General features: G+C 40.5%; 4 protein-coding genes and 1 pseudogene across 5 annotated transcripts; all 5 read right to left on the bottom strand.

Moving 5' to 3' along the window:
- Window positions 1-35: 35 nt before the first annotated feature.
- On the bottom strand, window positions 36-974 carry LOC308644777 (olfactory receptor 7E24-like; the record flags this gene model as incomplete). Its single annotated transcript, XM_081286453.1, has 1 exon — window positions 36-974. The coding sequence occupies exon 1, from the start codon at window positions 921-923 to the stop codon at window positions 36-38; it is 888 nt and encodes a 295-aa protein (XP_081142579.1). The 5' UTR covers window positions 924-974.
- A 24734-nt stretch (window positions 975-25708) lies between these two features.
- Window positions 25709-26656, bottom strand: LOC308645795 (olfactory receptor 7E24-like; the record flags this gene model as incomplete). Its single annotated transcript, XM_081288202.1, has 1 exon — window positions 25709-26656. Exon 1 carries the CDS (start codon window positions 26570-26572, stop codon window positions 25709-25711), a length of 864 nt encoding a protein of 287 aa, XP_081144328.1. The 5' UTR covers window positions 26573-26656.
- An 8626-nt stretch (window positions 26657-35282) lies between these two features.
- LOC308643541 (olfactory receptor 7E24-like) lies at window positions 35283-36198 on the bottom strand (annotated as a pseudogene). Its single transcript has one exon. The product of its transcript is annotated as an olfactory receptor 7E24-like (transcript).
- Window positions 36199-61100: 24902 nt separating this feature from the next.
- Window positions 61101-62289, bottom strand: LOC308645794 (olfactory receptor 7E24-like; the record flags this gene model as incomplete). Its single annotated transcript, XM_081288201.1, has 2 exons — window positions 61101-62076; window positions 62279-62289. 2 exons carry the CDS (start codon window positions 62287-62289, stop codon window positions 61101-61103), a joined length of 987 nt encoding a protein of 328 aa, XP_081144327.1.
- Window positions 62290-70673: 8384 nt separating this feature from the next.
- LOC308643542 (olfactory receptor 7E24-like) lies at window positions 70674-71588 on the bottom strand (the record flags this gene model as incomplete). Its single annotated transcript, XM_081283367.1, has 1 exon — window positions 70674-71588. Exon 1 carries the CDS (start codon window positions 71559-71561, stop codon window positions 70674-70676), a length of 888 nt encoding a protein of 295 aa, XP_081139493.1. The 5' UTR covers window positions 71562-71588.
- Between the last annotated feature and the right edge of the window lie 501 nt (window positions 71589-72089).

Here is a 72089-nt window from a genome sequence, read left to right as displayed (position 1 = left end):
CACACATTGCAACTGGACACCACAGGGTCTGAGATTTAGGCCATCCTGCTGTGCAGCCTCCTCAGGGCACCTTTAATGTCCCTGTTCCTCAGGCTGTAGATGAAGGGGTTCAGCATGGGGGTGACCACAGTGTACATCACAGAGGCCACTGCAATCTTCCTGGGAGAATGTGATGCGGCTGACCCAAGGTACACTCCAAGGCCTGTCCCTATAAATAACCCAACAACTGCCAGGTGAGAGCCACAGGTGGAGAAGGCTTTGTACCTCCCCCCTGAGGATGGGATTCTCAGAATGGAGGAAACAATTTTATAGTAAGAGAAAAAAATCCCTGAGATGGGGAAAAGGCCATAGAGGGCTACCAGAAAATATTTGAAAATGTTATTAGAGAAAGTGTCAGAACAGGAGAGATTCAGAATTTGAGAAGGGTCACAGAAGAAACTGGAAATTTCTATCCTCTTGAAGTTGGTAATTTTTAAGATCATGAAATTGTGCATCTGGGAGTCCAAAAGGCTGAACAAAAATGAAACCAAAGTTAAGAAACCACAGAGACGAGGATTCATCATGACCAAATAGTGCAGGGGGTGACAGATGGCTACAAACCGATCATAGGCCATCACACTCAGAAGAATATAATCCATACATACAAAAATGGTAAAAACAGACATCTGTGTCAGGCAGCCCACATAGGAGATGTCTCTGCTGTGAGTTAGGATGTTCACCAGCACCTTGGGGACCGTGGTAGAGATGAAACCAATGTCAGCCAAGGACAGGTTGGAGAGGAAGAAGTACATGGGGGTGTGGAGGTGGGAGTCAGAGCTGACAGCCAGGATGATGAGCAGGTTTCCAAACACTGCGACCAGGTACATGGACAGGAACAGTCCAAAGAGGAGTGGCTGCAGGTCTGGATCCTCTGAGAGTTCCATTAGATAGAATTCTGATATGTGAGTTAAATTTTGTGCTTTTGTGTTGCTTGGACACCTTTGGAAAAGCAAAGGGTGTAAGAAAAAAAAAGAAACCCATCAGCAGGCTCTGCTCCCTCTGCATGCATTTGGATTCAGGTATTCACTAGGAAGCTGCTCACACTGGAGATCCACACGCCCTCAACATAGGTTCCAGTCCTGAGACACCCAGACATGCACATTTTTTCGCTGTTGCTGTCTACATCATTCACCCCTCTCTCCACACCCTATTTCAGACATTTAACTGATTAATGTTAAAAGCTCAGGAGCAGAAAGAGGAGGTTCATGATTACAGTAAATTATAGCCTACCATTTAAGGGGAAATTCAGGAAAAGTAATGTTTTTTATTAAGAAAAAATGATGTTCATGAAAGTTTATTAAGAACCAGCTCAATTTACTTTGCTTTGTTCTAACAAGTTGAGAGTAATGAGTCTCAGTCAGAAAGCATGGTCATGAGCCATTTATCTTCAAAGTGTCTCATCATTTTTTATTTTCTCATTGCCCTCTTCTGCAGATTAAAGCTTGCTCTTTAAAGCCATGTAATATAATGCAAATTTCCTTGTCTTTGGCACATTTCAAATTTCAATAAATATTATTGAGCTAAATGCACAAAATCAATAGTAACCCTGATCACAAATGTGGCTGAAAGAGATGATATTAAAAACATAAATGATAAAACACTTTGAATAATTTGATTTTACATTGGTTTATTTGTAAGAACCCACACAACATCAGCAGAATAGCTGGCATATAGAAGAGCTTTTCACTGTTTTTCTTTCCTTTATTCTGTCCTCCAGCTGACTTGTTAAAACTGGTCTATGGTTTTGTGATCTCAGTCCATCAAGTTTGCAGTTTAAGATTTCATCACCAAAAAAAAAGGCCCAAAGCTCAGCTTTTATTTCTAACCACATTATTTCCACTTTGTGGACTCTCTGGTTAGTTATAAAACTTGAACAACATGCCCTTGGCCCATACCCTTGGCTCATGCCCCTGTAATATGGCAGAAATAAATAAGTGCAGGGAAAAGTGGTACAAAATTGTGCACCTCCACCCTGGCTCCATTCCTGACCAAGACCTGATACAGACCTTCTATAAACATTTGACACCCAGCCCCAAAAAGGGCTTCCCTCAGCCTCAAGACAACCCACATTCTCCCTTGCATGTGTACCTGCCTTTAAAAATAAACCTCTGTCCATGCCTCTGTCCAGCTGAAGATTCTTCTCCATCAATATGCCAAGAACCCTACTGGTCTGGAGCTGAGCTCTCCCTCTGCCCTGGGAACCCCTTGGACCCATCTCCAGAAACATCTTTTCCCCCATAACATTACTATCTCTCCCTGAAAGATTTAAGATTCAGTATTTCCACTCTCTTTATCTTAAATCCCTAGCTCACTAAGAACTCAAATTTCTCAGGTAATTATTTAAATCTGTCTATACAGTGCTAGTCCTGAGTCAAGTATTGTCAAATACCTATATTTAAAATAACTAGTGGTTAGTTAAAATTACCTAACTAGTGGTTTTATCTCAGTTAATGTTATATTCATCTTTGGATATTTTAGATTATCCACATACTGTGAAATCAGACCAACACCAGTTGAATCAGGATATCTGCATGTGAAATCCTAGGTGGTTTTATTCTTACTCCAGAGTTGGAAACCACTGTCTGACAACATCCTCGCACTTAGAAAAAGTTCCATGAATATTACCTTCTCATATTTCAATAACACCCACTACCTATGTTACAATATATGTATTTGACAATACTTGTCTCAGGACTAACACTGTATAGAGAGATTTTTTAATAATTACCTGAGAGATTTGAGTTCTTAGTGAGCTAGAGATTTAGGATAAAGAGAGGGGAAATACTGAATCTTAAAGGAAACATCCACAAGTCTTTGAGATGTAGAAAGCACAGTTATAAATCTTGAACAACATGCCCTTGGCCCATGCCCTGGGTTCATGCCCCTGTAATATTGGGAAAATAAACAAGTGCAGGGAAAAGTGGTACAGAATTGTCAAGCACAACCCTGGCTCCACCTCCTGTCCAGGACCTGATACAGCCCTTCTATAAACATTGGACACCCAGCCCAAAACAGTGCTTCCTCTTAGTCTCAAGACAGCCCATATTCTCCCTTGCATGTGTAGCTGCCTTCCTAAATAAACCTCTGTCCATGCCTCTGTCCAGCCCCTGCTGAAGTTCTTCTCCATCACATATGCCAAGAACCACACGGGTCTGGAGCTGAGCTCCCATTTTCCCCTGGAAACCCCTTAGACTCATCTCCAGAAGCATCTCTTCCCCTGTGACATTATTATCTCTGCCTGATTGCACTCTCCTGCAAAACTGTCTCCCAAACACACCTACTTCATGAAATGGAGAAGTGTGATTTTCTGTTGATGTTTCTATGTCAATATTAATTTATGTTCCCATAAAGTTTCCATTAAAAATTACCTAAATTGCACCGAAATCTTATCTAAGTAGTGCACAACACAATACCTATTGCCCCAGAAATGCACCGTTTAATTATACTGAGGTGTTAATTCCATTTGTGAAGATCATTCTTCTACTTCAAAGTCTTTATCCTACACAAAGCATTACCTGAAGAAAGTACATCGTTTAAGCACTAAGGTATGACAATCATTTCAAAATTGTTTTTCATCTCTCCATATAACACAAATAAGAATTTCTATATAATATATCAGCAGGGATATGGGTGTGATCTCCAAAGAACAATGCATGTCAAAATTTACTCTATAAGATCTACATTTACTTACCAATTTAAAAAAATCATAATCATTATAGTTATACTTAATAGTTGGATTTGGGTTTTTTTCCATATTATTATGAGTGTATTATGGTTGTACATAATGGTGAGATTTATTGTTACATATTCATACATGCACAAAATATAATGGTACAATTTGGCCAGTGTCATTCCCTAGTATTTCTCCTTACCCTCCTATCCTCCCTCCCACAGTCCTTTCCTCTGCCATACTGATCTCCCTTTGATTTTTAAAGAGCATTCTAGTTACACATACTAGTTGTGTTTATCCCAATATTATCATACGCCCATGAAGGAGAACCAGATGTGTAGACTCAAAAGGGTGTTGGTATGCATACTGGCTACTTACCAGATGGCCAAATGTGTTGCATGTTTACTGTATTAAGTTTCCTTTTTCCTCCAATAGACCAAAATATAGCAATCTTTAGGGTTCAGAAACAGACATTGGAGTTCCCCATAGGAAAAGTTTCCCTAGCAGCTGCTGGAACAGTCCCTAAGTCCTTCAATTTACTCACAGGTACATCTCCTCTGCTTCCTCACAAGACAAAGCCACAAGGTCCTAGTTCCCCAGCAGTCATTTCTTAATAAGCTCACAAGCCACCTTGCATCCTTAGGGTGGAAGGTGTTGCCTGGAGTGCCAGAGCTGCCCAAGAAGGGTAGGGTGGGGGCAGCTGTGGGATCCCAGGTGGGTTACCAATTTGTTACCAAAAGCTTCAACTTTTACCCAATACCAATTCAATATTAAAAACAGGGTTTTGAGAAAACAATAAGGATCATTGTTTTGCTAGTAAAGAGAAACACGGAGGAATCTTGTCCTAGAGACTGTGTTTGTCACCTATGTCTTCATCTTAATATGTGTCACCAAACACTGCTGAACTTGATGTATTTTCTGCATAATGACACCTAAATAAGTCTTATCTGGTTTATAGGATATTTCTATGTTGCTCAGGTAGAAAAGAAAGTGTTTTCATTTGAGTCATAAAAGCAACACTTTATTGATATCACAGCCTCGCCAGTGTGTGCACAGTGTGAGAATCACTACACTTCTCCTGGCTCCAACTGCTTAAGGAGGGAGAGCAACACCGAGCTCCAAAACATGTGCAGCACCAAAGCAAATTCGGAACTCGATAACTGATTGGTCAATGTGACTTTAAATTAAAAGATGTATGATTAGGGAAATTCCAACAATTTTGAGGAAAGAAATTGTAAACAGACCACAGAGATGCCACAGTGGGAAACTCTGATATGTGCCTCAGTAGAAGGCTCGGGTTTCTGGGGATCCCTCAGGTCCTACCATATATTGCTATTTTTTACTTTAGAAAATCTATGTCATGAGTGCTGAAACTCGACTAAGTTAGAGAGAATTAAATAAAAATAAAAGGTTCCTATGTCTATGACAAGGACACAAAACGATAGTGATTAACTTGCCATGATTTTCATGGGGCTTTGCTTCAAAGAATGAAAGTACAGACTGGAAGCAAGAAGTCCATGAATCCAAATTAATTTGGGCCATTTGGGGGAAGAAAGATCAGATGAATTCAATGTGGAACACATCTGTTTTAGATGCTCCCTGTGCCAAGACAAGCATGGGCCCCAGCGAGTCACAAATAGAAAGAGGGACACCTTCCCAAATACACAGCACAGATTTGTGGAGCATCAAAAATAAAATATCCAAACCAGAAATAGAAAAATTGGAACTTTGAGTAGGGGATTAATTATTTGAGTTGCATGAAGATTAACCTAATCACTACTAACAGTAACATTAATATCTAGATCTTATTTTGCTCAGAATTTTTTCAAAAAATCCCACATTATTCCTGTAAGAGCACGATGTATCTATTTCATCCTTAGTCAATGCAGTTGTATCAAACAAAAACCAACTTAGATATCAATGCTGAATCCAGACACTAGTGACTTGCTCCTTCACAGACACAATAAGTGGGACTGAAAGACTCTAAGACCCATTTGCTGTGTGTTTTTGTTTTCTTCCATGAAATATAAAGTTCTCTATCTATGTCCTAAGGTTTTAAAAATAAGGTATACATTTAAGTTCTTTCCATTGATGTAAGAATAAAATAAAATAAAGACATAATATTAAGTTTGTTTTAAGATTAAAGGGCTGTTTTCAAGCATGAAAGGTCATATGGTAAGGTCCAAGGAGGTCCTGGAAGGGGCCCAATAGCGTGATCTGTGCTGAATGATCATCAGCCTCCCCTACTGTGACCTCTCCTGTGACCTGTGGTTGTTCTTCCATAGTGCATACAGCAGGCACCTGCCTGCTCTGCCCTTGATCACCAAGAATCCAGCAAGAAACTGCACTATGGGCAACCCTCTCTTTCTGTAGTGACAGGGAAGAGGAATGGCTCTTGGCTTATTGATGGGACAGCCTGCCAGGATTCTCCTGTGATGTCCTGTTTCCATGGTCAGGCAGCCCAGTGTAAAAAGGCTGCAGTCTTTCCTACCTAACAAACAAGAGAAAGTGGCATAAATATAATGTTCCTTTTTTACTGTAAAATAATGATAAAAGGGCATGCATTTTCAGAGTGCGACAATGCACAAGAAATGAAACCCATGATAGAGAACACGTTGCTCACTCCCTGAGCCTGGGAAGCTCTGAGCATCAGTCCCTGGTGCTCTGGTTTTTGGCATCATCCTCCTCATTTTTATTACCACCAGAGTGGTGCTTAGGAAATATTTTTTTTTCTATTCATTCTTTCTGTTTTCTTTTTATTTTTTAGTACCAGAAATTGAACTCAGAGGTGCCTAGCCACAGGACCATATCCTTAGCTCTTTTCATTTTTTGAGACAGGACCTCCTTAAGTTGATTAGGGCCTTGCTAAGTTGCTGAGGCTGGCCTTGAACTTGTGAACCTCCACTTCAGCCTCCCAACCCACCAGGATTACATACACACACCGCTGCACCAGGCTAGTGAACACTTTTGAGGACACATTTTGTACTCCATGAAAAACAGAAGCAGTGTGAATGGAGAGCACATTTTAAATAAGATATCTGATACCATAGCAAACATAAAAATATAAACTTTTCAAACAAGATTCATGGAAATTGACATACTGAAGACTCCAATCTGAATACTCAAAGTGTGATGTTGGTCCTTCTGATAGAGGAGCAATACTTTCCATCTTTCTTCCAGGGTCCCAAGACTCCATCTGCACCTACTGGGTTATACTGCTTCTCTGCTGGCTCATGAAAAAGAAGTGCACATGCCAAGACCCACCCATACCTGGTGCCCAGCAAAGGCTCAGACTCTGTTTGCAGCATTCCTATGAACATGCTGTCAGCTGGGAGCTTCCTGATGCAGAACCACAGCAGGGGACACAGCCATGCAGATCACTGGACAAGAACCATCCACTGAAGGGCTCCAGGCACAGGCTGACTGTGGACTAATATAGGATCTTGGTAGCTCAATGCACAGAGCTCATTATTGAACTAATTGGTCCATGCAATGCAATCTCTAAGGACTTCTCAACATTAATTCAGGAAGGTGAAGAAAAGAAAATGAAGGTCCACTTAAGATTTGGACTCTAGCTATAATTGGGAGGGAATTTGTGTACTTAATTTACTGCTCTCACTTCTGTGTTTTAAAGACAATCATCTTTTAATGTCTATTCTCAGTATAAATATGCAATATAAATACGAACAACAAAACATTGCTATTGGAACCTAATGAGCATATGCTTAAGTTACATATAGTTGGTCATTAATTTTTTTTAAATGAAGCATTCAGTCATTTAAAAAATAGTGGTTCTCCTGCTCAGGACAATTGTCAAAGGACTCTGCAGCACTGGAATGATGAGAAACTATAAACTGTGTCTCAGAATAAGCTCTAGGGTCTCCTCTCACTCTCCTCTGTTCCTACTTTACTTTTCCTAGGCTCATGGACATGTCTGCCATTGTTCTTGAGTAACTGAAGTTTCTAGATGCTGTTAATGAGAAGTATAGGGCTCCTTTTTCAGTGACCAGGCACATACAAGACCTGTTCAGTCAGTGAAAACCAGAAAAGGGAGGATCTACACTAAAGGGACATTCAACCAAAGGAGAAACTAAGTCAAATTAAAAAACAGAAATAAATCAAAATGACAGGGAATACAAAATGTATCACAATAATAACCTTGAATGTCAATGGCCTAAACTCATCAATCAAAAGTCATAGATTGGCAGTTTGGATTAAAAAGCAAGACCCAACAATATGCTCATGGGCAAAGACATTTGCAGGCTGAAGGTGAAAGGATGGGGGGGGGAACTTATCACCCATATGGATTGCATATTCAAGCAGGGGTGTCCATTTTCATCTCAAATAAAGTAGAGTTCAAACCAAAGATATCAGAAGAAACAAAGAAGGATATTTCATACTTCTTAAGGGAAGTATATATAAGCAGGACATACAATTATAAATAGTTGTGCCACAAACAATGGAACATCTATGTACATCAAAAAAAAACTCTTCTCAATTGCAAGAGTCAAATAGACTAGAGCACAGCAATACAGGGTGAATTTAACACAAATCTCCCATTACTGGACAGATCTTCCAAACAAAAACTAAGTAAGGAAACTATAGAACTAAATAATAATATAATCAATAATTCAGACTTAATATATATAATCCATCAATAAATATATATGCTTTCTTCTCAGAAGCATGACTCTTTCTCTAAAATAGACCATATCTTATGCCACAAAGCAACTCTTAGTAAATACATACACACACACACACACACACACACACACAGAGAGAGAGAGAGAGAGAGAGAGAGAGAGAGAGAGGCAATACCCTACATTCTATCAGACCACAATGGAATGAAATTAGAAATCAATGATAAAATAAAAAAAAATATAAGCTACTGTAACAAATGGAGACTAAATAATAAAGTATTGAATGACAAAAGGATAGTAGAAGAAATCAAGGATTAAATAAAATTCTTACAAGTAAATGAGAACACTGACACAATATTATCACAATCTCTGGGACAGAGAAGGCAGTAGTGAGAGGAAAGTTTATTTCATTGAGTGCACTCATTAAAAGAATAAAAAGTCAACAAATAAATGACTAAAACTACATATCAAAGCCCTTGGGAAAAAAAAGATGAAGAAGAAATCAACACCAACAGCAGTAGAGGACTGGAAATAATTAAAATCAGAGCTGAAAACAATGAAATCAAAACAATTGAAAAAACTGACAAAAAAGTTGGTTCTTTGAAAAAAATAAAGAAAATAGGCAAACCCCTGGTCACTCTAACAAACAGAAAGAGAGAGAAAACTCAAATTACTAAAATACAAGATGAAGAAGAAAACATCAAATTGTTCATGTCTGAAATACAGAAGATAATTAGAAACTATTTTGAAAGTTTATATTCCAAGAAATTAGAAAATATCAAAGACATTAAAACATTTCTAGAAAAATGATCTACCCAAACTGAAAGAGGAAGTCATTCATGATTTAAAGAGATCAAGTTCAAGTAATGAAATAGAAAATGTCATTAAGAACCTATCAACCAAGTAAAGCCAAGGACCAGATGGATTCTTTTTTTTATGTTGTAACAGTCATATTTGTAACATAGTTTTATTGCCTTGGTTAATTGCATTGTTAACCTACTATAGATGAAATTATTTAACATAGAACAGTGATTTCATGTTTTCAATTTTTTTGAATATTTATTTTTTTGTTTTGGGTGGACACAATATCTATTTTATTATTATTAATTTTATTTTATTTTTTATTGATTTTAAAAAAATAAGTGACAGTGGAATGCATTAAAATTCTTATTACATATATATAGCACAGTTTTTCATATCTCTGGTTGTATACAAAGTATGTTGACACCAATTCATGTCTTCATACATGTACTTTGGATAATGATGGCCATCACATTCCACCATCTTTGCTAATCCCCTGACACCTCCCTTTCCCTCCCACCACCTGCCCTATCTAGAATTCTAGATAGGACCATATCTGCTGTGCAGACTCCTCAGTGCTCCATTAATGTCCCTGTTCCTCAAGCTGAAGATGAAGGGGTTCAGCATGAAGGTGACCACAGTGTACATCACTGAGGCCACTGCACCCTTTTTGTGAGAATGTGACACAGCTGAACGAATGTATTTGTCAATGCCTGTTCCATAAAATAAACAAACTCGGCCAGGTGAGAGCCACAGAAGTCTTTGTACTTCCCTCCTAAGGATGGGATCCTCAGAACGGAGGACATAATATTAGTAAAAGAAAAGGTTCCTGGAGATGGGGGAAGGGCCATATTTGGCAACAAAAAATACTTGAGTATGTTATCAGAGAAGGTGTCAGAACAGGAAAGATGAAAAAGTTGAGAAGGGTCACAGAAGAAGTTAGAAATTTCCACATCCTTGAAGCTGGTAATTTGTAAGATCATCAAATTGTGCAGCTGAGAGTCCAAGAGAATCAGCAAAAAGACATCAAAATTGAGAAGCCACAGAGGTGAGAGTTTATTATAACTGGGTAATGTAGAGAGTGAGAGATGGCCACAAACTGGTCATAGGCCATAAGAGTTAGAAGAATATAATTAATACATCCAAAAAAGGGAAAAGAGACATCTGCATCAAGCAGCCTACATAGGAGACAACAACCCTGTGAGTGTGAATATTCACCAGCAAATTTGGGATCTTGGTGGAGATGAAACCAAAATTAGTGAGGGACAGGTTGGAGAGAAAGAAGTACATGGGGGTGTGGAGGTGGGGGTCAGAGCTGATGGCCAGGATGATGAGCACGTTCCCAAGCACTGTAACCAGGTACATGGACAGGAACAGTTCAAAGAAGATGGGTTGAAGATCTAGGTCAACTGAGAGACCTATGGGGTGGAATTCTGGGATGCATGTTAGGTTTTGTACTTCTTTATGTCTCAGATAATTTTTTCAGAAAGCAATGAGAGTGAGAAAAAGACTACATCAGCAGGCCTCCCTGATTGTGTGCATTTGAGTTCAAGTATGCACGACAAAGCTGCTCACACTAGACATCCACATACCCTCAACATAGTCCTCAGTAGTGCAACACCCAGTCTTGCACATTCTTTCACTATAGCTCTATCCATCATTCACCCCTCTTTCCATTCCCTATTTGAAGACATTGAACTGAGCAAAGTTAGAAGCCCAGGAGCAGAAGAGAGAAGTTCAAGAAGATAATAAAATATAGCCTATGGTTTAAAGGAAAACAGAGAATAAGTAATGACCTTTCTATTAAGAAAAAGCAATCTTCATAAAAGTTAATTAAGAGCCAGGACAATTTACCTCATTTTGGTCTAAGTACCAAAAAACTTCTTTGACTTATTCTATTTAAGACACCATTGGGTCTCCATTCTCTGACAACTGAATTGCGGGTGATGAGCCACAGACAGAAAGAAGGTTAGGAGCCAGTTATCTTGAAAGGGTTGCATCATTTGTTGATTTTTCTCACTTCCCTCATCTGTGAGTTTTAGTTTGCTGTTCAAAAATTATGTAATATGAAACAAGTATCCTTGTCTTTGGCACAATTCAAATGTCAATAAATATGATTGAATTAAATGCACATGATCAATAGTAACACTGATTACTAATGTGGCAAAAGTAGACAATATTACAATTACAAATGATAGTAAATACATTTGAATAGCTTATTTTTATACAGGCTTTTTTTTTCCATTCATACAATATCAGGAAAATATCTGGTATATAAAACAACACTTTGTGCTTTTTCTCCCTCTGTTCTGTTAAAAACTGCTTCAGGGTTTTTGATCTCAGCCCATCAAGTTCAAAGTTTAACATTTGAGCACCATGGGAAGCCCTAAAGCTCTCTCTTATTTCCAACCATCTTATTTCCACTTTATGGATATCTGGTCATTCCTTATATGTGGATTGCAGTTCTCTTACTTAAGCCACATGATGAAAGTGCTGGTTCGTTATGTCAGTTCTCACCGTGATTGTAGAAAACAATTCATAAAAGGACAGTACAGGAAATAAGGTAAACACTTCTGGGGAATTTTAAAATTTTAAATATAAGAAAATAAATATCGGTGATCCAACATGGCCGCCGGCGAGGAAGCAGCGATTCCAATGTCTCCACATTAACGGGATCAGAAAGACCCATTGGAACAGCTGCAGTCTACCTACTGAGGAACTTCTAGCAAAATTCCGTTAAGAGGGGACCTGCCAGGAATTGGTAGGTTTATTAGAAGTGTCAGTTTGTCCCAGACAAGTGGATCTTGGCCGGTCATGCGGGCGCTGAGGTCCAGTCCCGCAGCCACCAGCCGCATCTGCAAGCGGCCAGCGGCCCAGAGCGGCGTGGCCCGCCCGAACCTGCAGACGGCACCCGCCATCCCGCCGTCCCGGGGAGGCCCTGCTCTCGCTGACGGCCACCCCGCCTGCCAGGCTCTTAGCCACACGGCCGCAGCTGCCCGGCTCTACAGGCGGCCCCCCGGCAGGTGCAGAGCTCCAATCCCGCGGCCAAAGGGCTGCTTCTGCAACCGGCTGGCGGCCCGGAGCGGCGCGGCCCGCCTGAACCGGCAGACGGCACCCGCCGTCCCGGCCCTCCTGGGAGGCCCCGCTCTCACTCAGCGAATGGCCACCCCGCCCTCCCGGATCTTAGCCATGTGGCCACAGCTGCCCGGCTCTACAGGCAGCCCCTGGCGGCCCAGCGCAAGGAGAAGTGTCCCCGCCTGGCCCAGCAGACAACCTGTGCCCTCCAGGCTCTACTAACAGCCCCGCCCACCCAGCGAATGGCTCCCCCCCGAGACAGCGTGAAGGGAATCTAACCAACCCTTTACGAAATAGTGAACTGGGAACTAAAACCAGAGATTGTGTCAGACCAGAGACAAGCCAGTTCCACCCTTCCCTTCGGACACTCTGGCAAGGAGCCAGAGGCCCCCCGTAGCAGAGAGGGGAAGTCACCAAAGTTCGGCCAAAGAGATTCCTTCCCAGCGGAATCTACTTTAGCAGGTGTGTGACTCCCACCCACATCAGATACAAACAACCGGGAAACTTCAAAATCTCTCTGTGGGCGTGACCGTAAGGGCCAAAGGACTCTCGACCCCCAACTCCCCCTACTGCCAGTGACGTGGGCGTGACTGCAGGGGCAGAGGGAAGCAGAGAAGACTCCCCACCCCCAACTCCCCCAACCGCAAACTGAGAGGGTGTGACAGTAGGGGCGGAGGGAAACAGAGGACACTCCAGACCCCCAACTCCTCCTACCGCCAGTAGAGTGGTTGTGACTGTAGGGGCTGAGGGAAGTAGAGGGGATCCTTGACCCCCAACTCCTATTACCACCAGCAGCGACACCAATGGTCTTAGCTGCCAGATTCCGAAGGTGTGCCCACCAAAGGGGTCCGGAAAAATTAAACAATTGACTCCCAGACCACAGCTCCACAGCACTGGGGCTTAGATGGATGACAGCGAGAGTGCTCAGTAGTTAGGGAAATAGAGCACTCGGTGGGGCTGAAAGTGTAACCAAATCCTTGGGGAACTGCCTCCGGTAAGCAGGACCTGGCTGGCTGGCAGGAGGAAGGGGAGGAGGGGCCGTAGAAGTGAAACGGCTCTGGACCAACAGGATTGAGAGACTCCCAGGAACCGCCTTAAAGGGATTGCTGTTGACACATTGAGGGAAAAACTCAGTCCGGAGGGCACAGCTTTTCCTACGGGAAGAGAAGAAAATGGATCTCTAAGACCTAATTTTATTTCCTATTTCATTTTATTTTTTCTCTCCCTTTTCCCACTCTCTCTCCCCTTCCAAGTTTTACTGTTCTTTCCATTCTCCTCTATGCTATCAATGTCCCTCTCCTTCTTTCTTTTCAAGAGCACCTACCTTCCCCTTCCCCCCAACTTTCATCCCAAGCATTATGTCCTCCATTTCGCGTAACTGTCTAAATGCAAATAGGTGTGCGCCCTCCCCCCACGCCTGCAAGGGAGGCGGACCTGCAACCCACCAGCAGGTCAGGCCCAGCAACCTGGGAGTGGCAGAGCCGCCCCACGTGCCTGCAAGGTAGGCAGACCTGCGACCCACCAGCAGACCAGGCCCAGCGGCCTGCGGAGGGGCAGAGCTGCCCCCTCCCCCCGTGCCAGCAAGGTAGGCGGAACTGTGACCACCAACAGAACAGACTCAGTGGCCTGCGGAGGGGCAGAGCTGCCAACCACGCCTGTAAAGTAGGTGGACCTGCGACCCACCAGCAGAATAGGCCCAGCAACCCGCGGAGGGGCAGAGTAGCCCCACGCGCCTGCAAGGTAGGTAGACCTGTGACCCACCAGCAGAACAGGCCCAGCAGCGTGCAGAGGGGCAGAGCTGCCCCCCTCCCCCGCGCCTGCAAGATAGGCAGAACTGTGACCACTGACAGAACAGGCCAAGCAACCCGCAGAGGGGCAGAGCCGCCACCCGCGCCTGCAAGGTAGGTGGACCTGCGACCCACCGGCAGAACAAGCCCACTGGCCTTCAGAGGGGCAGAGCTGCTGCCCGCGACTGCAAAGGAAGCGGAACTGCGACCACCGACAGGACAGGCCTAACGGCCCGCAGAGGGGCAGAGCCGCTGTTCGCGCCTGCAAGGTAGGCGCACCTGCTACCAACAAACAGAACAGGCCCAGCGGCCTGCCGATGTGGTAGGCACATTGCCAAAATTGTAGGAGGAGCAGAGCCCCTGCCCGCGCCTGCGCGGGAGACTTTGCAACTATACAAGAGTAATACAAATATATAGGGGAAAAATTCAATAACACAACAGTCTCAGTAAGCAGAAAGAAACGCGAACAGTATGAAGAGACAAGGAAAGAAAGGACCACAAGCAATGCAGGTCAACTCAATGTTAGAAGAGGTAATATCTGCAGCAGATGGAATGTCAGATAAAGAATTCAGGAGATACATGCTTCAGATGATCTGGAGTCTCAAGGAAGACATTAGACAGCAAAATCAGACAATGTAAGATCTCTTCAACAATCACTTACATAAACAAATCCAGGAAGCAAAAGACCAACTATACAGGGAGATAGAGGATATAAAAAACAAACAAACAGAAATCCTAGAAATGCAGGAAGCAATAAACCAACTTAAAAACTCAATTGAGAATACTACCAGCAGAGTAGAACACTTAGAAGATAGAACATCAGACAATGAAGACAAAGTATTTCAACTTGCAAAGAACATAGACAGCTCAGCAAGACTGTTAAGGAACCATGAGCAGAACATCCAAGAAACATGGGATAACATTAAAAGACCAAACTTAAGAGTCATTGGGATACAGGAAGGCACAGAGCTCCAAACCAAAGGAATGAGCAATCTATTCAATGAAATAATTCAAGAAAACTTCCCAGACTTGAAGAATGAGACAGAATCCCAAATCCTAGAAGCCTACAGGATGCCAAATGTGCAAAATCATAAGAGATCCACACCTAGGCACATTATAATGAAGATGCCCAACATACAGAATAAGGAGAGAATTTTAAAAGCTACAAGAGAAAGGAAGCAGATTACATTTAGGGGTAAACCAGTCAGGATAACAGCTGATCTCTCAACACAGACTTGAAAGCTAGAAGATCCTGGAATAACATATTTCAAACACTGAAAGAAAATGGGTTCCAACCAAGAATTGTGTATCCAGCAAAATTGAGCTTCAAGATGGAAGATGAAATTAAAACCTTCCATGATAAACAAAAGTTAAAAGAATTTGCAGCTAGAAAACCATCTCTTCAAAAAATCCTTGGCAAAACATTACAGGAAGAGGAAATGGAAAATAACAATGAAAACCAACAGTGGGAGGTAGGACAGTAAAGGGGGGAAAATAATCAAAGAGGAAAACAAACCATATTCAGTAACATAAATAAACAAATATGGCTGGAAGAACAAATCATATCTCAATAATAACCCTAAATGTTAATGGCTTAAACTCACCAATTAAGAGACACAGGCTAGTAGAATGGATCACAAAACATGACCCAACAATATGCTGCCTACAGGAGACGCATTTGATAGGAAAAGACATACATAGACTGAAGGTGAAAGGTTGAGAAAAATCATATCACTCATATGGACTTCGAAAACAAGCAGGAGTGTCCATAATCATATCAAATAAAATATATTTCAAGCCAAAGTTAATCAAAAGGGATAAAGAGGGACACTACATACTTCTCAAGGGAACCATACACCAACAAGACATAACAATCATAAATATATATGCCTCAAAAATGGTGCAGCTATGTTCATCAAACAAACTCTTCTCAAGTTCAAGAGTCTAATAGACGACCATACAATAATCATGGGAGACTTCAACACACCTCTCTCACCACTGGACAGATCTTCCAAACAAAAGTTGAATAAGGAAACTATAGAACTCAATAACACAATTAACAACCTAGACTTAATTAACATATATAGAATATACCACCCAACATCAAACAGTTACACTTTTTTCTCAGCAGCACATGGATCCTTCTCAAAAATAGATCATATATTATGTCACAGGGCAACTCTTAGTCAATATAAAGGAGTAGAGATTATACCATGCATCTTATCTGACCATAATGGAATGAAACTGAAAATCAACGATAAAAGAAGGAAGGAAAAATCATGCATCACTTGGAGAATGAACAATAGGTTACTGAATGATCAATGGGCTATAGAAGACATCAAGGAGGAAATTAAAAAATTATTAGAGATAAATGAAAACACAGACACAACATATCAGAATCTATGGGACACATTGAAAGCAGTTCTAAGAGGAAAATTCATTGCTTGGAGTTCATTCCTTAAAAAAAGAAAAAAACAACAAATAAATGATCTCATACTTCATCTCAAAATCCTAGAAAAAGAAGAGCAAAACAACAGCAAAAGAAGTAGAAGGCAAGAAATAATTAAAATCAGAGCTGAAATTAATGAAATCGAAACAAAAGAAACAATTGAAAAAATTGATAAAACTAAAAGTTGGTTCTTTGAAAAAATAAATAAAATCGACAGACCCTTAGCCATGCTAATGAAGAGAAGAAGAGAGAGAACTCAAATTACTAGCATACAGGATGAAAAAGGCAATATCACAACAGACACTTCAGAAATACAGAAGATAATCAGAAATTATTTTGAATCCTTATACTCCAATAAAATAGAAGATAGTGAAGGCATCGATAAATTTCTTAAGTCATATGATCTGCCCAGATTGAGACAGAAGGATATAAACAACCTAAACAGACCAATATCAATTGAGGAAATAGAAGAAACCATCAAAAGATTACCAACTAAGAAAAGCCCAGGACCAGATGGGTATACAGCAGAGTTTTACAAAACCTTTAAAGAGGAACTAATACCAATACTTTTCAAGCTATTTCAGGAAATAGAAAAAGAGGGAGAACTTCCAAATTCACTCTACGAGGCCAACATCACCCTGATTCCTAAACCAGACAAAGACACTTCAAAGAAAGAAAATTACAGACCTATATCTCTAATGAACCTAGATGCAAAAATCCTCAATAAAATTCTGGCGAATCGGATACAAAATCATATCAAAAAAATTGTACACCATGATCAAGTAGGATTCATCCCTGGGATGCAAGGCTGGTTCAATATACGGAAATCAATAAATGTTATTCACCACATCAATAGACTTAAAAATAAGAACCATATGATCATCTCGATAGATGCAGAAAAAGCATTCGACAAAGTACAGCATCCGTTTATGTTCAAAACTCTCGAAAAAATAGGGATAACAGGAACATACCTCAACATTGTAAAAGCAATCTATGCTAAGCCTCAGGTTAGCATCATTCTGAATGGAGAAAAATTGAAGGCATTCCCTCTAAAATCTGGAACAAGACAGGGATGCCCTCTCTCACCACTTCTGTTCAACATAGTTCTCGAAACACTGGCCAGAGCAATTAGACAGACGAAAGAAATTAAAGGCATAAAAATAGGAAAAGAAGAACTTAAATTATCAGTATTTGCAGATGACATGATTCTATACCTAGCAGACCCAAAAGGGTCTACAAAGAAACTATTAGAGCTAATAAATGAATTCAGCAAAGTGGCAGGATATAAAATCAACACGCATAAATCAAAGGCATTCCTGTATATCAGCAACAAAACCTCTGAAATGGAAATGAGGACAACCACTCCATTCACAATATCCTCAAAAATAATAAAATACTTGGGAATCAACCTAAGAAAAGAGGTAAAAGACTTATACAATGAAAACTACAGAACCCGAAAGAGAGAAATAGAAGATCTTAGAAGTTGGAAAAATATACCCTGTTCATGGATAGGCAGAACTAACATCATCAAAATGGCGATATTACCAAAAGTTCTCTATATGTTTAATGCAATGCCAATCAAAATCCCAATGGCATTTCTTGTAGAAATAGAGAAAGCAATCATGAAATTCATATGGAAAAATAAAAGAGCCAGAATAGCAAAAACAATGCTAAGCAGGAAGTGTGAATCAGGCGGTATAGCAATACCAGACTTCAAACTATACTACAGAGCAATAGTAACAAAAACAGCATGGTATTGGTACCAAAACAGGCGGGTGGACCAATGGTACAGAATAGAGGACACAGAAACCAACCCACAAAACTACAACTTTCTTATATTTCATAAAGGGGCTAAAAGCATGCAATGGAGGAAGGATAGCATCTTCAACAAATGGTGCTGGGAAAACTGGAAATCCATATGCATCAAAATGAAACTGAATCCCTTTCTCTCACCATGCACAAAAGTTAACTCAAAATGGATCAAGGAGCTTGATATCAAATCAGAGACAAGGCATCTGATAGAAGAAAAAGTTGGCTATGACCTACATACTGTGGGGTCGGGCTCCAAATTCCTCAATAGGACACCCATAGCACAAGAATTAATATCTAGAATCAACAAATGGGACTTGCTCAAACTAAAAAGTTTTTTCTCAGCAAAAGAAACAATAAGAGAGGTAAATAGGGAGCCTACATCATGGGAACAAATCTTTACTCCTCACACTTCAGATAGAGCCCTAATATCCAGAGTATATAAAGAACTCAAAAAATTAGACAATAAGATAACAAATAACCCAATCAACAAATGGGCCAAGGACCTAAACAGACACTTCTCAGAGGAGGACATACAATCAATCAACAAGTACATGAAAAAATGCTCAACATCGCTAGCAGTCAGAGAAATGCAAATCAAAACCACCCTAAGATATCATCTCACTCCAGTAAGATTGGCAGCCATTAGGAAGTCAAACAACAACAAGTGCTGGCAAGGATGTGGAGAAAAGGGTACTCTTGTACATTGCTGGTGGGACTGCAAATTGGTGCAGCCATTTTGGAACGCAGTATGGAGATTTCTTGGAAAGCTGGGAATGGAACCACCATTTGACCCAGCTATTCCCCTTCTCGGTCTATTCCCTAAAGACCTAAAACAGCATGCTACAGGGACACTGCTACATCGATGTTCATAGCAGCACAATTCACAATAGCAAGACTGTGGAAGCAACCTAGATGCCCTTCACTAGATGAATGGATAAAAAAAATTGGCATTTATACACAATGGAGTATTACTCTGCATTTAAAAATGACAAAATTATAGAATTTGGAGAGAAATGGATGGCATTAGAGCAGATTATGCTGAGTGAAGCTAGCCAATCCCTAAAAAACAAATGCCAAATGTCTTCTTTGATATAAGGAGAGTAACTAAGAACAGAGTGGGGAAGAAGAGCATGAGAAGATGACTAACATTAAACAGGGATGAGAGGTGGGAGGGAAAGGGAGAGAGAAGGGAAATTGCTTGGAAATGGAAGGAGACCCTCATGGTTATACAAAATTACATACAAGAGGAAGTGAGGGGAAAGGGAAAAATAATACAAGGGGGAGAAATGAATTACAGTACAGGGGGTAGAGAGAGAAGAGGGGAGGGGAGGGGAGGGGAGGAGGGATAGTAGAGGATAGGAAAGGCAGCAGAATACTACAGACATGAGTATGTCAATATGTAAATCAGTGGAAGTGTAACTGATGTGATTCTGCAATCTGTATACAGGGTAAAAATGGGAGTTCATAACCCATTTGAATTAAAGTGTGAAATATGATATATCAAGAACTATGTAATGTTTTTAACAACCAATAAAAAAGAAAAAAAAAAAGAAAAGAAAAGAAATATCTATCTTGGTTCTCATAAGAAATTATATTTTCCCTTTCCAATTGCATATCTAGTGGTTGTGTCTCATTTATTACCATATCCACTTGCGGATATTTTAGTATATCCATATAATGTGACATCAGATCAATACCAATGTAATCAACATATCTGCATGTGAAGTTCATGGGTCCTTTCTTACACTAGAGTTGGAAACCAATGTCGAACAACATCCTGGCACATAGAGCAGGCTCCCTGAATATTACCTATTCTTATTGTCAATACCCACTACCTATATTAAAGCATAAGAATTTGATAATACTTGTCTCAGGACTAATCTTGAATAGAAATTGTACAATTATCTAAGAAACTTGAGCCTTAGTATTTCTTCCTGATTCCATTCTCCTACAAACCTGTCTCCCAAACATACTTATTATTATGAATTGGGAAACTGTAATTTTCTGCCTGTGTTTTCTATGTCAGTATTCATTTACACATCAATCAAGTTTTTCATTAAAATCCACCTATAGAAAGTGTAGTCTGCAACACAATACCCATTGCCCCCCAAATCTACTAGTATAAATTAACATGAAGTCTTAATTCCATCTGTGAAGTATATTCATAGACTTCAAAGGCTCTATTGAATTCAAAGTATCACCTGAAGAATGGCTATTCTCTATATCATAACACCTGAAAAATTTGTCTTGCATAAAGGATAATATTTCCACTTGGCTCCAGTAGAGGAGATGGTGCCCTGGGCTGGGTCAGAAAGGCCACAGCTCAGTCCCAACACACTGACCCGCCAATGTGTGCTCAGTGTGTGAATCTCTCCACCTCCCTCACTCACTGATTAATGAAAAATAGGAAAAATCACATCCATCTCCAAAACATGGGGCAACAAAGACAAGGAAAGAAGGTAATAAATTTGGTCATTGTGATTTTAATTTTAAGAATTCCATGATTAGGGAAATACCAAAGTTTGGAGGAAAGCTATTTTCAGGTGATACTGGAACCTTGAAGGATGTGGAATTCTGATCTGTGCTTCAGTTGAAGGTTCAAGCTGTAGGTGCCCCTTATGTTTCTGCTTCATTTCCTTTTAAACACATGAAGATCTATGTCATGATCCCATACAAGTTGACTATTTATTGTAAATGATATTAAAAAATAATAAGGAGGACCTGTAACTGTGATAGGGACATAGAAAGACACTTTAAAGTTTTCATTGTTTCTACAGGTCATGGCTTAAAGAATGAACACACAGACAGGAATCAATAACTCCATTAATCCAAATTGATTTTGGCCCATTAAGTTAAGGAAAATGGGATAGGGGCGGGTTTCAATGCTCCACAGACTTGCTCTTGCTGCCTCCCTGTGCCAAGCAAAGCAGGGGCACAGGAGTCAGAATAGAAGGAAGGAGATGTTTTCCCCCAGTACAGCACACATGCATCTCCAGTGTCTATTTAATCCTTATTTAATATTTAATCCTTACTCACTGCAGAGGTGTCAACTAGAAATCAACTCAGATGACAATGGTGAATCCAGACACTAGTGACCTGCCCAACTTCACAGAGACAGTAAGTGGGACTGGTAGACTCTGAGACCCATCCACCACATGATTTCATTCTTCCCCACCCAAGAGGAAGTTTTCAGCATAGTTCCAGATGTCTTAACAGCTGGCAAACCTCAGGTACATTTGTTAAACCTTCCCAGTTTCATGAATGAAATAAATACTTGACCATAAGTTTTCTTTGAGTCTGAAAGAACTTTTAAAAGCATGGAGGAGCATGTGATGTCCTCCAAGAAGGTTCTGGAGGAGGCCTGAGAGCCTGATCTATGCTGAATTGATCACTCCCCTACAGTGACCTCTCCTGTGACCTGTGGCTGTTCTTACATGATGCATGCAGTAGGTGCCCCCACTGCTCTGCCCTGTGGTCTCCAGGAATCCCAAGTGGAAGAGAAACACTCTATCTGCAGTGACAGAGAAGATAAATGGCAGGTTGGCCTGCTGATGGGATAGACTGCCAGGGTTCTCCTGTGATGTCCTGTGTCCAAGGTCATATAGCCCAGTGCAAACAGGCTGCACCCTTTCCCACCTAACAATGGAGTACAAGTTGCAGAAGGAAAACACATTTTTTCCCTTTTCTATATAATAATAATAGTGTGGACACATGTAACGAAATGAGATGGTGCACATGAAATAAGACCAAGCACACTGCTCAGCACCTGAGCCTGGGAAAACCGGCACATCAGTTCATGATCTAGTCTTCTGTCAGCCCATTCATCATCCTTATCATCACTACATAGTCCTTTCCTGGAGTTTAGGAAACACTACTAAACACTGTGCTGTTGTGGGTGAAATTTCTGTGTGAATCAGAACCAGTGTGGGTGGGAGAGCACAGTTTGAATAAGATTTCACATCTCCCACCTGAAACAAAAGCTTGAATCCCACAACCCCAAGTTAAAGCTGCATGTAGTGTCCTCCCTTCTGGATACTCAGTAGTGAGTGTCCTCAAGTGAGGGAACACTACTTCCCCAGTCCTTCCCACATAAAAGGCCCCTCTGCACTTACTGGGTCACACTACCTCCCTGCAGGGTCATGACCTAGAAGTGCTGATCCTGAGACCCTACCAATTGTGGAGCCCAGGGAAGGAGCAACTGGGTCCAGAGGAACAGATTGTGTGCTCAGGAGCTTCCTGATGCAGACACCCCAGGAGGAGGCACAGCCATGCAGCTCACTGGACAAGAACCATCAATGGAAGGGCAGCAGGCACAGGCTGATTATGATCTGTGATATGACCTTGGAAGATCAATACTAGAGCTCATAATTAGACTAATTGGTCCATGAAATCCCCATCTCCAAGGAGTTCCATCACTAATGGGGAATACAAAGAATATGTATGTCCACATGAGTTTTGGACCCTAACACTAATGAGGAGCTAAGCTGCATGTTCAATTTACTTCTTTCACTTCTACATTTTTAAAGATACGTGTTTAACATCCATTCTTATTAGGATAAAATATAAATAACAAAAATTTGCTCTGGGAATCTGAATAAGTCTACCCTTAAGTGGCATTTACTTAGTCATTATGATTTTTATGTTTTTTTTATTAAACATTCAGTTTTCAATTACAGAGTGGGTCTAATGATCAACAAAACTGTCAAAGGTCATTGTAGTCTTAGAATGATGTGAAACTCTCAAGAGTATCTCAAACCAAGTTCTAAGTGTCTCTTGCCACTTCCCTTTGTTCATACTTTGGTTTTCCAAGGCTCATGGACACCTCTGCCATTGTTGAAGGTTGTAGATGTTCATAAAGTGAGGTATGGGCCCTGTGTAAGGGTAACACAAACAGGAGCTGCTCAATCTTGTCTCTGACTCTGGAGGACATACCTGAGTAGAATGAAGGTACAGACAGGAGAGAACCTGTGTGTTGAAACACCACTGAGCAAAGCCAATCTGTTTGTAGAGCAAGGACGTATTCAATATTTAACACATATTCTAATATATATGATTAAAATATAATATAATATAATTTATATATATATATATATATGTATATATATATATATATATATGTATATATATATATATATATATATATATATATATATACATATATATATATATATCCTCTGTGCCTAAAATGATGTGGTTCTTGGGTATCATATAAGAAAGACAGTTGGTCATTCCACCCCAGATATACAGCATGTACTTATATAAGGGGAGTATAAAAATATAACTTTATAGAAATATCAAAATATAATTTCATTTCAAAAAACATTTCACTTGAATAGTAGGAAGTTTAATCTTTCCATATGAATAATAACAATCTAACATTTGTCCATATTTTGCACCTTCATCTAATAGCAGTCACATAGGTGATACACATTTTCAGTTTAATGTGGATTCAATGGCATTATATAAGCTATAAACCACCTTGGATGACATGGCTGAGTATCATAGACACTAACAACCTGTCAGGTATTCAAGAAAGAACCAGCTGAGACAACAGAAGCCAAAATTAAATTTTAAGTCTCTGGATCTGATGCACTAATCTCTTCACTGTTTTTCAAAAAACAGAGTGTTTTCCTCAGAATCCAGAGGTCCTAGCTGCAGGCACGTATTGAATATAGTCTTAATCCTTCCAGTCCATGAGGAGTAATGAAATCCTGACCTGATCTTGGTCTCCTCTTTAAATTGAGTGAGCTGATTATCAGCACGCAGGAGGATGTGGCAGCTGCAAGGGTGTCCCAGAGAGGGGGACACAGGGAGGTCTGTTTTGCATTATCTGTGCCCACTTGACCTTAGATCTTTGTCTTATATCAGCCATTCTTCCATAGCTGGTGCAACTGATGCCACTGGCTGCTCTGTCCTGGGATCCACCAGAATTCCCACAGGGAAGTGCACAGAAAAACAGGGTCCTCTCCTGGATTGACAAGAATGTAAGACATAGGTTGATTGTGGAGAAAACAACCTGCCAGCACTGTCCTGCCAAGATGCCATGTGCCTCAAACCCACAGTGCACTTCAAACATAGTCTCAGTTAGTTGATCTAAACATCTAGCACAAGTTACTAAAAACTCTGATCCTCTCGATTCTGTGAAATATAATATCATGGCACTTTTACCTTGGTGAAGATTTTCAGACAAATTTAAACAATCTATAAGTAGCTCACACCTTCAGGCACTCAGGGACCTCTCATTGAAGGATCGTATGTTTGGATGCTATCCTCATCCAGGTCCACCTCCTCCTCCTCACCTACATAGACATCCCTCAGTGCTGAGGACAGTGTGAAGAGCACATTCCTCCATGTGGATGACAGTGTGTGGTAAGAAGGACCAGTGTGGGAGGAAAGGAAAACTGTAGTGACATTGCCACCATGCTCACCATCACTGTGGATGTCACACACGTGCCTCGACGCTCAGTCCCCATGACTGACACTGTGCTGTACTCTCTCCTCTGGGCAGCCACACTGCATGTTGGTCCTTCCTCCATCCTCACCTCCCTCAGCAGTTACCTATTTACACTGGCTCAGGTGGTCTTGACTAAGGAGAGTGGATTCCACATGGCTGGTACCCAGGGGCCTCCCACCTCATCTTTAGGGCTGACATCTGTGCACGCTCAGGTAGGGACTTCCTAAGACACAACCAGGTGAGAAGAAACACAGTGTGGGGCACACTGACTGGAGCCATCAAGCTGAAATGCTGGAGGCACAGGCTGCCCATTGACTATAATGTGACCTTGGAGGCTTAAAGCATAGTACTCCTGGCTGGCCAATAGGTGAGCATATCACAAACTAAGGACTTACTAACAGCAATGGTGGAAGAATAAGGGTAGAAAAAGAACATCAACTGATGTTTTTCAGTAATTCTTTGCGAAAAAATCCATTTTCACTCTTGAATTCTTTTTTTTTTAATTTTTTTATTGGTTGTTCAAAACATTCTTTAATTATTATTTTTTTCACAAAAGAGAGAGAATTTTAATATTTATTTTTTAGTTTTCTGCGGACACAATATCTTTGTTTGTATGTGGTGCTGAGGATGGAACCCGGGCCGCATGCTTGCCAGGCGAGTGCACTACCGCTTAAGCCACATCCCCAACCCCATCTTTAATTAGCTTCCCAAGAACATTTTCATTGTGTATTTTTACATTGTAAATACTTGCCATTATTGTCATCATCAATAGCATAGTTCAATGGCATTAAATATAGACTTTGTTGTGATACAATAACCATCATCCAGATCCAACATTCTTCATATTACCAATATTAATTCTTATTCCCAATAGAAACACTTCCCAAATTTGCCACCCAACATAGTCTGCACCATTCTACTATGGAACTTGATGGGAAATTAACACAAAAGGGGCATATTGACAGGACCAGGTATTTAGCGTCACTGCATTTTCCCACACACATTGTAACCAGACCCCACAGGGGCAAAGATCAGCCTCCTCAAGGCCCTTTTAATATCCCTGTTCCTCAGGCTGTAGATGAAGGGGTTCAACATGGGGGTGACCACAGTGTACATCACAGAAGCCACCACATCCTTTCTGGGAGAATGTGATGCAGCTGAACCAAGGTACACTGCAGAACCTGTTCCTGAAAATAAACAAACACCTGCCAGGTGAGAGCTACAGGTGGAGAAGGCTTTGTACTTCCCACCAAAAGAGGAGATTCTCAGAAGAGAGCACATAATTTTATAGTAAGAGAAGAGGATTCCTGAGATGGGAAGAAAGCCATATACAGCAGCAAGAAAATACTTGCCAATGTTGTTAGAGTAGGTGTCAGTGCAGGAAAGATTCAGAAGTACAGAAGGATCACAGAAGAAACTGGAAATTTCAACATTCTTGAAGTTGGTAATTTGTAAGATCAGCAAATTGTGCAGCTGAGAGTCCAAGAGACTCAACAAAAATGACACCAAAATTGAGAAGCCACAGAGGCGAGGGTTCATAATGACTGTATAATGCAGGGGGTGACAGATGGCCACAAACCTGTCATAGGCCATCACAGTCAGAAGCATATAATCCATACACATAAAAATGAGAAAAAGAGACATCTGTGTCAAGCATCCTTCATAGGAGATAAGTTCATTGTGAGTTTGAATGTTTACAATCATGTTTGGGACCGTGGTGGAGATGACACAAATGTCAGCCAAGGACAAGATGAAGAGGAAGAAGTACATGGGGGTGTGGAGGTGGGAGTCAGAGCTGACAGCCAGGATGATGAGCAGGTTCCCAAGCACTGTGACCAGGTACATGGCCAGGAACAGTCCAAAGAAGACAGGCTGCAGGTCTGGGTCCTCTGAGAGGCTCAGGAGTTGGAATTCAGAGACACGGGTTACGTTTTGTGCTAGTATACTGCTTGAACACCTTTTGAAAAAACAAAGCAAGTGTTACAAAAAAATATGTAAATAGACACCCCTTATTCTGTAAGCATTTGAATTTGAGTATGTACAAGGAAGCTGCTCATATGTTAGGTCCATACACCTTCAACAGTTGTCAGTAGTGAGATTCCCAGTCTCTACATACTCTTTCATTCTTTCTCCATAATTCACCCTCTTTCTGTACTCACATTTGCGACATTTTCATAAGCAAAGTTAGAAATCCAGGAGCAGAGTAGAAAAGTTCATGATCACAATGAAATATATCTTACTATTTAAGGAAAAAAAAGAATTAAGTAATGACTTTCCTGTAAGAGAAATTAGGAAGCATTTGATATACCTCTAAATTAGGCCTTGGAACAAATTCCTTTGACAAGATATTTGTGACTATGTAATGAGTGCTTTTCCTGACAACTAAATCAAGGGGGATGCATCATAACCAGAAAGCAGTATGCTCCATTTTCTGCAAGGGGTCTCATCATTCTTTGATCTTCTCATTTTCCTCCTTTGTGCATATTTCTCTTTAAAAATTATATAACATGTAATAAGAATCCTTGCCTTTGATAAACTTCTGATTTTGATAAACATGATTGACTCAGTGCATGTAATCAATAATAGCACTAACCACAAATGTGACACTGGTGTGCAGTGTACCTGTCAATGATTTTTAAATCCTTGACTGTAAAATCTCCTTTGAGTGGTTTTATTTCATGCAGGTTTATTGTGTCAACCAATACAATATCAGCAAACTATCTGTTCTATAAAATGGCACTTAAATCTTTTTCTTTTTCTTGATCCTGTACTTCCTCTAGCCTGCCAAAACTGCCTTTAAACTCAAGTTTTATTTTCAATCTTGTTATTTCTTCATGGATTTTATGGTCAGTCATTCCTGACACCTTGATTTTAATTCTCTTATTTAGGCTACATGAAGGACACTTGGGTTCATTTTCATATCTAGTTCATTTCATTGAACTAGATACAGCACAAAACAGAATAAAATAAGAAATAATGAAACAACTTCTTCAAAACTTCCTCATCTGTAAAATGGGGTAATAATTCCCAACCTTGTATGGCTCTCATCAGGAAATTGTTTTAACAAATCTCTCAAGCTGCATAACTTGTAATTCTCTCCCACTATTAAGTGTCCCTGTGAATATCTTAGAATATCTATACACAGTGATGTCAGACCAACACCAATTGTATCTGCATGTCCACATGTGAAGTTCTCCAGGGTCCTTTCTTATACCAGATATGATATCCATTGTCTAACAAAATCCTGACATAGAACATGCTCCATGAGTATCATCTACTCTTCTTGTCCATAATACCCATTACCTATATTAAAATATGTTAATCTGCTAATACTTGTGCCAGGACTAACATTGGCAAGAGAACTGAATCAGTATATAAGAAATTTGAGTCTTTGTATCTCTGCCTGATTCCATTCTCCTGCAAACCTGTCTCCCAGACACTTCTACTGTCATGATGGGGAGGTGTTATTTTTCTGGTATTTTCATTTTAGTGTTATCTAACATACAATTTCCTTTACAAATTGCTTTAAAAGTACCTAAAATTACTCATCTAAGTATTCTGCAAAAATATGCCTATTGAGGTCATAATTCCTCTGTGAAGTGCATTCCTCTTCTTCAGTTTTTATCTGATGCAAAGTGCTACCTGAAGAAAGGACACTGTCATTTAGTTGGATAGTTTATTAATATGGCAATGATTTCAAAACCCTTCTGCCAATTGATTTGTCATTCAAATAAAATATGCTCGCTTTGGCAACACATATATTAAACTGGAATGATAACAGATAAGATTAGCATGGCCCCTGCTCAAGGATGAAATGCAAATTCATGAAATTTTCCATATTAAAAAAAAGAATGTTCCATAATGTCTTGGTTGGGGATAGGAGACTGATTTCCAATGGGAAACAAATGCATGTTGAAATTTGCTATTATTGACCTACATTTGTGTCCCTATAACAGCAGACAATATCACCTACATCTTCTCAATCCTAATATGTATCAGGAAAATGAAGCATCAGCCCGAGTAGGAATATGCTGTCCTTGAAGACTTCTGAGGAAATTTCATCTTGTGCAGGGAATACATTTCCCTCTGGCTGCAGCGGAAGGGCTGGTGCCCTGGGCTGGAGTCAGGAAGGCAGCATTTCAGACCCACATCCCACCTGCCAGTGTGTGCACAGTGTGCGAATCTCTCCTCCTCTCCCTGCTCACTGCTTAAGGGAAACATAGATTATAACACCATCTCCACAACATGTGCAGCATCAAAGGAAATGTGGAACTCAATAAATATTTGATCACTATGATTTCAATAAACACAGTCCATGATTAGGTAACTATCAGCATTATGGAGGAAAGCCATGGTCTAGGGCACTGAGGCTGGAATGAGTTGAAACTCTGACATGTGCCTCGTGGAAGGCTGCAGTGTTAAGTGCCCTTCAGCTTCTGCCTCATTGCCACTCTTCAAATCCATAAAGATTTCCATCATGATTTCTGAAACTTTTTCTACTGTGGATGACATTAAATAAAACTAAATGTTCACTATGTCCAAAACATGGAGAGAAAAAGACACTATTTCAACTTCCATGGGCACTGCTAAAAGGAATGAATGTTCAGACAGGAGGCCACAAGTCTGATCATCCATATTCATTTGGACAATTTTGGACAGAAAGGAAGCGTGGGTTTAATGTCCAACAGACCTGCTCTAGATGCCTCCCATGCCAAGCAGAACATGGACCTGGAGAGTAAGAAATAGGGAAAAGAAAACTGTTCTAAAATGCACAGCACATGTATCTGTAAGGGCAAATGTAAAGGGTCCCAACCAGAAATAGGAAAAAAGTCACTTCAGACCACTAAATGCATAAGTTGAGTGGCATGAAGATCAACCTAGTCATGCTAACAGTAACAATAATGCCTAGAATTTTTTTGCCCAGATTTTATTCACATATCTCATATTATACAGAGAATAGCACCAAGTATCTATTTATCTTTACTCATTGCAGTTGCATCAGTGGGAAATCAGGTCAGATGGCAACGCTGACTCTAGACCCCCATGAAACTAGGGACTACTGTACAGACATAGAGATTGGGAATGACAGACTCTAAAATGGATCAATATATTTTTTTTTAAATTTCTCACTTAACAGTTTTCAGCCTACGTCCACAGATCTTAACCACTGGTAAATCTCAGGTACATTTTTTAACACTTTCCAGTTTTTTGAGTGGGAATGAAATGAAGACCTAACATTAGGTTTCCTCTGAGATTAAGAGGACTGTTTTCACGCGTGGAAGAGCATGTGGTGAGCTCAAGGAGGCTATGAAGGGAGGCCAGGAGCATGATTTATGCTGAATGATCATGAGCCTCCTCTACTGTGACCTCTCCTGTGACCTGTGGATGTTCCTCCATAGTGTATGCAGCAAGTGCCCCCACTGCTCTCTCCTGTGAATCCCCAGGAATCCCACAGGAAGAGCCCCATGGGCCAGGCTCTCTTTCTTCAGGACAGGGACAAGGAATGGCTAGTGGGCTTGCTGATGGAACAGCCTGCCAGGATTCTCCCATGATGCCCTGTGTCCATGGTCAGAGAGCCCAACGCAACCAGGCTGCTGTCTCCTAGCAAACAAGAACAAGTTGCATAATTATAAAGTTTTTTTTTACGGTAAAATAATAATAAATGAGGCATGCATTATCAGAGTACGACACACAAAAAGTGAGACAGATAACACAAAATCTGTTCCTCAGCCCCTGAGCCTGGAAATCCTGAGTGACATTTCTGGCTTCTGTCATCCCCTCATCATCCTTATCAGGACCACCACAGGTCTTTCCTAGCACTTAGGAAACATAGTTGAAGGACCAATTGATTTTATTGTTTTTATTCCTATTATTTTTATTTCCAATAGGAAATAAAAAACAGCATGGGTGGAGAGCACATTTTAAATAAGATATATGACATCCCATCAAAAGTAATTTTTAAAAATCACAAATACCATACATGAAAATTGACCTCCTGAAATCCCCCCATCTGGGAATTCCAACTTTGATGTTAGTTCTTCTGATACAGAAGCAGTACTTGCAATTCCAAGCCTCTCAATGCACTTTCAGGGTTATGCTGCTTCACTACTGGGTAATAATAAGGAGTGCATATGCCAAGACCCACCCATACCTGGTGCCCAACAAAGGCTCAGACTCTGTGCCCAGCATTCCCAGGAATATGCTGTCAGCTGGGAGCTTCCTGATGCAGAACCCCAGCAGGAGACACAGCCACGCAGCTCACTGGACAAGAACTATCAATGAATGGGCTGCAGGCACAGGCTGACTGTGGATTAATACACAACCTTGGAGGCTCTATGCACAGAGCTCATAATTAGACTAATTGGTCTATGCAATGTCCATCTCTAAGGACTTCCCAACATTAATGCAGAAAGATGAAGAAGAGAAAATTAAGTTCCACTTAAGATTTGGACCCTAGGTGTAATTTGGAATAACCTTGCATAATTAATTACTTCTTTTATTTTATGTTTCTTAACCACTTCTATTTTTTTTTCTTTTTTAAAAAATTTGTCCTAACTGGTTATACATGAAAGCAGAATGCATTTCAGTTAATTCATTGTACACAAATGCAGCACAACTTATCATTTCTCTAGCTGTACATGATGCAGAATCACACAACTCATGAAATCATACATGTTCATAGGGTAATAATGTCCATCTCATTCCTCCATCCTTCCCACCCTTCTCCCTTACTCCCCGATGCCCAGTTCAAAGGTACTCCATTTTTCTCTACCCACCACCCACTATGAATTAGCTTCTGCAGATCAGAGAAAGCATTTGGCCTTTGGTTTTTTTGAGATTGGCTTATTTCACTTCACGTGAGATTCTCTAGCTCCTCGTTAGACTGAATAATATTTCATTGTGTATATACCACATTTTCTTTATCCATTCATCTGTTGAAGGGCATCTGGGTTGTTTCCAACCAGATGGAATTGTGAATTCAGCTGCTATAAACATTGATGTGGCTGTGTTTCTGTATTATGCTGATTTCAGGTCCTTTGGGTATAGACAAAGGAGTGGGACAGCTGGGTCAAATGAAGGTTCCACATCAAAAACTTACTACCACCCCCAAAAAAATCAATAAATGGACTAAGGAACTGAACAGACACTTTATGAATAGAGCTGCTATAAACATTGATTTGGCTGTGTCTCTGTAGTATGCTGATTTCAGGTCCTCTGGATATAGACCAAGAAGTGGGGCAGCTGGGTTGAATGGTGGTTCCACACCAAAAACTTAACACCAAAAAAAAAAATCAATAAATGAACTAAGGAACTGAACAGATACTTCACAGAAGATATACAATTGATCAACTAATATATGAAAAAAATGTTCAACATTTCTAGCATTTAGAGAAATACAAATCAAAAGTACTCTAAGATTTCATCTCACTCCAGTCAGAATGGCAATTATCAAGAGCCATGTGCCTCAAGTCCACACAGCATTTCAAATATGGCTTCAGTTATTCAATCTGAATACCTAGCCCAATTTACATGAACACCTGTGTTTATTACTATTCTCTAAAATAAAATTGTGTGATACTTATGCCATGGAAAGACTTTGCACATGAATTCAAACAATCTACAAATAGAGGATGTGGAGGGAAAAGGCTCACTCATACATTGCTGATGGGACTGCATATTGGTGCCACCACTCTGGAAAGCAGAATGGAGATTTCTTAGAAAACTTGGAATGGAACCACTTCTCTGTTTGTTGTTGTTGTTGTTGTTGTTGTTGTTGTTGTTTGAGAGAGAGAGAGTTTTAATATTTATTTTTCAGTTTTTGGTGGACACAACATCTTTAATTTATGTGGTGCTGAGGATCGAACCCAGCACCCTGTGCATGCCAGGAAAGCATGTTACCGCTTGAACCACATCCCCAGCCCACTTCTCTGCTTTTTAAGTTCCATTTTTACTAAGTTATAATATAAATAAGAAAAAATAGATTGAACAATAATAAATATACAATTGAGTGACATTTATTTGGTTATTAAGGTTTTTTTGTAATTAAACATTCAGTTCTTAGAAATCACTGGGTCTACTACCCAGAAGGATTGTCAAAGGACTCTACAGCATTGGAATGATGGGAAACTCTGAAGTGTGTCTCAGACCAAGCTCTAAGGGTCTCTCAATTCCCTCTGTTCCTGCTTCATGTTTCCTAGGTTCATGAACGTCTCTGCTATTGATGTTGAGTAATTGAATGTTGCAGATTCTGTTGAGAGAAAACTTGGGGCTTCTGTGTACATGACACAGACACAAACATGAGGTGCTCAATATAATCTTCTGCTCTTAGGACATTTTTTAGTAGATTGAAGGTACAGACAGGAGAGCACCACTGTGTTGAAACCCTCTTGAGCATGACCAGGACCTGTGAATGTAGCAAAGGTCTATTCGATGTTTAACAACATAGTTTTAATTTTTATCTCTCTGTGCCTAATATGGTAGAGGCTCTGGGAAATCAGAAATGACGGAGAGTTCATTTTTCAACCAACATATAGCATATACATATGAAAGGGAATAAGAGGCTGTACCATTAGAGAAATATGAAAATAGTAACAGGTCACAGGATAATTCATTTGAATAATACAGATTGACATTTCCATATTTATAATAACTAATTTTCTTTTGCCCATATGTTGTACATTCATCACATATCAATCACACAGGAAGAAACAATTTCTGTTTAATCTGAGTTCAATGATGTTATAGCAACTAGAAATCAACTTGGAGAACATTACTGAGTATCATAGACACTAGCACCTGTGTCCACCAACAGCAGCCAAAGTGAAATTGTGAGACTCTGGGCCTGATGCACTCATCTTTTTCAATGTTTTGCAACAATCAGAAAGTTTTCAGCAGAATAAAGAGGTCTTAGTTAGAGCGACATCTCTGGTACATTCTTAACCCTTAAAAGTCCCTGAGTAGTAATGAAATCCAGACCTACTTTGCTCCTATTTGATGGAGAGGGTTAATTATAATATACAGGTGGATGTAAGAGCTGCAGGTGTGACCTGGAGTTGGGGATACAGGGGGATATTCCCCCTGGACATTTGTCTTGTCTCAGCCATTCTTGTAGAAATGATGCAACTGATGCCCTGACTGCTTTGTCCTGGAATCTACAAGAAATCCCAAAGGAAGGGCAAAAGAAAACTGGTCCCATCCTGGAGTGACGGGAAACTGAAACACATGATTGTTTTATGGAGGGGACAACCTGTCAGCAGTGGCTTGCACAAATGCCATATGCCTCAAATCCACACAGTGTTTCAAACATGGCTGCAGTTATCCAATCTGAATACCTAGCCCAAGTTACATGCACACCTGTGCTCATTTCTGTTTTCTAAAATAAAATTGGGTGATACTTATGCCGTGGGAAGACTTTGAACGTGAATTCAAACAATCTAATAGATAGCTTAACACCTGGCATTCATAATCCCCAACAAAAAATCATCCTCTTCTTCATTCACATTCTCATCATCTCCTTCACAGACCATCTGGAGTGTTGAGGACACAGTTTAAAGGGATGCCTTTTCTCCCCTTGTGGATGACAGTGTGTGGCAGGAAGAGTCAGGTGGCAGTTAAAGAGGACTTTCCATGAGCTTTCTGTTGTGCTCACCACAACAAAGCATATGAACTCACAGTACCATCCCTGACAATCAGCACCTCATTCTGCCATCTGGGTAGACAAAGTGCATGTTCCTCCTAATGGTGAAGAAATAATTCTATGCAATGTCCTTCCTCCACCCTTCCCTTCCACAGCAGCTCCTGATTCACACTGGGGCTCTGCTGACTTAGAACTAAGGAGGGCAGGTCCAAAGCTCCACCTTCCTGGTGCCCAGTGGCACTGACTTCAGCCTCCAGATGTCAACACACGCTCAGTTAGGTGCTTCCTGATGCTGACATCGACAGCAGGAAGAGATGCATAATGGCGCCCACTGCAATGGGGTCCTCAAGCTGAAGGGCTGGAGGCACTGGCTGGTTGTTGACTACTGGGTGACATTGGTGGCTCAGTGCATAAGGCTCCTAGTGTACCAAGTAGCTGAAGCATATCAGCAACTCTTAAGAGCTTGCTAATATTAATGATGGAGAAGACGAGCAGAAAATGAACATCTACCAATGTTTATCAGTTTATCTCTACTAAGGAAGAGGCTCTTCTCTACTATGATTTTTTTATTTCCTAAAAAAATTTAGCTTTATATTACTATAGTTGCAGTAAATTAAGTTAAATTTTTTTCTTTTAACCATTCTCAAGTATTATGATAAGCATCATCGATCACATAGATGTTTTTTTAGAAATATTCATCATCAACATCTCAAAAATCTTTCATTATTTCAAATTGATCCTTTGTTCCAAATATGAAGAACTCCAAAACAGTCTTTCCCATCATTGGCTGGAGGCATTGCACTTAATGTGGTATTAAACCCATCAATGTTCCTGAAGAGGCAGATTAACTGATCTTGATAAGTAGTTATAATGAATTTTCCAACACACATTGCAACTGGACACCACAGGGTCTGAGATTTAGGCCATCCTGCTGTGCAGCCTCCTCAGGGCACCTTTAATGTCCCTGTTCCTCAGGCTGTAGATGAAGGGGTTCAGCATGGGGGTGACCACAGTGTACATCACAGAGGCCACTGCAATCTTCCTGGGAGAATGTGATGCGGCTGACCCAAGGTACACTCCAAGGCCTGTCCCTATAAATAACCCAACAACTGCCAGGTGAGAGCCACAGGTGGAGAAGGCTTTGTAACTCCCCCCCTGAGGATGGGATTCTCACAATGGAGGAAACAATTTTATAGTAAGAGAAAAAAATCCCTGAGATGGGGAAAAGGCCATAGAGGGCTACCAGAAAATATTTGAAAATGTTATTAGAGAAAGTGTCAGAACAGGAGAGATTCAGAATTTGAGAAGGGTCACAGAAGAAACTGGATATTTCTATCCTCTTGAAGTTGGTAATTTTTAAGATCATGAAATTGTGCATCTGGGAGTCCAAAAGGCTGAACAAAAATGAAACCAAAGTTAAGAAACCACAGAGACGAGGATTCATCATGACCAAATAGTGCAGGGGGTGACAGATGGCTACAAACCGATCATAGGCCATCACACTCAGAAGAATATAATCCATACATACAAAAATGGTAAAAACAGACATCTGTGTCAGGCAGCCCACATAGGAGATGTCTCTGCTGTGAGTTAGGATGTTCACCAGCACCTTGGGGACCATGGTAGAGATGAAACCAATGTCAGCCAAGGACAGGTTGGAGAGGAAGAAGTACATGGGGGTGTGGAGGTGGGAGTCAGAGCTGACAGCCAGGATGATGAGCAGGTTTCCAAACACTGCGACGAGGTACATGGACAGGAACAGTCCAAAGAGGAGTGGCTGCAGGTCTGGATCCTCTGAGAGTTCCATTAGATAGAATTCTGATATGTGAGTTAAATTTTGTGCTTTTGTGTTGCTTGGACACCTTTGGAAAAGCAAAGGGTGTAAGAAAAAAAAAAGAAACCCATCAGCAGGCTCTGCTCCCTCTGCATGCATTTGGATTCAGGTATTCACTAGGAAGCTGCTCACACTGGAGATCCACGTGCCCTCAACATAGGTCCCAGTCCTGAGACACCCAGACATGCACATTTTTTCGCTGTTGCTGTCTACATCATTCACCCCTCTCTCCACACCCTATTTCAGACATTTAACTGATCAATGTTAAAAGCTCAGGAGCAGAAAGAGGAGGTTCATGATTACAGTAAATTATAGCCTACCATTTAAGGGGAAATTCAGGAAAAGTAATGTTTTTTATTAAGAAAAAATGATGTTCATGAAAGTTTATTAAGAACCAGCTCAATTTACTTTGCTTTGTTCTAACAAGTTGAGAGTAATGAGTCTCAGTCAGAAAGCATGGTCATGAGCCATTTATCTTCAAAGTGTCTCATCATTTTTTATTTTCTCATTGCCCTCTTCTGCAGATTAAAGCTTGCTCTTTAAAGCCATGTAATATAATGCAAATTTCCTTGTCTTTGGCACATTTTAAATTTCAATAAATATTATTGAGCTAAATGCACAAAATCAATAGTAACCCTGATCACAAATGTGGCTGAAAGAGATGATATTAAAAACATAAATGATAAAACACTTTGAATAATTTGATTTTACATTGTTTTATTTGTAAGAACCCACACAACATCAGCAGAATAGCTGGCATATAGAAGAGCTTTTCACTGTTTTTCTTTCCTTTATTCTGTCCTCCAGCTGACTTGTTAAAACTGGTCTATGGTTTTGTGATCTCAGTCCATCAAGTTTGCAGTTTAAGATTTCATCACCAAAAAAAAGGCCCAAAGCTCAGCTTTTATTTCTAACCACATTATTTCCACTTTGTGGACTCTCTGGTTAGTTATAAAACTTGAACAACATGCCCTTGGCCCATACCCTTGGCTCATGCCCCTGTAATATGGCAGAAATAAATAAGTGCAGGGAAAAGTGGTACAAAATTGTGCACCTCCACCCTGGCTCCATTCCTGACCAGGACCTGATACAGACCTTCTATAAACATTTGACACCCAGCCCCAAAAAGGGCTTCCCTCAGCCTCAAGACAACCCACATTCTCCCTTGCATGTGTACCTGCCTTTAAAAATAAACCTCTGTCCATGCCTCTGTCCAGCTGAAGATTCTTCTCCATCAATATGCCAAGAACCCTACTGGTCTGGAGCTGAGCTCTCCCTCTGCCCTGGGAACCCCTTGGACCCATCTCCAGAAACATCTTTTCCCCCATAACATTACTATCTCTCCCTGAAAGATTTAAGATTCAGTATTTCCACTCTCTTTATCTTAAATCCCTAGCTCACTAAGAACTCAAATTTCTCAGGTAATTATTTAAATCTGTCTATACAGTGCTAGTCCTGAGTCAAGTATTGTCAAATACCTATATTTAAAATAACTAGTGGTTAGTTAAAATTACCTAACTAGTGGTTTTATCTCAGTTAATGTTATATTCATCTTTGGATATTTTAGATTATCCACATACTGTGAAATCAGACCAACACCAGTTGAATCAGGATATCTGCATGTGAAATCCTAGGTGGTTTTATTCTTACTCCAGAGTTGGAAACCACTGTCTGACAACATCCTCGCACTTAGAAAAAGTTCCATGAATATTACCTTCTCATATTTCAATAACACCCACTACCTATGTTACAATATATGTATTTGACAATACTTGTCTCAGGACTAACACTGTATAGAGAGATTTTTTAATAATTACCTGAGAGATTTGAGTTCTTAGTGAGCTAGAGATTTAGGATAAAGAGAGGGGAAATACTGAATCTTAAAGGAAACATCCACAAGTCTTTGAGATGTAGAAAGCACAGTTATAAATCTTGAACAACATGCCCTTGGCCCATGCCCTGGGTTCATGCCCCTGTAATATTGGGAAAATAAACAAGTGCAGGGAAAAGTGGTACAGAATTGTCAAGCACAACCCTGGCTCCACCTCCTGTCCAGGACCTGATACAGCCCTTCTATAAACATTGGACACCCAGCCCAAAACAGGGCTTCCTCTTAGCCTCAAGACAGCCTATATTCTCCCTTGCATGTGTAGCTGCCTTCCTAAATAAACCTCTGTCCATGCCTCTGTCCAGCCCCTGCTGAAGTTCTTCTCCATCACATATGCCAAGAACCACACGGGTCTGGAGCTGAGCTCCCATTTTCCCCTGGAAACCCCTTGGACTCATCTCCAGAAGCATCTCTTCCCCTGTGACATTATTATCTCTGCCTGATTGCACTCTCCTGCAAAACTGTCTCCCAAACACACCTACTTCATGAAATGGAGAAGTGTGATTTTCTGTTGATGTTTCTATGTCAATATTAATTTATGTTCCCATAAAGTTTCCATTAAAAATTACCTAAATTGCACCGAAATCTTATCTAAGTAGTGTACAACACAATACCTATTGCCCCAGAAATGCACCGTTTAATTATACTGAGGTGTTAATTCCATTTGTGAAGATCATTCTTCTACTTCAAAGTCTTTATCCTACACAAAGCATTACCTGAAGAAAGTACATCGTTTAAGCACTAAGGTATGACAATCATTTCAAAATTGTTTTTCATCTCTCCATATAACACAAATAAGAATTTCTATATAATATATCAGCAGGGATATGGGTGTGATCTCCAAAGAACAATGCATGTCAAAATTTACTCTATAAGATCTACATTTACTTACCAATTTAAAAAAATCATAATCATTATAGTTATACTTAATAGTTGGATTGGGTTTTTTTCCATATTATTATGAGTGTATTATGGTTGTACATAATGGTGAGATTTATTGTTACATATTCATACATGCACAAAATATAATGGTACAATTTGGCCAGTGTCATTCCCTAGTATTTCTCCTTACCCTCCTATCCTCCCTCCCACAGTCCTTTCCTCTGCCATACTGATCTCCCTTTGATTTTTAAAGAGCATTCTAGTTACACATACTAGTTGTGTTTATCCCAATATTATCATACGCCCATGAAGGAGAACCAGATGTGTAGACTCAAAAGGGTGTTGGTATGCATACTGGCTACTTACCAGATGGCCAAATGTGTTGCATGTTTACTGTATTAAGTTTCCTTTTTCCTCCAATAGACCAAAATATAGCAATCTTTAGGGTTCAGAAACAGACATTGGAGTTCCCCATAGGAAAAGTTTCCCTAGCAGCTGCTGGAACAGTCCCTAAGTCCTTCAATTTACTCACAGGTACATCTCCTCTGCTTCCTCACAAGACAAAGCCACAAGGTCCTAGTTCTCCAGCAGTCATTTCTTAATAAGCTCACCAGACACCTTGCATCCTTAGGGTGGAAGGGGTTGCCTGGAGTGCCAGAGCTGCCCAAGAAGGGTAGGGTGGGGGCAGCTGTGGGATCCCAGGTGGGTTACCAATTTGTTACCAAAAGCTTCAACTTGTACCCAATACCAATTCAATATTAAGAACAGGGTTTTGAGAAAACAAGAAGGATCATTGTTTTGCTAGTAAAGAGAAACACGGAGGAATCTTGTCCTAGAGACTGTGCTTGTCACCTATGTCTTCATCTTAATATGTGTCACCAAACACTGCTGACCTTGATGTATTTTCTGCATAATGACACCTAAATAAGTCTTATCTGGTTTATAGGATATTTCCATGTTGCTCAGGTAGAAAAGAAAGTGTTTTCATTTGAGTCATAAAAGCAACACTTTATTGATATCACAGCCCTGCCAGTGTGTGCGCAGTGTGAGAATCACTACACTTCTCCTGGCTCCGACTGCTTAAGGAGAGAGGGAGAACAACACCCAGCTCCAAAACATGTGCAACACCAAAGCGAATTTGGAACTCCATAACTGATTGGTCATTGTCACCTTAAATTAAAAGTGTATGATTAGGGAAATTCCAACAATTTTGAGGAAAGAAATTCTCAAAAGACCCCAGAGACACCACAGTGGGAAACTCTGATATGTGCCTCAGTAGAAGGCTCGGGTTTCTGGGGATCCCTCAGGTCCTACCATATATTGCTATTTTTTACTTTAGAAAATCTATGTCATGAGTGCTCAAACTCGACTAAGTTAGAGAGAATTAAATAAAAATAAAAGGTTCCTATGTCCATGACAAGGACACAGAACGATAGTGATTAACTTGCCATGATTTTCATGGGGCTTTGCTTCAAAGAATGAAAGTACAGACTGGAAGCAAGAAGTCCATGAATCCAAATTAATTTGGGACATTTTGGGGAAGAAAGATCAGATGAATTCAATGTGGAACAGATCTGTTTTAGATGCTCCTTGTGCCAAGACAAGCATGGGCCCCAGTGAGTCACAAATAGAAAGAGGGACACCTCCCCAAATACACAGCACAGATTTGTGGAGCATCAAAAATAAAATATCCAAACCAGAAATAGAAAAATTGTAACTTTGAGTAGGGGATTAATTATTTGAGTTGCATGAATATTAACCTAATCACTACTAATAGTAACATTAATATCTAGGTCTTATTTTGCTCAGAATTTTTTCAAAAAATCCCACATTATTTCTGTAAGAGCACGATGTATCTCTTTCATCCTTAGTCAATGCAGTTATATCAAACAAAAACCAACTTAGATATCAATGCTGAATCCAGACACTAGTGCTTGCTCCTTCACAGACACAATAAGTGGGACTGAAAGACTCTAAGACCCATTTGCTGTGTGTTTTTGTTTTCTTCCATGAAATATAAAGTTCTCTATCTATGTCCTAAGGTTTTAAAAATAAGGTATACATTTAAGTTCTTTCCATTGATGTAAGAATAAACTAAAATAAAGACATAATATTAAGTTTGTTTTAAGATGAGAGGGCTGTTTTCAAGCATGAAAGGTCATATGGTAAGGTCCAAGGAGTCCTGGAAGGGGCCCAATAGTGTGACCTGTGCTGAATGATCATCAGCCTCCCCTACTGAGACCTCTTCTGTGACCTGTGGTTGTTCTTCCATAGTGCATACAGCAGGCACCTGCCTGCTCTGCCCTTGATCACCAAGAATCCAGCAAGAAACTGCACCATGGGCAACACTCTCTTTCTGCAGAGACAGGGAAGAGGAATGGCTCTTGGCTTATTGATGAGACAGCCTGCCAAGATTCTCCTGTGATGCCCTGTTTCCACGGTCAGGCAGCCCAGTGCAACCAGGCTGCAGTCTTTCCTACCTAACAAACAAGAGAAAGTGGCATAAATATAATGTTCCTTTTTACTGTAAAATAATGATAAAAGGGGCATGCATTTTCAGAGTGCGACAATGCACAAGAAATGAAACCCATGATAGAGATCACGTTGCTCACTCCCTGAGCCTGGGAAGCTCTGTGCATCAGTCCCTGGTGCTCTGGTTTCTGGCATCATCCTCCTCATTTTTATTACCACCAGAGTGGTGCTTAGGAAATATTTTTTTTCTATTCATTCTTTCTGTTTTCTTTTTATTTTTTAGTACCAGAAATTGAACTCAGAGGTGCCTAGCCACAGGACCATAACCTTAGCTCTTTTCATTTTTTGAGACAGAACCTCCTTAAGTTGATTAGGGCCTTGCTAAGTTGATGAGGCTGGCCTTGAACTTGTGAACCTCCACTTCAGACTCCCAACCCACCAGGATTACATACACACACCACTGCACCAGGCTAGTGAACACTTTTGAGGACACATTTTGTACTCATGAAAAACAGAAGCAGTGTGAACGGAGAGCACATTTTAAATAAGATATCTGGTACCATAGCAAAAATAAAAACATAAACTTTTCAAACAAGCTTCATGGAAATTGACATACTGAAGACTCCCATCTGAATACTCAAAGTGTGATGTTTGTCCTTCTGATAGAGGAGCAATATTTTCCATCATTCTTCCAGGGTCCCAAGACTCCATCTGCACCTACTGGGTTATACTGCTTCTCTGCTGGCTCATGAAAAAGAAGTGCACATGCCAAGACCCACCCATACCTGGTGCCCAGCAAAGGCTCAGACTCTGTTTGCAGCATTCCTATGAACATGCTGTCAGCTGGGAGCTTCCTGATGCAGAACCACAGCAGGGGACACAGCCACGCAGATCACTGGACAAGAACCATCCACTAAAGGGCTCCAGGCACAGGCTGACTGTGGACTAATATAGGATCTTGGTAGCTCAATGCACAGAGCTCATTATTGAACTAATTGGTCCATGCAATGCAATTTCTAAGGACTTCTCAACATTAATTCAGGAAGATGAAGAAAAGAAAATGAAGGTCCACTTAAGATTTGGACTCTAGCTATAATTGGGAGGGAATTTGTGTACTCAATTTACTGCTCTCACTTCTGTGTTTTAAAGACAATCATCTTTTAATGTCTATTCTCAGTATAAATATGCAATATAAATACAAACAACAAAACATTGCTATTGGAACCTAATGAGCATATGCTTAAGTTACATATAGTTGGTCATTATTTTTTTTTTAAATGAAGCATTCAGTCATTTAAAAAATAGTGGTTCTCCTGCTCAGGACAATTGTCAAAGAACTCTGCAGCACTGGAATGATGAGAAACTATAAAGTGTGTCTCAGAATAAGCTCTAGGGTCTCCTCTCACTCTCCTCTGTTCCTACTTTACTTTTCCTAGGCTCATGGACATGTCTGCCATTGTTATTGAGTAACTGAAGTTTGTAGATGCTGTTAATGAGAAGTATAGGGCTCCTGTTTCAGTAACCAGGCACAAACAAGACCTGTTCAGTCAGTGAAAACCAGCAAAGGGAGGATCTACACTAAAGGGACATTCAACCAAAGGAGAAACTAAGTCAAATTAAAAAACAGAAATAAATCAAAATGACAGGGAATAGAAAACATATCACAATAATAACCTTGAATGTCAATGGCCTAAACTCATCAATCAAAAGTCATAGATTGGCAGTTTGGATTAAAAAGCAAGACCCAACAATATGCTCATGGGCAAAGACATTTGCAGGCTGAAGGTGAAAGGATGGGGGGGGAAACTTATCACCCATATGGATTGCATATTCAAGCAGGGGTGTCTATTTTCATCTCAGATAAAGTAGAGTTCAAACCAAAGATATCAGAAGAAACAAAGAAGGATATTTCATACTTCTTAAGGGAAGTATATATAAGCAGGACATACAATTATAAATAGTTGTGCCACAAACAATGGAACATCTATGTACATCAAACAAACTCTTCTCAATTGCAAGAGTCAAATAGACTAGAGCACAGCAATACTGGGTGAATTTAACACAAATCTCCCATTACTGGACAGATCTTCCAAACAAAAACTAAGTAAGGAAACTATAGAACTAAATAATATAATCAATAATTCAGACTTGATAGATATAATCCATCAATAAATATATATGCTTTCTTCTCAGAAGCATGACTCTTTCTCTAAAATAGACCATATCTTATGCCACAAAGCAACTCTTAGTAAATACACACACACACACACACACACAGAGAGAGAGAGAGAGAGAGAGAGAGAGAGAGAGAGAGAGAGACAATACACTACATTCTATCAGACCACAATGGAATGAAATTAGATCAGTGATAAAATAAAAAAATATAAGCTACTGTAACAAATGGAGACTAAATAATAAAGTATTGAATGACAAAAGGATAGTAGAAGAAATCAAGGATTAAATAAAATTCTTACAAGTAAATGAGAACACTGACACAATATTATCACAATCTCTGGGACAGAGAAGGCAGTAGTGAGAGGAAAGTTTATTTAATTGAGTGCACTCATTAAAAGAATAAAAAGTCAACAAATGACTAAAACTACATCTCAAAGCCCTTGGGAAAAAAGATGAAGAAGAAATCAACACCAACAGCAGTAGAAGACTGGAAATAATTAAAATCAGAGCTGAAATCAATGAAATCAAAACAATTGAAAAAACTGACAAAAAAGTTGGTTCTTTGAAAAAAATAAAGAAAATAGACAAACCCCTGGTCATTCTAACAAACAGAAAGAGAGAGAAAACTCAAATTACTAAAATGCAATATGAAGAAGAAAACATCAAATCAGTCATGTCTGAAATACAGAAGATAATTAGAAACTATTTTGAAAGTTTATATTCCAAGAAATTAGAAAATATCAAAGACATTAAAACATTTCTAGAAAAATGATCTACCCAAACTGAAAGAGGAAGTCATACATGATTTAAAGAGATCAAGTTCAAGTAATGAAATAGAAAATGTCATTAAGAACCTATCAACCAAGTAAAGCCAAGGACCAGATGGATTCTTTTTTTTATGTTGTAACAGTCATATTTGTAACATAGTTTTATTGCCTTGGTTAATTGCATTGTTAACCTACTATATATGAAATTATTAAACATAGAACAGTGATTTCATGTTTTCAATTTTTTTGAATATTTATTTTTTTTTGTTTTGGGTGGACACAATATCTATTTTATTATTATTAATTTTATTTTATTTTTTATTGATTTTAAAAAATAAGTGACAGTGGAATGCATTACAATTCTTATTACATATATATAGCACAGTTTTTCATATCTCTGGTTGTATACAAAGTATGTTGACATCAATTCATGTCTTCATACATGTACTTTGGATAATGATGGCCATCACATTCCACCATCTTTGCTAATCCCCTGACACCTCCCTTTCCCTCCCACCACCTGCCCTATCTAGAATTCTAGATAGGACCATATCTGCTGTGCAGACTCCTCAGTGCTCCATTAATATCCCTGTTCCTCAGGCTGAAGATGAAGGGGTTCAGCATGAAGGTGACCACAGTGTACATCACTGAGGCCACTGCACCCTTTTTGTGAGAATGTGACACAGCTGAACGAATGTATTCGTCAATGCCTGTTCCATAAAATAAACAAACTCGGCCAGGTGAGAGCCACAGAAGTCTTTGTACTTCCCTCCTAAGGATGGGATCCTCAGAACAGAGGACATAATATTAGTAAAAGAAAAGGTTCCTGGAGATGGGGGAAGGGCCATATTTGGCAACAAAAAATACTTGAATATGTTATCAGAGAAGGTGTCAGAACAGGAAAGATGAAAAAGTTGAGAAGGGTCACAGAAGAAGTTAGAAATTTCCACATCCTTTAAGCTGGTAATTTGTAAGATCATCAAATTGTGCAGCTGAGAGTCCAAGAGAATCAGCAAAAAGACATCAAAATTGAGAAGCCACAGAAGTGAGAGTTTATTATAACTGGGTAATGCAGAGAGTGAGAGATGGCCACAAACTGGTCATAGGCCATAAGAGTTAGAAGAATATAATTAATACATCCAAAAAAGGGAAAAGAGACATCTGCATCAAGCAGCCCACATAGGAGACAACATCCCTGTGAGTGTGAATATTCACCAGCAAATTTGGAATCTTGGTGGAGATGAAACCAAAATTAGTGAGGGACAGGTTGGAGAGAAAGAAGTACATGGGGGGTGTGGAGGTGGGGGTCAGAGCTGATGGCCAGGATGATGAGCAGGTTTCCAAGCACTGTAACCAGGTACATGGACAGGAACAGTCCAAAGAAGATGGGTTGAAGGTCTAGGTCAACTGAGAGACCTATGGGGTGGAATTCTGGGATGCATGTTAGGTTTTGTACTTCTTTATGTCTCAGATAATTTTTTCAGAAAGCAATGAGAGTGAGAAAAAGACTACATCAGCAGGCCTCCCTGATTGTGTGCATTTGAGTTCAAGTATGCACGACAAAGCTGCTCACACTAGACATCCACATACCCTCAACATAGTCCTCAGTAGTGCAACACCCAGTCTTGCACATTCTTTCACTATAGCTCTCTCCATCATTCAGCCCTCTTTCCATTCCCTATTTGAAGACATTGAACTGAGCAAAGTTAGAAGCCTAGGAGCAGAAGAGAGAAGTTCAAGAAGATAATAAAATATAGCCTATGTTTTAAAGGAAAACAGAGAATAAGTAATGACCTTTCTATTAAGAAAAAGCAATCTTAATAAAAGTTAATTAAGAACCAGGACAATTTACCTCATTTTGGTCTAAGTACCAAAAAAACTTCTTTGACTTATTCTATTTAAGACACCATTGGGTCTCCATTCTCTGACAACTGAATTGAGGGTGATGAGCCACAGACAGAAAGAAGGTTAGGAGCCAGTTATCTTGAAAGGGTTTCATCATTCATTGATTTTTCTCACTTCCCTAATCTGTGAGTTTTAGCTTGCTGTTCAAAAATTATGTAATATGAAACAAGTATCCTTGTCTTTGGCACAATTCAAATGTCAATAAATATGATTGAATTAAATGCACATGATCAATAGTAACACTGATTACTAATGTGGCAAAAGTAGACAATATTACAATTACAAATGATAGTAAATACTTTTGAATAGCTTATTTTTATACAGGCTTTTTTTCCATTCATACAATATCAGGAAAATATCTGGTATATAAAACAACACTTTGTGCTTTTTCTCCCTCTGTTCTGTTAAAAACTGCTTCAGGGTTTTTGATCTCAGCCCATCAAATTCAAAGTTTAACATTTGAGCACCATGGGAAGCCCTAAAGCTCTCTCTTATTTCCAACCATCTTATTTCCACTTTATGGATATCTTGGTCATTCCTTGTATGTGGATTGCAGTTCTCTTACTTAAGCCACATGATGAAAGTGCTGGTTCGTTATGTCAGATCTCATCGTGATTGTAGAAAACAATTCATAAAAGGACAGTACAGGAAATAAGGTAAACACTTCTGGGGAATTTTAAAATTTTAAATATAAGAAAATAAATATCGGTGATCCAACATGGCCGCCAGTGAGGAAGCAGCGATTCCAATGTCTCCACATTAACGGGATCAGAAAGACCCATTGGAACAGCTGCAGTCTACCTACTGAGGAACTTCTAGCAAAATTCCGTTAAGAGGGGACCTGCCAGGAATTGGTAGGTTTATTAGAAGTGTCAGTTTGTCCCAGACAAGTGGATCTTGGGCGGCCACGCGGGCGCAGAGGCCCACCCGAACCTGCAGACGGCACCCGCCATCCCGCCGTCCCGGGGAGGCCCTGCTCCCGCTCTGTGAACGGCCACCCCGCCCTCCCGGATCTTAGCCACACGGCCGCAGCTGCCCAGCTCTACAGGCAGCCCCCGGCAGCCCGGCAGAGCGAGAAGTGTCCCTGCCTGGCCCAGCAGACAACCCATGCCCTCCCGGCTCTACTAACAGCCCCTCCCACCCGGCAAACAGCTCCCCCCTCGAGACAGCGTGAAGGGAATCTAACCAACACTTTGTGAAATAGCGAACTGGGAACTAAACCCAGAGATTGTGTCAGACCAGAGACAAGCCAGTTCCACCCCTCCCTTCGGACACTCCAGCAAGGAGCCAGGGGCCTGCCATAACAGAGAGGGGAAGTCACCAATGTTCGGCCAAAGAGATTCCTTCCCAGCGGAATCTACTTTAGCAGGTGTGTGACTCTCACCCACATCAGATACAAACAACCGGGAAACTTCAAAATCTCTCCATGGGCGTGACCGTAAGTGCCAAAAGAGTCTCGACCCCCAACTCCCCCTATGCCAGTGACGTGGGCGGGACTGCATGGGCAGAGGGAAGCAGAGAAGACTCCCCACTCCCAACTCCCCCAACCGCAAACTGAGAGGGTGTGACGGTAGTGGCGGAGGGAAACAGAGGACACTCCAGACCCCCAACTCCTCCTACCACCAGCAGTGTGGTTGTGACTGTAGGGGCTGAGGGAAGTAGAGGGGATCCTCAACCCCCAACTCCTATTACCACCAGCAGAGACACCAATGGTCTTAGCTGCCAGATTCCAAAGGTGTGCCCACCAAAGGGGTCCAGAAAAATTAAACAATTGACTCCCAGACCACAGCTCCACGGCACTGGGGCTTAGATTAATGACAGAGAGAGTGCTCAGTAGTTATGGAAATAGAGCACTCGGTGGGGCTGAAAGTGTAACCAAATCCTTGGGGAACTGCATCGGTGAGCAGGACCTGGCTGGCTGGCAGGAGGAAGGGGAGGAGGGGCCGTAGAAGTGAAACGGCTCTTCTTCAACAGGATTGAGAGACTTCCAGAAACTGCCTTACAGGGATTGCTGTTGACACATTGAGGGAAAAACTCAGCCCGGAGGGCACAGCTTTTCCTAGGGGAAGAGAAGAAAATGGATCTCTAAGACCTAATTTTATTTCCTATTTCATTTTATTTTTTCTCTCTCTTTTCCCTCTCTCTCTCCCCTTCCAAGTTTTACTGTTCTTTCCATTCTCCTCTATGCTATCTATCTCCCTCTCCTTCTTTCTTTTCAAGAGCACCTACCTTCCCCTTCCCCCCAACTTTCATTCCAAGCATTACTTCCTCCATTTCGTGTAACTGTCTAAATGCAAATAGGTGTGCGCCCTCCCCCCATGCCTGCAAGGTAGGCGGACCTGCAACCCACCAGCAGGTCAGGCCCAGCAACCTGGGAGTGGCAGAGCCACCCCACGTGCCTGCAAGGTAGGCAGACCTGCTACCCACCAGCAGACCAGGCCCAGCGGCCTGCGGAGGGGCAGAGATGCCCCCTCCCCCCGCACCAGCAAGGTAGGCGGAACTGTGACCACCAACAGAACAGACTCAGTGGCCTGCGGAGGGGCAGAGCTGCCAACCACGCCTGTAAAGTAGGCGGACCTGCGACCCACCAGCAGAATAGGCCCAGCAACCCGCGGAGGAGCAGAGTAGCCCCACGCGCCTGCAAGGTAGGCGGACCTGTGACCCACCAGCAGATCAGGCCCAGCGGCCTGCTGAGGGGCACAGCTACCCCCTCCCCCCGAGCCAGCAAGGTAGGTGGAACTGTGACCACCAACAGAACAGGCTCAGTGGCCTGCGGAGGGGCAGAGCTGCCAACAACGCCTGCAAAGTAGGCGGACCTGCGACCCACCAGCAGAATAGGCCCAGCAACCCGCAGAGGGTCAGAGCCGCGCCCCGCGCCTTCAAGGTAGGCGGACCTGCGACCCACCAGCAGATCAGGCCCAGCGGCCTGCTGAGGGGCAGAGCTGCCCCCTCCCCCCGCACCAGCAAGGTAAGCGGAACTGTGACCATGAACAGAACAGGCCCAGTGGCCCACGGAGGGGCAGAGCTGCCAACCACGCCTGCAAGGTAGGCGGACTTGCGACCCACCGGCAGAATAGGCCCAGGAGCCTGCAGAGGGGCAGAGCCACCCCACTTGCCTTCAAGGTAGGCAGACCTGCTACCCACCAAAAGAACAGTCCCAGTGGCCTGCAGAAGGGAAGAGCCGCCTCCCGCGCCTGCAAGGTAGGCAGACCTGTGACCTACCAGCAGAACAGGCCCAGCGGCGTGCAGAGGGGCAGAGCCGCCGACCGCGCATGCAAGGTAGGTGGACCTGCGACCCATCGGCAGAACAAGCCCAGTGGCCTTCAGAGGGGCGGACCTGCTGCCCGCGACTGCAAAGGAGGCAGAACTGCAACCACCGACAGGACAGGCCTAGCGGCCCGCAGAGGGGCAGAGCCGCCACCCGCGCCTACAAGGTAGGCGCACCTGCTACCAACCAGCACAACAGGCACAGCGGCCTGCCGATGTGGTAGGCACATTGCCCCAATTGGAGGAGGAGCACAGCCCCTGCCCGTGCCTGCACGGGAGACTTTGCGACTATACAAGAGTAATACAAATATATAGGGGGAAAATTCAATAACACAACAGTCTCAGTAAGCAGAAAGAAACGCGAACAGTATGAAACGACAAGGAAAGAAAGGACCACAAGCAATGCAGGTCAACTCAACTTTAGAAGAGGTAATATCTGCAGCAGATGGAATGTCAGATAAACAATTCAGGAGATACATGCTTCAGATGATCTGGAGTCTCAAGGAAGACATTAGACAGCAAAATCAGACAATGAAAGATCTCTTCAACAATGAATTACATAAACAAATCCAGGAAGCAAAAGAGCAACTATACAGGGAGATAGAGGTTATAAAAAACAAACAAACAGAAATCCTAGAAATGCAGGAAGCAATAAACCAACTTAAAAACTCAATTGAGAATACTACCAACAGAGTAGAACACTTAGAAGATAGAACATCAGAAAATGAAGACAAAGTATTTCAACTTGAAAAGAACATAGACAGCTCAGCAAGACTGTTAAGAAACCATGAGCAGAACATCCAAGAAATATGGGATAACATTAAAAGACCAAACTTAAGAGTCATTGGGATACAGGAAGGCACAGAGCTCCAAACCAAAGGAATAAACAATCTATTCAATGAAATAATTCGAGAAAACTTCCCAGACTTGAAGAACGAGACAGAATCCCAAATCCTAGAAGCCTGCAGGACGCCGAAAGTGCAAAATCATAAGAGATCCACACCTAGACACATTATAATGAAGATGCCCAACATACAGAATAAGGAGAGGATTTTAACAGCTACAAGAGAAAGGAAGCAGATTACATTTAGGGGTAAACCAATCAGGATAACAACTGATCTCTCAACACAGACTTTGAAAGCTAGAAGATCCTGGAATAACATATTTCAAACACTGAAAGGAAATGGGTTCCAACCAAGAATTGTGTATCCATCAAAATTAAGCTTCAAGAAGGAAGATGAAATTAAAACCTTCCACGATAAACAAAAGTTAAAAGAATTTGCAGCTAGAAAACCATCTCTACAAAAAATCCTCGGCAAAACATTACAGGAAGAGGAAATGGAAAATAACAATGAAAACCAACAGTGGGAGGTAGGAAAGTAAAGGGGGGAAAATAATCAAAGAGGAAAACAAACCATATTCAGGAACATAAATAAACAAATATGGCTGGAAGGATAACCCATATCTCAATAATAACCCTAAATGTTAATGGCTTAAACTCACCAATTAAGAGACACAGGCTAGTAGAATGGATCACAAAAAATGACCCAACAATATGCTGCCTACAGGAGACGCATTTGATAGGAAAAGACATACATAGACTGAAGGTGAAAGGTTGGGAAAAATCATATCACTCATATGGACTTCGGAAACAAGCAGTAGTGTCCATACTCATATCAAATAAAATAGATTTCAAGCCAAAGTTAATCAAAAGGGATAAAGAGGGACACTACATACTGCTCAAGGGAACCATACACCAACAAGACATAACAATCATAAATATATATGCCCCAAACAATGGTGCAGCTATGTTATCAAACAAACAAGTTCAAGAGTCTAATAGACCACCATACAATAATCATGGGAGACTTCAACACACCTCTCTCACTACTGGACAGATCTTCCAAACAAAAGTTGAATAAGGAAACTATAGAACTCAATAACACAATTAACAACCTAGACTTAATTGACATATATAGAATATACCACCCAACATCAAGCAGTTACACTTTTTTCTCAGCAGCACATGGATCCTTCTCAAAAATAGATCATATATTATGTCACAGGGCAACTCTTAGACACTATAAAGGAATAGAGATAATACCATGCATCTTAATGGAATGAAACTGAAAATCAACGATAAAAGAAGGAAGGAAAAATCATGCATCACTTGGAGAATGAACAATAGGTTACTGAATGATCAATGGGTTATAGAAGACATTAAGGAGGAAATTAAAAAATTCTTAGAGATAAATGAAAACACAGACACAACATATCGGAATCTATGGGACACATTGAAAGCAGTTCTAAGAGGAAAATTCATTGCATGGAGTTCATTCCTTAAAAAAAGAAAAAACCAACAAATAAATGATCTCATACTGCATCTCAAAATCCTAGAAAAAGAAGAGTAAAACAACCGCAAAAGAAGTAGAAGGCAAGAAATAATTAAAATCAGAGCTGAAATTAATGAAATCGAAACAAAAGAAACAATTGAAAAAAATTGATAAAACTAAAAGTTGGTTCTTTGAAAAAATAAATAAGATCGACAGACCCTTAGGCATGCTAATGAAGAGAAGAAGAGAGAGAACTCAAATTACTAGCATACAGGATGAAAAAGGCAATATCACAACAGACACTTCAGAAATACAGAAGGTAATCAGAAATTATTTTGAATCCTTATACTCCAAAAAAATAGAAGATAGTGAAGGCATCGATAAATTTCTTAAGTCATATGATCTGCCCAGATTGAGTCAGGAGGATATAGACAACCTAAACAGACCAATATCAATTGAAGAAATAGAAGAAACCGTCAAAAGATTACCAACTAAGAAAAGCTCAGGACCAGATGGGTATACAGCAGAGTTTTACAAAACCTTTAAAGAGGAACTAATACCAATACTTTTCAAACTATTTCAGGAAATAGAAAAAGAGGGAGAACTTCCAAATTCATTCTACGAGGCCAACATCACCCTGATTCCTAAACCAGACAAAGACACTTCAAAGAAAGAAAACTACAGACCTATATCTCTAATGAACCTAGACGCAAAAATCCTCAATAAAATTCTGGCGAATAAGATATAAAACCATATCAAAAAAAATTGTACACTATGATCAAGTAGGATTCATCCTTGGGATGCAAGGCTGGTTCAATATATGGAAATCAATAAATGTTATTCACCACATCAATAGACTTAAAAATAAGAACCATATGATCATCTCGATAGATGCAGAAAAAGCATTCCGCAAAGTACAGCATCCCTTTATGTTCAAAACTCTCGAAAAAATAGGGATAACAGGAACATACCTCAACATTGTAAAAGCAATCTATGCTGACCCTCAGGCTGGCATCATTCTGAATGGAGAAAAATTGAAGGCATTCCCTCTAAAATCTGGAACAAGACAAGGATGCCCTCTCTCACCACTTCTGTTCAACATAGTTCTCGAAACACTGGCCAGAGCAATTAGACAGACGAAAGAAATTAAAGGCATAAAAATAGGAAAAGAAGAACTTAAATTATCACTATTTGCAGATGACATGATTCTATACCTAGCAGACCCAAAAGGGTCTACAAAGAAACTATTAGAGCTAATAAATGAATTCAGCAAAGTGGCAGGATATAAAATCAACACGCATAAATCAAAGCCATTCCTCTATATCAGGGACAAATCCTCTGAAATGGAAATGAGGACAACCACTCCATTCACAATATCCTCAAAAATAATAAAATACTTGGGAATCAACCTAACAAAAGAGGTAAAAGACTTATACAATGAAAACTACAGAACCCGAAAGAGAGAAATAGAAGATCTTAGAAGTTGGAAAAATATACCCTGTTCATGGATAGGCAGAACTAACATCATCAAAATGGCAATATTACCAAAAGTTCTCTATAGGTTTAATGCAATGCCAATCAAAATCCCAATGGCATTTCTTGTAGAAATAGAGAAAGCAATCATGAAATTCATATGGAAAAATAAAAGACCCAGAATAGCAAAAACAATGCTAAGCAGGAAGTGTGAATCAGGCGGTATAGCGATACCAGACTTCAAACTATACTACAGAGCAATAGTAACAAAAACAGCATGGTACTGGTACCAAAACAGGTGGGTGGACCAATGGTACAGAATAGAGGACACAGAAACCAACCCACAAAACTACAACTTTCTTATATTTGATAAAGGGGCTAAAAGCAAGCAATGGAGGAAGGATAGCATCTTCAACAAATGGTGCTGGGAAAACTTGAAATCCATATGCATCAAAATGAAACTGAATCCCTTTCTCTCACCATGCACAAAAGTTAACTCAAAATGGATCAAGAAGCTTGATATCAAATCAGAGACAAGCCATCTGATATAAGAAAAAGTTGGCTACGACCTACATACTGTGGGGTCGGGCTCCAAATTCCTCAATAGGACACCCATAGCACAAGAATTAATATCTAGAATCCACAAATGGGACTTGCTCAAACTAAAAAGTTTTTTCTCAGCAAAAGAAACAATAAAAGAGGTAAATAGGGAGCATACATCATGGGAACAAATCTTTACTCCTCACACTTCAGATAGAGCCCTAATATCCAGAGTATATAAAGAACTCAAAAACTTAGACAATAAGATAACAAATAACCAAATCAACAAATGGGCCAAGGACCTAAACAGACACTTCTCAGAGGAGGACATACAATCAATCCACAAGTACATGAAAAAATGATCACCATCTCTAGCAGTCAGAGAAATGCAAATCAAAACCACCCTAAGATATCATCTCACTCCAGTAAGATTGGCAGCCATTAGGAAGTCAAACAACAACAAGTGCTGGTGAGGATGTGGGGAAAAGGGTACACTTGTACATTGTTGGTGGGACTGCAAATTGGTGCAGCCAATTTGGAAAGCAGTATGGAGATTTCTTGGAAAGCTGGGAATGGAACCACCATTTGACCCAGCTATTCCCCTTCTCGGTCTATTCCCTAAAGACCTAAAAAGAGCATGCTACAGGGATACTACCACATCGATGTTCATAGCAGCACAATTCACAATAGCAAGACTGTGGAAGCAACCTAGATGCCCTTCACTAGACGAATGGATAAAAAAAATGTGGCATTTATACACAATGGAGTATTACTCTGCATTAAAAATGACAAAATTATAGAATTTGGAGGGAAATGGATGGCATTAGAGCAGATTATGATAAGTGAAGCTAGCCAATCCCTAAAAAACAAATGCCAAATGTCTTCTTTGATATAAGATTTGTAACTAAGAACAGAGTAGGGAAGAAGAGCATGAGAAGAGGACTAACATTAAACAGTAATGAGAGGTGGGAGGGAAAGGGAGAGAGAAGGGAAATTGCTTGGAAATGGAAGGAGACCCTCATGGTTATACAAAATTACATACAAGAGGAAGTGAGGGGAAAGGGAAAAATAATACAAGGGGGAGAAATGAATTACAGTAGAGGGGGTAGAGAGAGACGAGGGGAGGGGAGGGGAGGGGAGGGGGATAGTAGAGGATAGGAAAGGCAGCAGAATACAACAGACATGAGTATGTCAATATGTAAATCAGTGGAAGTGTAACTGATGTGATTCTGCAATCTGTATATGGGGTAAAAATGGGAGTTCATAACCCATTTGAATCAAAGTGTGAATATGATATATCAAGAACTATGTAATGTTTTGAACAACCAATAAAAAAATTAAAAAAAAGAAAAAAAAAGAAAAGAAAATAAATATCTATCTTGGTTCTCATAAGAAATTATATTTTCCCTTTCCAATTATATATCTAGTGGTTGTGTCTCATTTATTACCATATCGACTTGCGGATATTTTAGTATATCCATATAATGTGACATAAGATCAATTCCAATTTAATCAACATATCTGCATGTGAAGTTCATGGGTCCTTTCTTACACTAGAGTTGGAAACCAATGTCGAACAACATCCTGGCACATAGAACAGGCTCCCTGAATATTACCTATTCTTATTGTCAATACCCACTACCTATATTAAAGCATAAGAATTTGATAATAGTTGTCTCAGGACTAACCTTGAATAGAAATTGTACAATTATCTAAGAAACTTGAGCCTTAGTATTTCTTCCTGATTCCATTCTCCTACAAACCTGTCTCCCAAACATACTTATTATTATGAATTGGGAAACTGTAATTTTCTGCCTGTGTTTTCTATGTCAGTATTCATTTACACATCCATCAAGTTTTTCATTAAAATCCACCTATAGAAAGTGTAGTCTGCAACACAATACCCATTGCCCCCCAAATCTACTAGTATAAATTAACATGAAGTCTTAATTCCATCTGTGAAATATATTCATAGACTTCAAAGGCTCTATTGAATTCAAAGTATCACCTGAAGAATGGCTATTCTCTATATCATAACACCTGAAAAATTTGTCTTGCATAAAGGATAATATTTCCACTTGGCTCCAGTAGAGGAGATGGTGCCCTGGGCTGGGTCAGAAAGGCCACAGCTCAGTCCCAACACACTGACCTGCCAATGTGTGCTCAGTGTGTGAATCTCTCCACCTCCCTCACTCACTGATTAATGAAAAATAGGAAAAATCAAATCCATCTCCAAAACATGGGGCAACAAAGACAAGGCAAGAAGGTAATAAATTTGGTCATTGTGATTTTAATTTTAAGAATTCCATGATTAGGGAGATACCAAAGTTAGGGAGGAAAGCTGTTTTCAGGTGATACTGGAACCTTGAAGGATGTGGAATTCTGATCTGTGCTTCAGTTGAAGGCTCAAGCTGTAGGAGCCCCTTATGTTTCTGCTTCATTTCCTTTTAAACACATGAAGATCTATGTCATGATCCCATACAAGTTGACTATTTATTATAAATGATATTACAAAATAATAAGGAGGACCTGTAACTGTGATAGGGACATAGAAAGACACTTTAAAGTTTTCATTGTTTCCACAGGGCATGGCTTAAAGAATGAACACACAGACAGGAATCAATAACTCCATTAATACAAATTGATTTTGGCCAATTAAGTTAAGGAAAATGGGGGAGGGGCGGGTTTCAATGCTCCACAGACTTGCTCTTGCTGCCTCCCTGTGCCAAGCAAAGCATGGGCACAGGAGTCAGAATAGAAGGAAGGAGATGTTTTCCCCCAGTACAGCACACATGCATCTCCAGTGTCTATTTAATCCTTATTTAATATTTAATCCTTACTCACTGCAGAGGTGTCAACTAGAAATCAACTCAGATGACAATGGTGAATCCAGACACTAGTGACCTGCCCAACTTCACAGAGACAGTAAGTGGGACTGGTAGACTCTGAGACCCATCCACCACATGATTTCATTCTTCCCCACCCAAGAGGAAGTTTTCAGCATAGTTCCAGATGTCTTAACAGCTGGCAAACCTCAGGTACATTTGTTAAACCTTCCCAGTTTCATGAATGAAATAAATACTTGACCATAAGTTTTCTTTGAGTGTGAAAGAACTTTTAAAAGCATGGAGGAGCATGTGATGTCCTCCAAGAAGGTTCTGGAGGAGGCCCGAGAGCCTGATCTATGCTGAATTGAACACTCCCCTACAGTGACCTCTCCTGTGACCTGTGGCTGTTCTTACATGATGCATGCAGTAGGTGCCCCCACTGCTCTGCCCTGTGGTCTCCAGGAATCCCAAGTGGAAGAGAAACACTCTATCTGCAGTGACAGAGAAGATAAATGGCAGGTTGGCCTGCTGATGGGATAGACTGCCAGGGTTCTCCTGTGATGTCCTGTGTCCAAGGTCATATAGCCCAGTGCAAACAGGCTGCACCCTTTCCCACCTAACAATGGAGTACAAGTTGCAGAAGGAAAACACATTTTTTCCCTTTTCTATATAATAATAATAGTGTGGACACATGTAACGAAATGAGATGGTGCACATGAAATAAGACCAAGCACACTGCTCAGCACCTGAGCCTGGGAAAACCGGCACATCAGTTCATGATCTAGTCTTCTGTCAGCCCATTCATCATCCTTATCATCACTACATAGTCCTTTCCTGGAGTTTAGGAAACACTACTAAACACTGTGCTGTTGTGGGTGAGATTTCTGTGTGAATCAGAACCAGTGTGGGTGGGAGAGCACAGTTTGAATAAGATTTCACATCTCCCACCTGAAACAAAAGCTTGAATCCCACAACCCCAAGTTAAAGCTGCATGTAGTGTCCTCCCTTCTGGATACTCAGTAGTGAGTGTCCTCAAGTGAGGGAACACTACTTCCCCAGTCCTTCCCACATAAAAGGCCCCTCTGCACTTACTGGGTCACACTACCTCCCTGCAGGGTCATGACCTAGAAGTGCTGATCCTGAGACCCTACCAATTGTGGAGCCCAGGGAAGGAACAACTGGGTCCAGAGGAACAGATCGTGTGCTCAGGAGCTTCCTGATGCAGACACCCCAGGAGGAGGCACAGCCATGCAGCTCACTGGACAAGAACCATCAATGGAAGGGCAGCAGGCACAGGCTGATTATGATCTGTGATATGACCTTGGAAGATCAATACTAGAGCTCATAATTAGACTAATTGGTCCATGAAATCCCCATCTCCAAGGAGTTCCATCACTAATGAGGAATACAAAGAATATGTATGTCCACATGAGTTTTGGACCCTAACACTAATGAGGAGCTAAGCTGCATGTTCAATTTACTTCTTTCACTTCTACATTTTTAAAGATACGTGTTTAACATCCATTCTTATTAGGATAAAATATAAATAACAAAAATTTGCTCTGGGAATCTGAATAAGTCTACCCTTAAGTGGCATTTACTTAGTCATTATGATTTTTATGTTTTTTTTATTAAACATTCAGTTTTCAATTACAGAGTGGGTCTAATGATCAACAAAACTGTCAAAGGTCATTGTAGTCTTAGAATGATGTGAAACTCTCAAGAGTATCTCAAACCAAGTTCTAAGTGTCTCTTGCCACTTCCCTTTGTTCATACTTTGGTTTTCCAAGGCTCATGGACACCTCTGCCATTGTTGAAGGTTGTAGATGTTCATAAAGTGAGGTATGGGCCCTGTGTAAGGGTAACACAAACAGGAGCTGCTCAATCTTGTCTCTGACTCTGGAGGACATTCCTGAGTAGAATGAAGGTACAGACAGGAGAGAACCTGTGTGTTGAAACACCACTGAGCAAAGCCAATCTGTTTGTAGAGCAAGGACGTATTCAATATTTAACACATATTCTAATATATATGATTAAAATATAATATAATTATATATATATATATATATATATATATATATATATATATATATATATATATATATCTCCTCTGTGCCTAAAATGATGTGGTTCTTGGGTATCATAAAAGAAAGACAGTTGGTCATTCCACCCCAGATATACAGCATGTACTTATATAAGGGGAGTATAAAAATATAACTTTATAGAAATATCAAAATATAATTTCATTTCAAAAAACATTTCACTTGAATAGTAGGAAGTTTAGTCTTTCCATATGAATAATAACAATCTAACATTTGTCCATATTTTGCACCTTCATCTAATAGCAGTCACATAGGTGATACACATTTTCAGTTTAATGTGGATTCAATGGCATTATATAAGCTATAAACCACCTTGGATGACATGGCTGAGTATCATAGACACTAACAACCTGTCAGGTATTCAAGAAAGAACCAGCTGAGACAACAGAAGCCAAAATTAAATTTTAAGTCTCTGGATCTGATGCACTAATCTCTTCACTGTTTTTCAAAAAACAGAGTGTTTTCCGCAGAATCCAGAGGTCCTAGCTGCAGGCACGTATTGAATATAGTCTTAATCCTTCCAGTCCATGAGGAGTAATGAAATCCTGATCTGCCTTTGGTATCCTCTTTAAATTGAGTGAGCTGATTATCAGCACACAGGAGGATGTGGCAGCTGCAAGGGTGTCCCAGAGAGGGGGACACAGGGAGGTCTGTTTTGCATTATCTGTGCCCACTTGACCTTAGATCTTTGTCTTATATCAGCCATTCTTCCATAGCTGGTGCAACTGATGCCACTGGCTGCTCTGTCCTGGGATCCACCAGAATTCCCACAGGGAAGTGCACAGAAAAACAGGGTCCTCTCCTGGATTGACAAGAATGTAAGACGTAGGTTGATTGTGGAGAAAACAACCTGCCAGCACTGTCCTGCCAAGATGCCACGTGCCTCAAACCCACAGTGCACTTCAAACATAGTCTCAGTTAGTTGATCTAAACATCTAGCACAAGTTACTAAAAACTCTGATCCTCTCGATTCTGTGAAATATAATATCATGGCACTTTTACCTTGGTGAAGATTTTCAGACAAATTTAAACAATCTATAAGTAGCTCACACCTTCAGGCACTCAGGGACCTCTCATTGAAGGATCGTATGTTTGGATGCTATCCTCATCCAGGTCCACCTCCTCCTCCTCACCTACATAGACATCCCTCAGTGCTGAGGACAGTGTGAAGAGCACATTCCTCCGTGTGGATGACAGTGTGTGGTAAGAAGGACCAGTGTGGGAGGAAAGGAAAACTGTAGTGACATTGCCACCATGCTCACCATCACTGTGGATGTCACACACGTGCCTCGACGCTCAGTCCCCATGACTGACACTGTGCAGTACTCTCTCCTCTGGGCAGCCACACTGCATGTTGGTCCTTCCTCCATCCTCACCTCCCTCAGCAGTTACATATTTACACGGGCTCAGGTGGTCTTGACTAAGGAGAGTGGATTCCACATGGCTGGTACCCAGGGGCCTCCCACCTCATCTTTAGGGCTGACATCTGTGCACGCTCAGGTAGGGACTTCCTAAGACACAACCATTGAGAGAAGAAACACAGTGTGGGGCACACTGACTGGAGCCATCAAGCTGAAATGCTGGAGGCACAGGCTGCCCATTGACTATAATGTGACCTTGGAGGCTTAAAGCATAGTACTCCTGGCTGGCCAATAGGTGAGCATATCACAAACTAAGGACTTCCTAACAGCAATGGTGGAAGAATAAGGGTAGAAAAAGAACATCAACTGATGTTTTTCAGTAATTCTTTGCGAAAAAATCCATTTTCACTCATGAATTCTTTTTTTTTAAATTTTTTTATTGGTTGTTCAAAACATTCTTTAATTATTATTTTTTTCACAAAAGAGAGAGAATTTTAATATTTATTTTTTAGTTTTCTGCGGACACAACATCTTTGTTTGTATGTGGTGCTGAGGATGGAACCCGGGCCGCATGCTTGCCAGGCGAGTGCACTACCGCTTAAGCCACATCCCCAACCCCATCTTTAATTAGCTTCCCAAGAACATTTTCATTATGTATTTTTACATTGTAAATACTTGCCATTATTGTCATCATCAATAGCATAGTTTAATGGCATTAAATATAGACTTTGTTGTGATACAATAACCATCATCCAGATCCAACATTCTTCATATTACCAATATTAATTCTTATTCCCAATAGAAACACTTCCCAAATTTGCCACCCAACATAGTCTGCACCATTCTACTATGGAACTTTATGGGAAATTAACACAAAAGGGGCATATTGACAGGACCAGGTGTTTAGCTTCACTGCATTTTCCCACACAGATTGTAACCAGACCCCACAGAGACAAAGATCAGCCTCCTCAAGGCCCTTTTAATATCCCTGTTCCTCAGGCTGTAGATGAAGGGGTTCAACATGGGGGTGACCACAGTGTACATCACTGAAGCCACCACATCCTTTCTGGGAGAAGGTGATGCAGCTGAACCAAGGTACACTGCAGAACCTGTTCCTGAAAATAAACAAACACCTGCCAGGTGAGAGCTACAGGTGGAGAAGGCTTTGTACTTCCCACCTAAAGAGGAGATTCTCAGAAGAGAGCACATAATTTTATAGTAAGAGAAGAGGATTCCTGAGATGGGAAGAAAGCCATATACAGCAACAAGAAAATACTTGCCAATGTTGTTAGAGTAGGTGTCAGTGCAGGAAAGATTCAGAAGTACAGAAGGATCACAGAAGAAACTGGAAATTTCAACATTCTTGAAGTTGGTAATTTGTAAGATCATCAAATTGTGCAGCTGAGAGTCCAAGAGACTCAACAAAAATGACACCAAAATTGAGAAGCCACAGAGGCGAGGGTTCATAATGACTGTATAATGCAGGGGGTGACAGATGGCCACAAACCTGTCATAGGCCATCACAGTCAGAAGCATATAATCCATACAAAGAAAAATGAGAAAAAGAGACATCTGTGTCAAGCATCCTTCATAGGAGATAAGTTCATTGTGAGTTTGAATGTTTACAATCATGTTTGGGACCGTGGTGGAGATGACACAAATGTCAGCCAAGGACAAGATGAAGAGGAAGAAGTACATGGGGGTGTGGAGGTGGGAGTCAGAGCTGACAGCCAGGATGATGAGCAGGTTCCCAAGCACTGTGACCAGGTACATGAACAGGAACAGTCCAAAGAAGACAGGCTGCAGGTCTGGGTCCTCTGAGAGGCTCAGGAGTTGGAATTCAGAGACACGGGTTACGTTTTGTGCTAGTATACTGCTTGAACACCTTTTGAAAAAACAAAGCATGTGTTACAAAAAAATATGTAAATAGACACCCCTTATTCTGTAAGCATTTGAATTTGAGTATGTACAAGGAAGCTGCTCATATGTTAGGTCCATACACCTTCAACAGTTGTCAGTAGTGAGATTCCCAGTCTCTACATACTCTTTCATTCTTTCTCCATAATTCACCCTCTTTCCGTACTCACATTTGCGACATTTTCATAAGCAAAGTTAGAAATCCAGGAGCAGAGGAGAAAAGTTCATGATCACAATGAAATATATCTTACTATTTAAGGAAAAAAAAGAATTAAGTAATGACTTTCCTGTAAGAGAAATTAGGACGCATTTGATATACCTCTAAATTAGGCCTTGGAACAAATTCCTTTGACAAGATATTTGTGACTATGTAATGAGTGCTTTTCCTGACAACTAAATCAAGGGGGATGCATCATAACCAGAAAACAGTATGCTCCATTTTCTGCAAGGGGTCTCATCATTCTTTGATCTTCTCATTTTCCTCCTTTGTGCATATTTCTCTTTAAAAATTATATAACATGTAATAAGGATCCTTGCCTTTGATAAACTTCTGATTTTGATAAACATGATTGACTCAGTGCATGTAATCAATAATAGCACTAAACACAAATGTGACACTGGTGTGCAGTGTACCTGTCAATGATTTTTAAATCCTTGACTGTAAAATCTCCTTTGAGTGGTTTTATTTCATGCAGGTTTATTGTGTCAACCAATACAATATCAGCAAACTATCTGTTCTATAAAATGGCACTTAAATCTTTTTCTTTTTCTTGATCCTGTACTTCCTCTAGCCTGCCAAAACTGCCTTTAAACTCAAGTTTTATTTTCAATCTTGTTATTTCTTCATGGATTTTATGGTCAGTCATTCCTGACACCTTGATTTTAATTCTCTTATTTAGGCTACATGAAGGACACTTGGGTTCATTTTCATATCTAGTTCATTTCATTGAACTAGATACAGCACAAAACAGAATAAAATAAGAAATAATGAAACAACTTCTTCAAAACTTCCTCATCTGTAAAATGGGGTAATAATTCCCAACCATGTATGGCTCTCATCAGGAAATTGTTTTAACAAATCTCTCAAGCTGCATAACTTGTAATTCTCTCCCACTATTAAGTGTCCCTGTGAATATCTTAGAATATCTATACACAGTGATGTCAGACCAACACCAATTGTATCTGCATGTCCACATGTGAAGTTCTCCAGGGTCCTTTCTTATACCAGATATGATATCCATTGTCTAACAACATCCTGACATACAACATGCTCCATGCGTATTATCTACTCTTCTTGTCCATAATACCCATTACCTATATTAAAATAAGTTAATCTGCTAATACTTGTGCCAGGACTAACATTGGCAAGAGAACTGAATCAGTATATAAGAAATTTGAGTCTTCGTATCTCTGCCTGATTCCATTCTCCTGCAAACCTGTCTCCCAGACACTTCTACTGTCATGATGGGGAGGTGTTATTTTTCTGGTATTTTCATTTTAGTGTTATCTAACATACAATTTCCTTTACAAAATTGCTTTAAAAGTACCTAAAATTACTCATCTAAGTATTCTGCAAAAAAAATGCCTATTGAGGTCATAATTCCTCTGTGAAGTGCATTCCTCTTCTTCAGTTTTTATCTGATGCAAAGTGCTACCTGAAGAAAGGACACTGTCATTTATTTGGATAGTTTATTAATATGGCAATGACTTCAAAACCCTTCTGCCAATTGATTTCTCATTCAAATAAAATATGCTGGCTTTGGCAACACATATATTAAATTGGAATGATAACAGATAAGATTAGCATGGCCCCTGCTCAAGGATGAAATGCAAATTCATGAAATTTTCCATATTAAAAAAAAAAGAATGTTCCATAATGTCTTGGTTGGGGATAGGAGACTGATTTCCGATGGGAAACAAATGCATGTTGAAATTTGCTATTATTGACCTACATTTGTGTCCCTATAACAGCAGACAATATCACCTACATCTTCTCAATCCTAATACGTATCAGGAAAATGAAGCATCAGCCCGAGTAGGAATATGCTGTCCTTGAAGACTTCTGAGGAAATTTCATCTTGTGCAGGGAATACATTTCCCTCTGGCTGCAGCGGAAAGGCTGGTGCCCTGGGCTGGAGTCAGGAAGGCAGCATTTCAGACCCACATCCCATCTGCCAGTGTGTGCACAGTGTGCGAATCTCTCCTCCTCTCCCTACTCACTGCTTAAGGGAAACAGATTATAACACCATCTCCACAACATGTGCAGCATCAAAGGAAATGTGGAACTCAATAAATATTTGATCACTATGATTTCAATAAACACAGTCCATGATTAGGTAACTATCAGCATTATGGAGGAAAGCCATGGTCTAGGGCACTGAGGCTGGAATGAGTTGAAACTTTGACATGTGCCTCGTGGAAGGCTGCAGTGTTAAGTGCCCTTCAGCTTCTGCCTCATTGCCACTCTTCAAATCCATAAAGATTTCCATCATGATTTCTGAAACTTTTTCTACTGTGGATGACATTAAATAAAACTAAATGTTCGCTATGTCCAAAACATGGAGAGAAAAAGACACTATTTCAACTTCCATGGGCACTGCTAAAAGGAATGAATGTTCAGACAGGAGGCCACAAGTCTGATCATCCATATTCATTTGGACAATTTTGGACAGAAAGGAAGCGTGGGTTTAATGTCCAACAGACCTGCTCTAGATGCCTCCCATGCCAAGCAGAACATGGACCTGGAGAGTAAGAAATAGGGAAAAGAAAACTGTTCTAAAATGCACAGCACATGTATTTGTAAGGGCAAACGTAAAGGGTCCCATCCAGAAATAGGAAAAAAGTCACTTCAGACCACTAAATGCATTAGTTGAGTGGCATGAAGATCAACCTAGTCATGCTAACAGTAACAATAATGCCTAGAATTTTTTTTGCCCAGATTTTATTCACATATCTCATATTATACAGAGAATAGCACCAAGTATCTATTTATCTTTACTCATTGCAGTTGCATCAGTGGGAAATCAGGTCAGATGGCAACGCTGACTCTAGAACCCATGAAACTAGTGACTACCGTACAGACATAGAGATTGGGAATGACAGACTCTAAAATGGATCAATATTTTTTTTTAATTTCTCACCTAACAGTTTTCAGCCTACGTCCACAGATCTTAACCACTGGTAAATCTCAGGTACATTTTTTAACACTTTCCAGTTTTTTGAGTGGGAATGAAATGAAGACCTAACATTAGGTTTCCTCTGAGATTAAGAGGACTGTTTTCACGCGTGGAAGAGCATGTGGTGAGCTCAAGGAGGCTATGGAGGGAGGCCAGGAGCATGATTTATGCTGAATGATCATGAGCCTCCTCTACTGTGACCTCTCCTGTGACTTGTGGCTGTTCCTCCATAGTGTATGCAGCAAGTGCCCCCACTGCTCTCTCCTGTGAATCCCCAGGAATCCCACAGGAAGAGCCCCATGGGCCAGGCTCTCTTTCTTCAGGACAGGGACGAGGAATGGGTAGTGGGCTTGCTGATGGAACAGCCTGCCAGGATTCTCCCATGATGCCCTGTGTCCATGGTCAGAGAGCCCAATGCAACCAGGCTGCTGTCTCCTAGCAAACAAGAACAAGTTGCATAATTATAAAGTTCTTTTTTTTTACAGTAAAATAATAATAAATGAGGCATGCATTATCAGAGTACGACACACAAAAAGTGAGACAGATAACACAAAATCTGTTCCTCAGCCCCTGAGCCTGGAAACCCTGAGTGACATTTCTGGCTTCTGTCATCCCCTCATCATCCTTATCAAGACCACCACAGGTCTTTCCTAGCACTTAGGAAACATAGTTGAAGGACCAATTGTTTTTATTGTTTTTATTCCTATTGTTTTTATTTCCAATAGGAAATAAAAAACAGCATGGGTGGAGAGAACATTTTAAATAAGATATATGACATCCCATCAAAAGTAATTTTAAAAAATCACAAATACCATACATGAAAATTGACCTCCTGAAATCCCCCCATCTGGGAATTCCAACTTTGATGTTCGTTCTTCTGATACAGAAGCAGTACTTGCAATTCCAAGCCTCTCAATGCACTTTCAGGGTTATGCTGCTTCACTGCTGGGTAATAATAAGGAGTGCATATGCCAAGACCCACCCATACCTGGTGCCCAACAAAGGCTCAGACTCTGTGCCCAGCATTCCCAGGAATATGCTGTCAGCTGGGAGCTTCCTGATGCAGAACCCCAGCAGGAGACACAGCCACGCAGCTCACTGGACAAGAACTATCAACGAATGGGCTGCAGGCACAGGCTGACTGTGGATTAATACACAACCTTGGAGGCTCTATGCACAGAGCTCATAATTAGACTAATTGGTCTATGCAATGCCCATCTCTAAGGACTTCCCAACATTAATGCAGAAAGATGAAGAAGAGAAAATTAAGTTCCACTTAAGATTTGGACCCTAGCTGTAATTTGTAATAACCTTGCATAATTAATTACTTCTTTTATTTTATGTTTCTTAACCACTTCTATTTTTTTTTTAGTTTTTAAAAAATTTGTCCTAACTGGTTATACATGAAAGCAGAATGCATTTCAGTTAATTCATTGTACACAAATGCAGCACAACTTATCATTTCTCTAGCTGTACATGATGCAGAATCACACAACTCATGCAATCATACATGTTCATAGGGTAATAATGTCCATCTCATTCCTCCATCCTTCCCACCCTTCTCCCTTACTCCCCGATGCCCAGTTCAAAGGTACTCCATTTTTCTCTACCCACCACCCACTATGAATTAGCTTCTGCAGATCAGAGAAAGCATTTGGCCTTTGGTTTTTTTGAGATTGGCTTATTTCACTTCACGTGAGATTCTCTAGCTCCTCGTTAGACTGAATAATATTTCATTGTGTATATACCACATTTTCTTTATCCATTCATCTGTTGAAGGGCATCTGGGTTGTTTCCAACCAGATGGAATTGTGAATTCAGCTGCTATAAACATTGATGTGGCTGTGTTTCTGTATTATGCTGATTTCAGGTCCTTTGGGTATAGACAAAGGAGTGGGACAGCTGGGTCAAATGAAGGTTCCACATCAAAAACTTACTACCACCCCCCAAAAAATCAATAAATGGACTAAGGAACTGAACAGACACTTTATGAATAGAGCTGCTATAAACATTGATTTGGCTGTGTCTCTGTAGTATGCTGATTTCAGGTCCTCTGGATATAGACCAAGAAGTGGGGCAGCTGGGTCGAATGGTGGTTCCACACCAAAAACTTAACACCAAAAAAAAAAATCAATAAATGAACTAAGGAACTGAACAGATACTTCACAGAAGATATACAATTGATCAACTAATATATGAAAAAAATGTTCAACATTTCTAGCATTTAGAGAAATACAAATCAAAAGTACTCTAAGATTTCATCTCACTCCAGTCAGAATGGCAATTATGAAGAGCCATGTGCCTCAAGTCCACACAGCATTTCAAATATGGCTTCAGTTATTCAATCTGAATACCTAGCCCAATTTACATGAACACCTGTGTTTATTACTATTCTCTAAAATAAAATTGTGTGATACTTATGCCATGGAAAGACTTTGCACATGAATTCAAACAATCTACAAATAGAGGATGTGGAGGGAAAAGGCTCACTCATACATTGCTGATGGGACTGCATATTGGTGCCACCACTCTGGAAAGCAGAATGGAGATTTCTTAGAAAACTTGGAATGGAACCACTTCTCTGTTGTTGTTGTTGTTGTTGTTGTTGTTGTTTTTTGAGAGAGAGAGAGTTTTAATATTTATTTTTCAGTTTTTGGTGGACACAACATCTTTAATTTATGTGGTGCTGAGGATCGAACCCAGCACCCTGTGCATGCCAGGAAATCATGTTACCGCTTGAACCACATCCCCAGCCCACTTCTCTGCTTTTTAAGTTCCATTTTTACTAAGTTATAATATAAATAAGAAAAAATAGATTGAACAATAATAAATATACAATTGAGTGACATTTATTTGGTTATTAAGGTTTTTTTGTAATTAAACATTCAGTTCTTAGAAATCACTGGGTCTACTACCCAGAAGGATTGTCAAAGGACTCTAAAGCATTGGAATGATGGGAAACTCTGAAGTGTGTCTCAGAACAAGCTCTAAGGGTCTCTCAATTCCCTCTGTTCCTGCTTCATGTTTCCTAGGTTCATGAACATCTCTGCTATTGATGTTGAGTAATTGAATGTTGCAGATTCTGTTGAGAGAAAACTTGGGGTTTCTGTGTACATGACACAGACACAAACAGGAGGTGCTCAATATAATCTTCTGCTCTTAGGACATTTTTTAGTAGATTGAAGGCACAGACAGGAGAGCACCACTGTGTTGAAACCCTCTTGAGCACGACCAGGACCTGTGAATGTAGCAAAGGTCTATTCGATGTTTAACAACATAGTTTTAATTTTTATCTCTCTGTGCCTAATATGGTAGAGGCTCTGGGAAATCAGAAATGACGGAGAGTTCATTTTTCAACCAACATATAGCATATACATATGAAAGGGAATAAGAGGCTGTACCATTACAGAAATATGAAAATAGTAACAGGTCACAGGATAATTCATTTGAACAATACAGATTGACATTTCCATATTTATAATAACTAATTTTCTTTTGCCCATATGTTGTACATTCATCACATATCAATCACACAGGAAGAAACAATTTCTGTTTAATCTGAGTTCAATGATGTTATAGCAACTAGAAATCAACTTGGAGAACATTACTGAGTATCATAGACACTAGCACCTGTGTCCACCAACAGCAGCCAAAGTGAAATTGTGAGACTCTGGGTCTGATGCACTCATCTTTTTCAATGTTTTGCAACAATCAGAAAGTTTTCAGCAGAATAAAGAGGTCTTAGTTAGAGCGACATCTCTGGTACATTCTTAACCCTTAAAAGTCCCTGAGTAGTAATGAAATCCAGACCTACTTTGCTCCTATTTGATGGAGAGGGTTAATTATAATATACAGGTGGATGTAAGAGCTGCAGGTGTGACCTGGAGTTGGGGATACAGGGGGATATTCCCCCTGGACATTTGTCTTGTCTCAGCCATTCTTGTAGAAATGATGCAACTGATGCCCTGACTGCTTTGTCCTGGAATCTACAAGAAATCCCAAAGGAAGGTCAAAAGAAAACTGGTCCCATCCTGGAGTGACGGGAAACTGAAATACATGATTGTTTTATGGAGGGGACAACCTGTCAGCAGTGGCTTGCACAAATGCCATATGCCTCAAATCCACACAGTGTTTCAAACATGGCTGCAGTTATCCAATCTGAATACCTAGCCCAAGTTACATGCACACCTGTGCTCATTTCTGTTTTCTAAAATAAAATTGGGTGATACTTATGCCGTGGGAAGACTTTGAACGTGAATTCAAACAATCTAATAGATAGCTTAACACCTGGCATTCATAATCCCCAACAAAAAATCATCCTCTTCTTCATTCACATTCTCATCATCACCTTCACAGACCATCTGGAGTGTTGAGGACACAGTTTAAAGGGATGCCTTTTCTCCCCTTGTGGATGACAGTGTGTGGCAGGAAGAGTCAGGTGGCAGTTAAAGAGGACTTTCCATGAGCCTTCTGTTGTGCTCACCACAACAAAGCATATGAACTCACAGTACCATCCCTGACAATCAGCACCTCGTTCTTCCATCTGGGTAGACAAAGTGCATGCTCCTCCTAATGGTGAAGAAATAATTCTATGCAATGTCCTTCCTCCACCCTTCCCTTCCAAGCAGCTCCTGATTCACACTGGGGCTCTGATGACTTAGAACTAAGGAGGGCAGGTCCAAAGCTCCACCTCCCTGGTGCCCAGTGGCACTGACTTCAGCCTCCAGATGTCAACACACGCTCAGTTAGGTGCTTCCTGATGCTGACATCGACAGCAGGAAGAGATGAATAATGGCGCCCACTGCAATGGGGTCCTCAAGCTGAAGGGCTGGAGGCACTGGCTGGTTGTTGACTACTGGGTGACATTGGTGGCTCAGTGCATAAGGCTCCTAGTGTACCAAGTAGCTGAAGCATATCAGCAACTCTTAAGAGCTTGCTAATATTAATGATGGAGAAGACGAGCAGAAAATGAACATCTACCAATGTTTATCAGTTTATCTCTACTAAGGAAGAGGCTCTTCTCTACTATGATTTTTTTATTTCCTAAAAAAATTTAGCTTTATATTACTATAGTTGCAGTAAATTAAGTTAAATTTTTTTTCTTTTAACCATTCTCAAGTATTATGATAAGCATCATCGATCACATAGATGTTTTTTTAGAAATATTCATCATCAACATCTCAAAAATCTTTCATTATTTCAAATTGATCCTTTGTTCCAAATATGAAGAACTCCAAAACCGTCTTTCCCATCATTGGCTGGAGGCATTGCACTTAATGTGGTATTAAACCCATCAATGTTCCTGAAGAGGCAGATTAACTGATCTTGATAAGTAGTTATAATGAATTTTCCAACACACATTGCAACTGGACACCACAGGGTCTGAGATTTAGGCCATCCTGCTGTGCAGCCTCCTCAGGGCACCTTTAATGTCCCTGTTCCTCAGGCTGTAGATGAAGGGGTTGAGCATGGGGGTGACCACAGTGTACATCACAGAGGCCACTGCAATCTTCCTGGGAGAATGTGATGCGGCTGACGCAAGGTACACTCCAAAGCCTGTGCCTATAAATAACCCAACAACTGCCAGGTGAGAGCCACAGGTGGCGAAGGCTTTGTACTTCCCCCCTGAGGATGGGATCCTCAGAATGGTGGAAATAATTTTGTAGTAAGAGAAAAAAATCCCTGAGATGGGGAAAAGGCCATAGAGGGCTACCAGAAAATATTTGACAATGTTATTAGAGAAAGTGTCAGAACAGGAGAGATTCAGAATTTGAGAAGGGTCACAAAAGAAACTGGAAATTTCCATCCTCTTGAAGTTGGTAATTTTTAAGATCATGAAATTGTGCATCTGGGAGTCCAAAAGGCTGAACAAAAATGAAACCAAAGTTAAGAAACCACAGAGACGAGGATTCATCATGACCAAATAGTGCAGGGGGTGACAGATGGCTACAAACCGATCATAGGCCATCACACTCAGAAGCATATAATCCATACATACAAAAATGGTAAAAACAGACATCTGTGTCAGGCAGCCCACAAAGGAGATGTCTCTGCTGTGAGTTTGTATGTTCACCAGCACCTTGGGGACCGTGGTAGAGATGAAACCCATGTCAGCCAAGGACAGGTTGGAGAGGAAGAAGTACATGGGGGTGTGGAGGTGGGGGTCAGAGCTGACCGCCAAGATGATGAGCAGGTTCCCAAGCACTGTGACGAGGTACATGCACAGGAACAGTCCAAAGAGGAGGGGCTGCAGGTCTGGATCCTCTGAGAGTTCCATTAGATAGAATTCTGATATGTGAGTTAAATTTTGTGCTTTTGTGTTGCTTGGACACCTTTGGAAAAGCAAAGGGTGTAAGAAAAAAAAAAAGAAACCCATCAGCAGGCTCTGCTCCCTCTGCATGCATTTGGATTCAGGTATTCACTAGGAAGCTGCTCACACTGGAGATCCACACGCCCTCAACATAGGTTCCAGTCCTGAGACACCCAGACATGCACATTTTTTCGCTGTTGCTATCTACATCATTCACCCCTCTCTCCACACCCTATTTCAGACATTTAACTGATCAATGTTAAAAGCTCAGGAGCAGAAAGAGGAGGTTCATGATTACAGTAAATTATAGCCTACCATTTAAGGGGAAATTCAGGAAAAGTAATGTTTTTTATTAAGAAAAAATAATGTTCATGAAAGTTTATTAAGAACCAGCTCAATTTACATTGCTTTGTTCTAACAAGTTGAGGGTAATGAGTCCCAGTCAGAAAGCATGGTCATGAGCCATTTATCTTCAAAGTGTCTCATCATTTTTTT

The sequence above is a fragment of the Spermophilus citellus genome, assembly GCF_964194105.1.
Source record: "Spermophilus citellus genome assembly, chromosome: 3".
Lineage (NCBI taxonomy): Eukaryota > Metazoa > Chordata > Mammalia > Rodentia > Sciuridae > Spermophilus > Spermophilus citellus.
The sequence above is the reverse complement of the archived record's forward strand: the minus strand, read 5'-3'. Positions and strand labels throughout refer to the sequence as shown.